The sequence below is a fragment of the Lissotriton vulgaris genome, chromosome 10 (assembly GCF_964263255.1).
Source record: "Lissotriton vulgaris chromosome 10, aLisVul1.2, whole genome shotgun sequence".
NCBI classification, from domain to species: domain Eukaryota; kingdom Metazoa; phylum Chordata; class Amphibia; order Caudata; family Salamandridae; genus Lissotriton; species Lissotriton vulgaris.
Window position 1 is genome coordinate 68,236,561 of NC_141698.1, and position 72,089 is coordinate 68,308,649.

General features: G+C 46.2%; 1 protein-coding gene across 1 annotated transcript; it reads right to left on the bottom strand.

The window, feature by feature from the left end:
* Nucleotides 1–9,787: 9,787 nt before the first annotated feature.
* Nucleotides 9,788–24,910, bottom strand: LOC147684668 (NADPH oxidase organizer 1-like). Its single transcript, XM_086942378.1, has 8 exons — nt 24,764–24,910; nt 22,433–22,513; nt 22,257–22,332; nt 21,409–21,586; nt 18,436–18,632; nt 16,380–16,493; nt 15,609–15,726; nt 9,788–13,906 (listed from the first exon to the last, which is right to left on the bottom strand). Exons 1-8 carry the CDS (start codon nt 24,839–24,841, stop codon nt 13,216–13,218), a joined length of 1,533 nt encoding a protein of 510 aa, XP_086798504.1. The 5' UTR covers nt 24,842–24,910; the 3' UTR covers nt 9,788–13,215.
* Nucleotides 24,911–72,089: the final 47,179 nt, after the last annotated feature.

Below are 72,089 nucleotides of genomic sequence, written 5' to 3' on the forward strand. Positions count from 1 at the left end.
GTACATGTGTGCTCCTCGCAGGTGGGTGTTTGTCTGTGAGCCCAGAATGTGTGAGTTTTGTGCAACAGGAAAGTGTTGATGCACCCTGAATAGCAATGTATGTCTGTGCGTGCCCATAACCTTGTGCGTGTGGACGTGAACACACATTAACTTTCCTACCTGACACAAACACGAATTATGCTGGTGTCTAGACGCTCTTCTTAGCTTCACTGTAAACATTAATGTACAGCAAAACCCAAAAAATGAGGCCATCAATATGAACATGAAATATCTCATGCAATTCCAGTAATGGTTTCATAAAAAAAAATTTAAAAACGCCAATTATATTATTTTATCAACTTTACTGTTAAGTATTCAGACTAAACATATTTTTAGACTACGAGTGCATACAACCCGCACGCTACTGCCTGCTGTAGTATAGAGAGGGGAGGGGGAGTGGGGGGGGGGGCACGAGTGGAGGACATCAGAGTGACGCAATCTGTGGTGAGGGAGGGGGAAGGAATTGAAGCGTGGGGAGAGGCACCCAAGGCTTAATGAGCCTTGCGAGAAACCCACATGGAGGCTGCAAACGTGCACGTGCACACAAGCTTGAGGCCAGGAAAAGCCTGTGGTAGCAGCACTTTCAAAAGCCACTCACTAAATTGCTTGCAGAGCAGCACATGGGCTTGCTCAGCGAGACCTAAAAAAGGGCCCTGCATGATGGTGTCCCTAAGGCCAAGTATGGCTTGCATGAGGGAGGTCACAAAGCCCCCTCCCCCTTTTTTTAAGAAGTGTCCAGGGGGGGGGGGGGGTCTTTACTGCTTAATGAGGCTTGGGTGGGGTGCACAGAGCCCCCATTCCCTTAAAAATAAGGCCCTGTGGGATAGGGTCCCGATGGCCTAATGAGGCTCAGGGAGGGGGCTTTGCGCCCCAGCCGTGCACTGCTAATTACCCACATATTATATCACTCATGACATCTTCTATGACATCATTGATAATATCTCTGCAACATTTGCAGTGAAATTATTGATGAGAAAACTGTGCACGGCAGGGGTGAGAGTTATAGTTACCTTAGATAACTATAACTGGTGAATTTTTGTTATTTTTAAAATTGTTACAGAACATTTCACCTGACTAACGTTACTTTAACCTTTGTGTTTTTCAGTGAATATATATTCACTGAAAAAACAACAATCCAAATATTAAGGGGACGTTAGGTATGGTAAGAAGATCTTAGCTCACATTAAAAAAAACTAGAAATTCACTGCAAAAAACAAAGAGAAAGTGAGGTTATATTTAGGTTTTGAAATAACAAAAGAAGTAATGGTTAAAAACCAAAATAAAACATTATCATAAGTTATAGTTTATTGACTTACATATAACTTGTACAACCCCATGCACTGCTTATCATCTCATATATTACATCACTGATGACATATTAAACTATAACAATGATGACATCACTCATTACATCTCACATGACATCACTGATGACATAATTCGGTCGAATGAGGCGGTGGGTTAGCAACAGGGCCCGCTTCACCTCCTTGGTATTGTAGTAGCATGCAAGCTTCCCCCGTCGAAGCTTGCAGGGTACCACACTACCATGGTGTAGAAGCTTGATCGGTTGCTCCTGCAGGAGTACTGTGGTACCTCACAGGAGTGCAGCGCTGCATCCCACAGGAGTACCACTATACCCGAGACAGCTGATGGCTACTGTGGGGGCAGGGTGGGTCCTGCTGCGTCTCCCTTACATGTACCTGGGGGTCAGGGGGCCTCTACCCTGCACCGTTTTACTATTTAAAAAAAATTAAATTAGGTTTCAAGACCAGAGTCCTGTAATGGCTGCCACAAAATATTCTTCCAAGGAGCGGAGACAATAAGAATGCTCTGAAATGCAGTATCCATACGGGTCCTGCTGTATCAAAGGGACCGACGTGAGAAAAATCTCCAATTAGCCAATCAGATGGTACTATTTTTAAAATGTATGGTACTGCAGGACTCCCGCAGGACCCGGTGGTCTGCTGTCCACACCATCGCGGTCATGGCCTCCAAAGGTAGCGAGTTGTCAATTGATATCCAACTCATTAATCTTCATGAGAGATAGGCCAGATTCCAACCGACTACAATTCCGAACTTTAAGAATCGACTTATTAGTACATACTCTGAAATTTTATTGAATTATTTTGTAAATTTTTAGGTCTGGTTTTTGACAGCACTACTAACAATAATCTTCTTACAATGTTAAATAGTGGTCTTTGGGTCTAAGCCTTTCTTCAACTAGTCTCTTCCCGCTATTGGTTGGAGACTCTGCCAATCATGTCTTGGCTGAAACCAGTGGAGTATTCTTCTCAACTAATGCGGTGTATCGTTCTGCCTCCTCTGGAGTGCTTGTATTGAACTGTATATAGAAATGTTTCCTAACAAAGCCCTCCCGGCCGGTTTGCTTCTGCCTGGGTGCAGGCCAGAAAAAGATGTCCTCCGCACCTCAAAGAACTACAAAACATCTTCATATTGTGAGAGGGCGCGCCGATTCAGCAGATACTGAGCTGGCCCTGCTAGTATACAGCACGCTGGCTCAGTGAGCTGAATGGCCATCAAAGAGGTGTGCGGTGATCTGCGGACTCAGCCTTCCATTATTTCATGGGCGGTAAATTAAGTACCATTAAATGTACAAATTTTAGATATTCCGAAATATTTATGATGCACTTTATAATAAAATGTTATTTTTTTTGCACCTCCACAGTATCCACGAGCAGATTTTCATGCACAACCCTGGAAGTGGCGTAACAATAGCCCCCGCAGCCCCCTTGGTGTGGGGGCCCGAGCTCCAAGGGAGACCCCTCTGGCACTGTGCACAGGCGGGCCTAAGAACTCCTGACTACGTCCGGTGCATAGGGGGGCCCCCCTCCATGAACTTTGCAGGGGGGGCCCCCCTCAAAGTTTTGTCACGCCACCTGGGAAGTCCCACGTTTGTGGGAAATACTAAGAGCGTGCAAACTCAGGGGCATATTTAAAAGGACTTATCACTATCAGAACGTCATTTTTTTTGCGTTCTGGTGGCGATAAGCCCTTCACCTTATTTACAAGGCGGCGTTAAGCTACTTAACATGGCTAAATGCTGCGTTGTAAACAATGCCCCTTTTCACGTTGTACTTAGCGTGAAAGATGTGGGGAATGGGTGTTGCAGTGGGCGTTCCGCCACAACACCCATTGCTTTTGACGCTGCCCCCCCCCCCATTTACAAGGCAGGTGTAAATATGGGGAAGCCCCAAAAATAAGACCAGGGAAATCCTAGTCTTAACCTGGCGAAACGAGGAGAAATGATTAATTTCTCCTAGTTTTTGCTGTTTCTATGTGTGCTGCATTAAGCAGTACACATAGAAAGAGCAAATCACTACTAGTGATTGTTCATGTGCAGGGAGGGGTCCCTTCCTGCACATAAACATACATTAAATAGTGACGAGTTACAACTTCCATATGTGCTGCACAAAGCAGCACATCTAGAACTTACAATTTGCCATTAGTGGTTGTTTACATGCAGGAAGGGACACCTTCCTGAACATAAACAATCATTCCCTGCAACGCAAAGACTCTTGCACTAAGGTGCAAGGGTGCCTGTGTTGGCGCTAGGCAGCTAGATTTAGCGCCAGCGCTAGAGGAAATGCAGGAGTGAGCCACATTCTTTTGAATAGGGCACATCCCTGCGTTTTTAAACTGGAGAGTGTGGAATTTGCAATTTTGGAGCTGCACCCAGCTCTGCCAGGTAATTGTAACTATGCCCCTCAGTTTACATAACGCGCCTCGCAGAGTACAGGTTCACTTTCAAGCACTGTTGAACACACACTAAAGAGAAGCTATTTTGACAGTGGAAAATGGAGCAATTTTTCTCATTTTCTTCATCCAGTTTGTGGAAACGGCCTACGTGGTCACCAACCCCTCCAACTGACTGTTGATCCTAATTTTGAAATCCGCTTGTTTTACTTTCTGCTCTTCACACTATGTATAGCCACCCATTTGATGCATATTTTTCCTAGACATTGAGGATATGTGGCATAGTCAGCAGATCTGCTGACTTTGGAACTGAGGAACCATGTTTGAGTTTTGGCATCGGTTCTACAACCTTTGATTCTGGGCAGATTGCTCACTCCAGTGCCTGAAAAACAAGCATTTACAATGCAATGGTCTCGGCATCATTAAAGGTAGAGCTATTGGCATTGCTCATGACATTTCTATTTTTTTCTTTAAATCATAAATACATGGCATTGTCATTTACATTGCCAATACACACCACTCTGCACTCAACAGCACACACCACTCTGCACTCAACAGCACACACCACTCTGCACTCAACAGCACACACCACTCTGCACTCAACAGCACACACCACTCTGCACTGCACTCACTCACAGCTCTGCACTGCACTCACTCACAGCTCTGCACTGCACTCACTCACAGCTCTGCACTGCACTCACTCACAGCTCTGCACTGCACTCACTCACAGCTCTGCACTGCACTCACTCACAGCTCTGCACTGCACTCACAGCTCTGCACTGCACTCACAGCTCTGCACTGCACTCACAGCTCTGCACTGCACTCACAGCTCTGCACTGCACTGCACTCACTGCTCTGCACTGCACTCACTGCTCTGCACTGCACTCACTGCTCTGCTCTGCACTCACTGCTCTGCTCTGCACTGCACTCACTCACTCACTCACTGCTCTGCACTCACACTCTGAATTAACGCCTCCCTGCAGGTAATGTACGTTTTCCCCATTTTGTTGCAAACAAAACCCTTCAAATGTCCTAGGAGGCAGCGCACTACAAAAATAATAATGGCGTGATTACAAGTGCGCATGCTTCTAAGGCACCCTACCAGCAGTGTGTTGCCCTGTCCGGCCCGGGGAGAGCCCTGCTATCTTATCGAGCCACTCACTGTCAGGTCTGTAAGAATGGACCTGGAGGTGAGACATGCACACAGACGTTTTAAGGCATGGGCCAAGTGGGCTCTGGCCCAGTGCCCCTGCCTTTTAGGGGCCTCCCTGATAGATGCAACCCAACCCTGTTCTACAGAGTCTTTCCTTGAGGACCTTGAATAATTCTTAAACAGATTGTTTTAAATAAAGTTTTCCTTTATTTTTAATGTGGTGTGCGATGTAAGAGTATATTAAAGACATTTTGCAGAGAAATGTGTTTGTTTTATGCTACATGCATAAAAAAAAGTTTAGATCAAAACAGGACCTCTCCTAAGAGAAATAGGAGGGTGTCAGATTATTTGCAATAATATTAGTGAGCTGATGCGGTGTTACAATATGGTCTCTATCCCTGAATATTAGATGCAAGCACGTTTACAATGTGGATGTATGTGCACTCAGTGACCTGGCCAAGGAGGGCACAAAAAAGCTGAAATTAGATAATAAATTAAAGGTTGTTCGAACAGGGGGCTCCAAAATATGTCTAGCCCTGGGCCCCAAAAATCCTTAAAATGTCCCTGCATGCACACCCTGTAATCTGGGGGGCACACCTAGCAGGTCCTGTAGGAAGTGTGCTGGCACATTGGCTGGCGGAAGCAAGCCCTTGGAGGAAATGGACGACCCATGGGCTTTAACGGGTCTTAATATCAACGTGCACTTAATAGACTAACAGCATAAAATCATCATTCTGGAAGGCAGCAGTATGTGTTCAGAGGATCGTGTGGCAAGAGATAAGTGTTCCATCTGGAAAGTACATTTGTTCTGTCCTTGAATGATATATTAATGATACACATATTTCATCTTTTTTCACATATAGATATATTACGGACCGGTGTGCAGAACCTTGGGGCATGCATCTCGAGTAAAATAACCCCGCCCCTCACCACCACCCATCCACCAGGCGCTTCAATGGAGCACATACACGGTATGAATGGAACGAGGAAAAGGCTGGAATACACCATTGTCATAGCTAGTATTTCCTCAAACCATTCATTAAAGTGTTGCAGAAAATTGGAACGTAATTAGGGATTAATGCAAGACATTCGTGTGTGCAATTATTGCGCAGAACAGCCAAACTGACTTGGAGGGGGAAAAGTGTTCAAGCCTCAACAAAATATGTTTGAATCTTAACAGAATATAGCTGAGCTTCCCCCAATTCGCCTGTTCACTGTCAGAGACATCTTATCTCCCAAGACCCTTAACTCTCCTTGAGGTAGTTCAGAATTTGCCCAATTTAGGGCACTTGAGTCTATTTTCTTTAGAGAATAGCCCAGTGCTAAAGTTGATCTCTTCAGTTCAGGCACCGCATCCACCATATCGCAGCGGACACTTTACATCTCAATCGGAGATTGCAACTAATACAATGAGTTGATTATGCTTAACAAAGTGCTGTGAAGTGGTGGTAGAGGGGCGCGTAGGCGCTATAGAAAACAAAATAAACAAGCACACAAATAAATACATAAATAAAGATTTAGAAATGATATTTGAGGCATCCCTCACGATGCTGTAGCTGTTAGTGAAGCGTGCTAGGCTACCCCTTTACCCCCAACCCCCCACTGAGTAGCCCGAATATGCTGCAGGTGACTCGGGGTGTACTGTAAGCGTATTTCCCAGTCGGTGGTCGGCATTACATATGTGGATGCGGGATGCCTCCTCAGGGCAGCTGCCCAGCACTGCAGTCCACGGCTGTCGAACACAGAGCCTGACGGACGGTACCGGCCACGCGGACACACAGGTACACGACCTGGGGCTTCCGTGAAGAGGCGCTCTGGGAGCCCAGGGCAGGTGTCGCGAGCGGCAGGCAGAAGGCGCGGGACCCGGCGCGTGCGGGCTGTACCTGTGCTCGGTGAGGTGCTGGCGGGGTTTCACAGTCGCAGCTGGCGGGGCTGCTAGAGCGCCAGGTGACGAGGAGCATCCCGCTTGCAGGCCGGCGTCCCCATCCTCTTCCAGGGCTCTACCGAGAAAGGCGACGTGTGGGACCGGCCAAGTCTCCGAAGGGAAATAAACAAGAAAAAAAAAAAAAGAAAAAAAAAAGGAAAATGGCCGCCGCAAAGCCCCATCTCTTTCGGATTCGGGGGCGTGTATTTGTGGTTGAGTGACGGATGACGTCACTGGCGAAAGAACAGCAAAATGTACGCCCCCGAATCCGAAAGAGACGGAGCTAAATTGGAGTGATGGCTCTCTCCTCCAATGGCTGGCCTCCGTTTAGGAAGCCAGCCAATGGAGGAGAGACGAAAAGAGGCGGGATAAAGCAGCTACTCTAGGAAACAATAATTCTCCGGACTTCCGGCTTGGCCTACGGGCAAGCCTACGGTCCCTCGACCCAAAAATGAATCTGTTCTTGTGTAATGTAATCTCATGCCCATGAAAAGTGCTTTAATGCCATTGGGCCCGAAAGATCAACTCTGTCTCTTTCACGAGTTTCAACACCCTCTGCATCCTTTGCAAGTACTTCAAGTGGATCCTCCCCGTATCCCGAAAGACCATCACCCACGCACTCATAACAAGCAGACTGGACTACGGAAACACACTATGCCAGAATCAACCAATCCCTACTCTGAAAACTCCAGACCATCCAGAACACCGCTGCCAGACTCATCCTCGGCATCCCACTACATGAACACATTACCCTCCACCTACAAGACATCCACTGGCTCCTCGTCGAGAAGAGAGTTACCTTCAAGCTACTCATGTACGCCTACAAATCCCTCCACAAAACCGGACCGCAATACCTCAACGAAAGAGTCTCCTTCCACGTACCCAATAGAAACCTCCACTCCGCCGACCTCGCCCTCACCGACACCCAGCGGATACGCAGAGCCAGAGTGGGCAGAAGATCCTAGTCCTACATCGCTGCAAAGACCTGGGAATAACTCCCGCTCAACAACAGACGTTCCCCCACGGTGAACACCTTCAGGAAGAGCCTCAAGACCTGGCTCTGGCTGAATCAGAGCTGCACCCTCCCCCCAACCTCCCTGCGACCCTCACAGGTGAGTAGCTCGCTTCACAAATCCCCGATTGATTTGGCCAAACTAGTGCTATATAAAACTGCAGAAAATAAAAACATAAAACAAAAACACGCTTGTCCTTTGCAGATTTGAGCTCGTTTTTAGAAGCTGAAAGGTGTGGTTACGAGGGAACAACCACTTGACTATTCCTTTACTTCTCATTAGCTGATGGTCTGCATTGGATAGCCAAATATCATCAAATATGCCTGAACACAGAAGGGCATCCAGATTTTCATGTCCTCTCTCCAATATCCTTTTCAATCCAACTAAGAGACTCATATGTCCACCACTCAATTGAACTCATATTTCCCCATGCTAATTCACCACTAATCCTTATTGGGTTAGTGAGTAGGTTGCTACTCGCTGAAAAGCGCTTTGATGCCTCATTAGGGGTAGTAAACGTTATATAAATACCATTACAATTTGTGTTGTCGTATCTCTCCTATGTATCAGTAGAATCCTGAAATGCTCATAGTGCTTCCCAGAGTTGTGCTGTCTGTAGAAACCCCTGTGTAGGAAAGCAGAATCTGCTTTTATGTTTACCCCCCACTTTTTGCCTTGTGCTATGCCGTTTGACTACTCTGACAGGGATCCTGCTAACCAGGACCCCAGTCTCTGTGGTTTCTCCCTTAAATGGACTATGGTGAGTACTTGGGTACATCCCAGATTGGCTACTGGTGTACTATTTTAAGTCCCTAGTATAGGATACTAAGGTACCCAGGGTGTAGGTACACTGGGGTCTCCCATGGGATGCAGCATGTACTATGCCACATATGAGAGACCACTTAAATTGTGGCTACAGGTCGGCCATTGCAGCCTCTTAAGCTGGGCTAACTCCACTTACGACAGATATTGTTTTCCCTATATCTGCCGTCACTGCACTTAAACCCTATAAGTCCCCTCTAAGACAGGCCTATCAATACTGAAGGCAGGGTGCTTGGTATTTAGTGTGAGGGTGCCTCTGCATAAGCAGTGTAAAAAGAACAATTGATGGACAGAATGCAGAACAATGCTATACATTCACCCCAGTACAGAGATCTGGGCCTAAATCCATAGTTTTTTTGCTCACCATGCCATTCCAGTTTGGACCAGCCATATGCAAATCAGTATTGACCCCACGCCCAATGGGAACAGTCAGTCTAGCCCAGGAAGAACCAAACTGCCAGTCCAGGTCCTCCCTGGATTGGAAACAAGCATCCTAGAACCGGTTTCGGGTTTTTAGCCCTCATCAGCCAGGATAGCTCAACTCCAGTGGCATGGGGAGCATGGACCCATGGCTGGGCACTTGTTCCACTCCGGATGACAAATGTTAAAAGAACAATTGTGGACAGAATGCAGAACAATGTCATACATTCACCACAGTACAGAGTTTCGGGCCTAAATGCAGTTAGGACTATGGTCAGTGAATATGCTCTGCCACGACCAGGACAGTGGATAGACAAACTGCTGCTGTCAGCTGTGCAGCAAGGAACTACTTTTCTATCTCACCAATGCCATAATGTGAAGCCAGCGGTACAGTGTAACCATCCACACAATACCACTGCTATTGAGCGGATACAGCAAACCACACTACAACATGACGGATAAATAATTGGTATTTACCACAGAGACAGCGCAGTCCTCTCTATTGCCCTCAATAATCTTCCAATGGGAACAATTTAAAAACTCCAAGTATATATATATATATATATATATATATATATATATATATATACACACACACACACACACACAGATTACATAAAAAAGTTATGATGCATCAAGGTTGCAGCATTCCTGTTATTCACCTTTCTTATGGAATGCAAAATAGTAGTAAAATGCCACTCATCAGAAAAGGATTTTTTTAATTTTAAGTAAAAAGTGAATAAAAACAGATACATAAATACCTACCAATTACATGTTATATGTATCACATAAGTTATTAAAATACATTACATATTAAGCAGTACATAGTTACAAAAAGGATATATGTATTTGACATTTCTAGGAAGGATGTGATTTCCATATGCAAGAGCCATGCTATTGAAACATCACAAGGCTGACACTAGGAAAAGAGATGAAATGTAATAACTGGAAGCACATTGTGGAAGAGACGCAGCAACATTCATGTGGGTGCTTTAGCCCTAAAAATGCAGTTTGTTTCACTGAACCTTCACAACACAAGTTGGGGGAGATTGGCTGAGGGTCCAAAAATCAAGAACTTTTCATACCTGGACCAGCTTGCAACAGGTCCAGGACCTCTAGGATGGAAAGTTAGCGCCCATCAGCATGTGGTCTTTGCGCGTAGGATGGGAAGCCCATGCGTGGTTTGCCACCAGACCTCGATTTGCTATTTCCACAAAGAAAAATCGCTTTCAAAGACCCTGGGGCGATTGAAGCAATAGGAAGCCTATAGTTTTGTAGGAAGCTTTGATTCTGCCTTATCTGCCCCCATAAATACAACTGGAATCTATGGGTGTAGAGCTGCACTCCAGCATGTGATTGCCACTTTCAGCCACCCAGCAAGGAATATAAGTCGAAATCCCGCATACCATCATCCCGCATATACTATAAGGCCGCAAACTAAAAGAACTAAAACTTTTAGAACGAATATGCCTTTACAACGTAAAAGCATGCATGTTAAAGGTATACTCATTGTAAAAGTTTAAAAGGTAAGTGAAAGTACACTACCCTACCAAACACTACAGTCCTTTTACTACATTTACACTACCCAGCATGACCCACCAACACTACCATTAAGCACTTAACTTCCCTACACAAACACTACAACCGTACCTTAATACACTACCCCCAGCATGACCCTAAACACTACAATACTACACTAAACCACTACACCCCAGCATTACCCTACACTACTACCCTAAACCCTAAAACACAACCCCCAGCATGACCCTACACTACAACACTACCCTAAACCACTACCCCCAGCATGACCCTACACTATGCAAACACTACAACACTATCCTAAACCACTACCCCCAGCATGATCCTACACTACAACACAACCCTAAACCCTAAAACACTACCCCCAGCATGACCCTACACTACGCAAACACTACAACACTACCCTAAACCACTACCCCCAGCATGACCCTACACTACAACACTACCCCCAGCATGACCCTACACTACAACACTACCCCCAGCATGACCCTACATTACGCAAACACTACAACACTACCCTAAAACACTACCCCCAGCATGACTCCACACTACCCAAACACTACAACACTACCCTAAACCCTAAAACACTACCCCAGCATGACCCTACACTACGCAAACACTACCCTAAACCACTACCCCCAGCATGACCCTACATTACGCAAACACTACCCTAAAACACTACCCCCAGCATGACCCTACACTACAACACTACCCTAAACCCTAAAACGCTACCCCCAGCATGACCCTACATTACGCAAACACTACAACACTACCCCCAGCATGACCCTACACTATGCAAACACTACAACACTACCCTAAACCCTAAAACACTACCCCCAGCATGACCCTACACTACAACACTACCCTAAACCACTACCCCCAGCATGACCCTACATTACGCAAACACTACCCTAACACACTACCCCCAGCATGACCCTACACTACAACACTACCCCCAGCATGACCCTACATTACGCAAACACTACCATAAACCCTAAAACACTACCCCCAGCATGACCCTACATTAAGCAAACACTACCCTACTACCCTAAACCCTAAAATACTACCCCCAGCATGAACCTACACTACGCAAACACTACAACACTACCCCCAAACCCTATTACACTTTCCCCAGCACGACCCTACACTAAACCACCACCACAACTCAACACTGCACTAACACAACACTACACAACCACTACCCCAGCACGACCCCCCACCCTTAAAAATGAACCCAAACCCACTTACCTCTCTCATCGTCGTGGTTTACAACGCAAACACATTTACCATACATGCCTTTACAACGTAATTTGTTGTAAAGGCATGCGTGATAAAAGCACACGAGTTATAAAAAAAATGCAGTATAATGGTATGCGGGCTGAAAGCAATTGCGGGATTATAGTATGCGGGCTAATGGTATGCGGGATAAAAATGCGGGATAAGGGTTGATTACCCCCAGCAAGTCTTCCTACACCCAAGAACTGGAGGGACTGCATTCTGTGAAGCACCCTTTTAATTATGCGAATGTCAGGTTTGTGTTGTGGCTAAGCTGGTAGATGCATTTTATGGAGTGCGAGCAACTATCTGTAGTCTTGACTTGAGGGACCAAGGACCAGAGTCAACCCAATCAGCATTTGATGTTAGTATGGTTAGTAAGGAGCAAGTAACTATCAAATGTTGGGTTTCGCAGTCGAGAACCACTATTCTGTACCAGCTCTACTGGACTTATCTGCAGTGCTCAGTACAGTCGATCACCAAGCCCTTGTTGAGTGTTTGCACCCGGGGATCTCTGCATCCAACACAAACGTCAATGCACTGAATTCTTTATGGGTGAGACAAATCCCAGGCAAATGCAGGAATTGCTGCATAGTTCTACAGGTTTAGCCGCCACTTGGCACTTCAAGCTCAGATATCGTCTGCTGACCACTGTAACAGATTACCTCAAGCCAGTTCACGTGACGGACTGTTGAATGCAGAGATCTGGAACGATTATCCCAGTAAATAACATCCTTCATTTGTACAACTGTCGCATGGATTATCTCAAAATAGATTCTCCTGTGGTCCCTCATCTGCTTCACAGCTTTGTGTATGTTCAGGATGTGGCCACAGACTCTGGTTCGATACTACCAACATTAGAAATGACAGACCTCTTACACTATAAAGCGATCAAAAAATGTCTTGCCTATAGTTAGGCACTTGACTTTCCAAACATCAAATATACACTTCTGAAAATGGTTATAGCCAATGGTGTCCATGCTTTGAACACCTAGAAACAGTTCAATTCGCCGTCTGCTGCATACAAACATATCAAGTAGAGAAAATTCTACTACAGTTTAGCCTACTGGCAGGTTATTTGCATTAAGGCATACTTAACTCTCGCATTGCTCGGTGCCTCTATACATAACACCTGCTTGTTCTTGAGATGCATCAGCAAAACATGTGACGCTGCAGGAGGCTACTCTTAACATAACAGCAAGAAAGGACTTCAGACCACTGACATCAAGTTATGGGTTACGATGTGACTTCTTATCTCAGCAACCATATTCCTGCGATTAAGGAAGTAATCTACTACCTTCCTGACAATGCTCGCTTCAGACGCTCTCAGGTGTCAAAGATATGCTCGTAGTGTCAAGGGTGGCTGCAGACCTCTGTAAGGCTTTCTTGGTGACGGTGGTGCACCTCTGCATGATCTCATGAGCTCCTGGCTTCTGTGGGATCTTAGGAATTTTAGATCTGGAGTCTGAGCTAGAAGAAGACAGCGATCCGTCTGAACCACTTGTCGAGAAGCTCTCCCCAAGCCCAGCATCCCTGCTAAGATGGATTCTTGGCATTGGCTTTCTGAGCCCTTGTCCATGGCCCTCTACCGCATCACTGTTCATGTAGAGAAGCTCCATGTTCGCTGGTGAAAAGTTGACGTTCCTTGGTGATGGGGTGGGCTTCCACTTCACGCCACTTGCAGCCGGCTCTGGAAAGACATCCAGCTCTAGAGGTAGTGGGGACCTGGCCTTCTTCGAAGATGAGGTGGGAAGGCTGCTGAGCGATCTAGATCGCCTTCTCTGCAGAGATCGCCCCATTCCGCCGGTCCCATCTCCGTAGTTATTCTGTGACAGCACGTCCTCAAGGGATGCCCGGCGAGGTGGAGTTGGAGTTGGGCTGGCAGCTTCTTGAAGGTCTGGCGTGGATGCATACAAAGCATTCTTTGTAACAGCCTGGAACTTCTGATGCAGATTTCTGTATGGCCTCAGGAACATTGATGGGACGTACCCAACCTGTTCATTGTACCTAGAAAGAGAGGTAGAGCATCATTGCAAACAATACATCTAAATAAATCAGACATTGATGCATTGGTATTGTAGATGCATGGTCTGGGTAAGAATGGACCAACTAAGCTTAATCTTATGCTCAATTTTTAAAGTATGCATCTCTAACATTTTGGTAATACCACAATAAGGTAGTAGCTGTAAGGGATTTTTTTTTAAAGAAAATAGATTCAGCTCTACAAAAAAAAAAAAGAGAAGAAATTGAAATGTGGAAACTATGAAGTAAACACATAAATTAATATCTCAAACCAAGATTTGCTTTGTGACATAATAAGACTGACATCTCAGAGCATTCATAAGGGGCTAGAGCCAGAAATAGGAATTATGGTAGAGCCATGCACCCACACAATAATAAAGTGAGGAGCTTCCAGCAGGCAGTGAGTGCCCACTCCAATGCAGACAGGCCAAGTGCTGAAAAACCTGATTAAGCAGGGCCAATTTACACGTGGATTATACACTCATGCAAATTATGCACACCTTTTCACTCTTTAATTATAGTTGATTATATATGTCTCAGGTGTAGCCCCTACCACCAGTCAGACACCCCCAGCAGTCCTGAAAGTCAAGGTGTCTTCCTTGAACCTATAAAAATTTCCCTAAAATCACCTTGTTATGGAATAAAAAATTGCCAACACTATCAAAACATAGTTTAAAAAACATGACACGCGACCAAAGAAATAAACACAGTCACCGCCATATTGATCCAACCCAATCAGGACTGTACTTCTAAAAATCATCTAGGCATGACAGTGACTATCAAATGTTAATGTCCACTGAGTCTGAACCCAGCCAGCTAACGCTTGTATATTTCGCTATCTGGTGCGACGTGCAAGAAACCAATGCTTTCTACCATCGCGTGCATACAAGACACGCAGCTAAAAGATGGACATCTTTAAGACCCCAATTTTAGGAAGAGAGTACGTAAAAGCAAGCAGGGGAACTGATTGCAAACCTAGTACTATCTTGCTGGCTAGGACTTTTTGGGCATCTCTGGCAATGGGCTCACCCCCTCGTGCTGAATAGCCGTATGACTGAGGGGAGCCACAGAATTCTGTATGGATACTTTTTTTAGTGTGCATTATGGAAGGGGTGAGAAATAACAGTATTCAACCTAACAGCATTAGTCCAAGTCACCAAGTGCCCAGAATAAGGCTCTAGTCTAGTCCTGGTTCCACAGCTTCAAGTTGTCTGGTAAGGGGTATTTACGAGCCAGGTCGTGCATCACACCAAAAGGACTCCCAGTATTGGAATGCATTGCAATGGCAGCCTGAAAACTATTCATGGCTTGAAATCTACCCGTTTAGAAGGGCTACTTTAGAGTTATTTACAGGTCCTGTGTCCACACATTGGACTCTGTGATCACAGCAATGAAAGCAAATTGTTAGAGACCAAACAGTAACCATCCACAAGATGTCAGTGACATCTGGGGTCGAAAGCCAGACTTTTTTACCAAATCAGTGCATTCTGGGAATTGTAGTCTGCTTTCACTTCATTTGATCCTTACAACCTAGCACAGCTGAAAACAGTGATTTATAAAGGGAAATTCCTGGACTACAAACAATGGCGTCCCATGAGATTGAGACATCTGATAACCCTAAGCCTGTGTATGATAAGGAAAGTGAAGGTGACACCAACACGTAAAGCCAAACACAAAAGAAACTCACCAGACCAGCCACCAGCCATTGTCAGATGTTTCAAGAACTTCAACCACCACACCAATGTTCATGGACAATTCGTCGGAGTCTATGGCCTCGTACGATTTTATTGCAAAGTAAAGCTCTCCTAAAAAAAACGAGAACATTATTACAGAATGCAACTCCCTCATTTTGGGTATCTGGTTCAGCCGCTTTTAAACAGTTACAAATGATATCTTTAAAAGAAAAGTGACCTATGGTCTTAACTGTCCATACAATAAAGTAAGGGGCCTCCTGCAGGCAGTGAGTGCCAACTCAAAAACAGACAGACCGTGAGCTGAGAAACTGAATCAGGAAAACCCCTGAAAGCAGGACCACCTTCATTTGGATTCTACACTCATTAAAATCGGATTGCTTGGAATTAAATTTTTAAAAAAAAGGTGTTTCTGGTGTGGCCCATACCATCAGTTAGACACCCAAAGCAGTCCTGAGTGTCAAGGTGGCCTCCCCAGATTGTCGATCACAGACAGCGCCCTGAAGCACCTTGCTATGAAAGACGACTATCAAAAGATGGTTAAAAATATAAAGCATGAGCAGATGGTCCAACACCCAGGGGACCAGGTTGTTGTTTTGGTGTCAAAGCCAATTGCATGCATTGACAATTCTCTGGTATTTGAGGGTGCCCAGGAGTAACCAGTTCAGATTCAGGGTTGAGGACATTAATGCAGGAAGGAGGGCACTATGATTGGTCGGTGCGAAAGTTGGTGGTTACACTGGTTTAGAAAAAGAACACAGACTTACCAGTGTCTGAAGACTGGCGCCTTGGAGAAGCTTCTTTGCTGGTTGAAAGTTTGGACAGATAGGGAGCAGGAAACCAGGCCAGGTGTTTCTCCTCATTCTCCACCAACCACCAGCCTGCAGAAAAGAGCACAGAAGGAAGGGCATGAGCGACAATCAAAAAGGGACCCCCAACCATAGCATGCTGTCTGCTCACAATCATGTAGAAGCCATATCTGACTAGTATGTGTTCATGCAAGGAAATCAAGAAGATCTGAAGCACAGGAAGTCCTTTCTCTCAGGGGCTGTGTGCATATGTTATTTGTGAGGGACCCTTAAGCACAGCTACGTCATGGGTCACGAGCACACGTATCATGACCAGCATCAATACAAGTCACCTTTATAGGGTGGACAGGAATAAGCACAGGCACATTATGGGGACAGCAGAGCCAGCTGCTGACAGATGCAGCATATGGGCACGCGTCTTCTTCAGAGATAATGTGCCCCCCTTCAACCCAAATAATTCAAAGTTTGTCATCCTGTTCAATGGGATTCAGCGGGCACCTTAAAACTTGTAGAGGAAGGTGTATCCAGGAGGGTGCGAGGGGATGGCCGGTGCATAGGAACCTCTGCTGTTCAGAAACTCCTTCAAAGCCCACTGCCTGCATGAATAACTTCATGAACAGATAAAGCTGCTCCCAGTTTCTTTGGGGAAGGTGGTCTATGTATTGATTTAGCCTGTTTGGGAAAGGGCCAGGGTGGGGGTAGGTTTAAACAGAGGTCTGCATTCTAGTGGCATCAGACGGGTGAGGGGCTGGCTGGGAGATCTACCCCTCAAAGGATCAACCTGCGCCTGTTGATCCTTTGATCACATTTGAAGCAGAGGCCTGATCTGGAAAGATGCTTGTCAGTAGGAGTGGTCTCTCTACTCGCCTGCTGGGCAGAAGCAGTGCAAGCTTCCATCACGCGCAAGTCAATCATGAGAAACAACAGCACAAGCTTCCATCACAGGACGGGTGGACCACAAGTGTAGTGAAGTTTCCAACACACACAAGGACAGCCTGGGAAGTAGCATTTAAAGCACCCCATGCACACAGCAGCAGGGGCAGATGTGGCATTCAGTAGCAAGCTTCTGGCATCCAAAGTAACAATAGTGTGCAGCGAATCATCACAGGACAGAGGTCATGTAAGCAGCCTCAACATGCTATCCGGTGAGCCCTCTGTGGGGAGCAGTTGGGCAAACGGCATGGCAGCCAAATGGAAAGGGGTGGCCATGGCCAGTGACATGATTCACGAGCTAAATCAGCTGAAGGGTGAAGGGAAGCGTGCCACAGTGTCTGCGCAGGGATCGGAAGAGCTGACCATTGTTTGCAGAGGGCACCTCTGCCCCTGGTGGTCTGCATGGAAAACTATAAAGTAGTCCTACCACCACTGAGGGCAGTGCCAGCACAAGAGTTTATTTACCACCCTAGGCAGAGCGCCATTTTAGAGATGGCCCCTGCACTCTCAAGGGGGCTCCACTTGGTGCTTCTAGAAGCAGTGTGGTGCCATCCTTTTGCTTATGCCCTAGCTGAGTGTCTGGAATTCCTGAAAGTAATACTAGCCCTAATTGTTGGACTGTGTGGGTACTGGTGTGAAGAGTACAGAGGCCTCAGACACCCACAAAATGTACATCTTTATGTACCTTTGTCGATGGCTGGAAACATGTCAGACATTATCAGTTGGACAACACCAAACATTAATAGGTTTTCTGGGCACCTCTATGGGTGCCTGGTTGTATTTGGGGCATTAGCACACGTATGGGTACATTCAACATTAACAGGTATCTTGGCCCCTAATGGGAGCATTGGTCACCAGTGTGCAAACACCTGACATTAATTAGTGTTGGGTTCCTCTACGGGTACCTGTGTGACATTAATGGGTGTTTGGGTACTTCTAGGGGTGTATGTGGGACATTGACACATGTAGGATTGCAGCTTTAGAAAACACAAATCAAATGCCTATTATGGGTACACTGAAATGTAACATGTTTTGGGCTCTTCTACTCTACTTGCTAGTAAGTGAACATATTTGTGAATACCTGTGGTGTCTTTCAGTAACACGTCCACGAGCTCTCCACGACAGACCTTGAAGGGGCGGTTCTTGGTATCTGCGGCTTCGTACGTCTCCAAGCAACAGTACTGCTCAGCTCTTATTGGTTGAATGACTGCGTTACTGGCCTGTTGCCTCGACGTCTCCCTGCTTCCGTCTCGTGCTTCTGAGGGCATGATGACGATGCTGGAGAATAGACATGGACACTATTTAGTACAAAGCATAATGTCACAGCAAGAGTTTGGTGTCCTAAGCTTAGTGTGTAGTGGGATTGTGGTGAGTGGAATGTTCAGAGTGTGCTGTTGCGTTGGGAGACGAGGCCTTGGCAGTCGGACCAACTGCTGGAAGTGAAGCGGGGAAGGTGTTATCATCAATGTAGTGATTAACTGGGATGATAACTAATAAACAACTTGCTCCTGAAATCAAATTTGTGGACTCATAGTCACAAGACCACCAACTTTGATGCATCCAAGGAGACCAAAACAGAGAAGAAAACAAACCTCTGCTAAGTCCTTTTCAAAACAAACATTTCATTGAACCCCAGTACTACTATTGTCAAGGCCAAGTCTGATTTTTATTCCACAAACCCACAAACACCCTCAATCCCTCTTTCCCGTCAAGCAACCCATGGATCTATAGTGAGATTGGGGCACTGCATTGTGGGTTCCAAACTCCTAATGACTCAATTATGACTGGAGCATTCTTTTCTAACTTTAATGGTACATTGAAAACTAGCTCATGAAATATAAGCCAGACTTCGGATTGAATACAAAGTGCATTAAAATCTCAGATGCGAGATACCACAGAAGTCACATGTGAACGGGTATAGTATCACTCTGGTGCCTGATCTTAGATCTCACACTTGAAGCTTCTCCAAAGCTAGCTAGATAGATCCTGCAGGATGACTGGCTCTGCTGATCTAGCCTGTCCACTAAGCAACATCACCAGGTTTCCCAAAGCAATATCTAACGCACTGTATCTGCCCCCGGGCTTTCATATTCTCTGTTACGAGGTGTGCCGGACTCCTCGCTGAAGGCAGGATCCATACCACTCAGGCCAAGGTGTACTTCCCTGTGCGATTCCTGAATCCTATCTGAGTGATACCCCCACCTGGCCTTGTTTCATGAACAAGTGTTCCACACTGTGGTTGGCATTTGTTCTACACTGTGGTTGGCATAAGCTCTCCTCTTTTATATCCACACTTCTGGGAGTATTGAAGTGTCCTTGCCCTCCTCCCTATTGGACAGATTTAAGTACCTTTGTGCACCATTGTCCCTTTGTGAACATGGCTTCCAGATTTGGATACACTAGTCTGGGTGACGCCCCAGTGTTGGCTTGTGAAGTGGTACCACGCTGCAGCGATCTAAGGATCGAACTCTGGACCCCAACACTGCCCAGGTTCTTGGACATACTAGGATGTTAGTGGATCTTGTAAATAACACATCACACATTTGTTTCCACTTCAGAGACCTCCAATGCTCTTCGCCTGTTTACTACACCTGGGTTTCCCAGATCCCAAAATATTTATAATTTAAATATGGTACAGGAGCGAGCTCCACGTTGAGACCCAGAATACAGAAAGACAGTGAACAGCAGCAAAAGCAACCTCATCCAGGAAGCTACATTTGCTGCATCTGACACCCATCTACGTTACCATAACTCTTCCTTTTCATTCCCCAGATATCAAAAAATCCAAAATACTTTTGTATGGTACCAAAACCTAAGAGGACAACTACATGATACCATGAACAAAAGTGTGATCCAACTCAATAAAAGTAAATCTTTAAATATTCTCTAAAGAAAAGGAGTTGATCTATGTTTCTGATGAGCCTTGACAGGTAATTCCTTAGAGAACTAGCAATATTGTTGTATTTAGTGTCATCTACACAGAGGCATGACTTCCCTACTCTCCTATAGATGTGGTCATGTGTTTTGGGTCACTGCTCGTTGGGTCCTCCACGCTATGCCTCCCAGTCCAAATGCTTCCCAAATTCCCTGCCCCAGCTCAAGGAGGGAAGTCATGATTTTCAAGCGTGGGGTAGGTGGATCCTCTAAGCCTGCATCTACGAGGATAGTCCAACTGCTGAAGGATGAGGCTCTAACGCACATTATTCCTCCATCTTCCACTCTTCCCTCAGAGTGAAAATGGTTAACGGTATGCCCAGACATGGGTTTTGTGCTCACTGTACCACTGGAACCAAGATACACCCGACTGAAGAGTCCCAATCAGGAAGAAACCAGTCTTCGGTTGCTTGTTTTCCAGTTTGGAGAGGACCTGGCCGGGCAGTTAGGGCTTGACTGTTACCATTGGAGCAGGGCCAAGATTGATTTGCTTTTGGCTGGGTCTAATTTGAGGTAGCAAGGTAGGCAAAGAACGATGGGTTGGAATGCTACCCAGAATGACTGCCACTGGTTAGACTTATTGCAAGCATCCCCTCATCACCTTTTGTGCGTTTGGTGTAAAGCACTAAGTGGCCAAGTGTATGCCCAGACTTGGGTCCTTTCCTCACTGTGCCACTGGAATCAAGGTACACCTGACTGAAGAGCCCCAATCAGGGGGAAACCGGCCCTAGGGTGCTTGTTTTCCAGTTCGGAGGACCGGGCCGGGCAGTTCGGGCTGGACTGTTCCCATTGGAGCAGGGTCAAGAGGGATTTGCATATAGCTGTGTCTAATCCGAGGTGAAATAGTGGGCAAAAGAACGATGGGTTGGGATGGTACCCCGAGCGATTGCCAGTGTTTAGACTTCTATCTAGCATCCTCCCATCATGCTTTGTGGAACATGCTTTATAGTTCTACGTTACCGACAGCTTTGCCTGCAGGAAGTTGCTCTGATTCCTTGCTCAAGGGTAGGCGCCAGTCGTGCATGCAGGGCTGGGTTTTGATTTCAAGCGAATACATTGAGCACACAACATACACAACGTAACATTTTGATTGAAAGTAAAGTATCTGTGGGCACCAGACCTGTTTTTGGTGAAGACGGGGTCAAAATCCCTGGTCTGCGGTGTGAAGAAATCAGTGACATCCTGGCCCTGAGAGATCTTGGCGTCGGTTTTCAGCAGCTCCTGGACGTAACTCTCCAGCAGCTTGAGGCGCGCCAGGAACCTTCTGGACTCCTTCCTGAACGTGAAGGCAGGAGCATCTGTGAGGTAAATAAGGAAATAAAAAAAGTCAGGAAAACTCTACTTAAATTTAAAGTGCACCCAGCTCTGTTTAAAGAGGGTGTAGTGTTTTTGTGTGTTTTAGGTTTGACGTAAGATGCATTAATGGCAAACAATCTATAGGTGGCTTCCTTGAAAAGGCTGGCTAGCTGAACAGCTGATCCAAGTCGTTGCCAGGGAATGGGATCTACCCTGTCCAAAAAGGATTAGCCAGTTGTTAATTTGTAAAAAAAATTAGTGCTGGTGCTTTCGTCAGGAGGCAGCTTGACCAGTCCATTTCTCTTGTTAGCGCCGCCCAAAACAGAACCAACTACTAACAATGAAACACTACAAGTGGTGAGAGGATGTGGCAGGGTGTGGCATAGTGGCTAGAGCGGATGACGTCGGAGCTGGGGAACCAGGTTTGAGTCTCGGCATCAGCTCAACATACTGTGATTTTGGGCGAATCACTTAATCTCCCTGTGCCTCCCAAAGATTAATGTGTCCTTAACTGGTGCTCAAGCGCCAGTGTTGATGATTAAGTGCTGGTGCTGAGAACCAGAAACCACCGGCTCAAATTAATCACTGCACTAGACCCCACATGAAGTGCTCTCACTTTGCTCCACTGATTTCGACGTTTAAACCTGGGTTGCGCACATGTATTCGTGTTACCTTTGAACTTAGGGATGCTGCGCTCAGACTTCTTCATATGTCCGGCTTCAATGGGAAACTTCTTCTTCAGACTCACCTGGAAGATAAAAGAGAGCATGTCTGAGTACGCGGGTCCCTTTAATGTTATTCCCGCCAAAGACAAAGAACTACTTCCGGGTTGGCCTTTGTGTACTCACGTGGAATTTCCTGAACTCCTCATAGGTCCTGTAGATGAGGATGTTGTTGCGATCAGACCAGAGCACCAAGAACATGTAGGTCTGCAGAGTAAGAAAGGAAAGAACTATTAGGGGGGCACAGGAAATGTGGGTTTGAAGACCGCGGGCAGGTGTGGGGCTCCATCGAATGTCCCACCTGCTGTGTTAATGAGTGCTTTGGTATTGATAGCGCCCTGAATACAGAGGACACACGACATCCGCCACTTTTTGGCCCTCACTCATTCCGAGGTACTGAGCAAAACCTTGTGTTTTTTGCCCAAAATAAAAATGTGAAAAACTTTTTAAGCGGTAAAATGCCAAGTTTGTGACTATGTGCACAAACGTTTGTCACTAATGATCAAATAATAAAAGTACATACAATACTGTTTACTTTCAGCATAACTAAATATTTATCATTCAAACAAGTTCACATATGCACATCTCTCACCCACATCACCACCCTTTTCCGCATTCTGGGCTCAAGGATTCTGCCTACACACATACCCCAGGGAGGACCTGGCTTGGCAGTTCGGCTGGACTGTTCCCACAAGGAACAGGGTCAAGACTGATTTGCATATGGCTGGGTCCAAGCTGGGGTGGTGTGGTGAGCAAAAGAATGATGGATTAAACCCAGATCCTTGTGACTGGGGCTGAATGTTTGCATTGTCCAGCATTGCGTCCATCAATTGTTTCTTTTGCATACACACACACCATCACAGAGGTTGTCTTTTGGTTCCAGGATCCATGCACCGGTAGACACCGACTGCCAGCGGCCTCGCCCTATGTGTGTCTGGTCACCCAAGAGCGCACACGAGTACCACAAACAGCCACTTTGGGGTGTCCCCAAGGATGACCTTCACACCAGCTGCCCTCGATGGCAACATTGCTCCATCATTCCTGCACCCACTCAACTACCACACGTCCCTGGCAACTACTTGTGGTCCCACTGACCCCATGATCTGAGAAGTTCACCTATGACCAGTGAATCACAGGATGAGCCTGTGAAGGTTGGAACCCCACGGTGACCTGCTGTGGCTTCTAGTTCCTTTCCCAGCGCCTGTAGGTCCCATTACAATGTTGCTCTTGAAGGCCAGCTGGAGCTGGAATTGGTCTCTCCTAGGGGTGCAAGTGATTTTCTTTCTGCAAAAATTATACACAAAGTGACCCATTTTACGGAGTGGGAAAATTGAATGCTAGGGAATGAATACCTTCTGTTCGAGAGTCATACAAGGTACCAGTAGGCAATTGCATTCAGGACAAAACGTCTGGCAGGAACCTTAAAACTGCTCTAAGCAGTGCCCTCTGGGTAAAAAAGCGTGCACAATGGCATGCTCTTAAAATGTCACGAAATTCGCGTAATGCGAAGCTGGCCTTTTACGGGTACAAGGGATTGAATCAACCACGGCTTTAATGGCCTTTCGAATGCAGTAAACTGCCTGTGAATTACTTTAAACTGGCCCCGAGGCCTTTTAAATGAATCAGACTTGTGAATGACTATTCCAGCACTAGGGCCTTTCATAGCCACTGACCTGGTCTGTAAGTGTTTCCATCTCCGTACCGAATGTCTGTCAGTTTGAAATGTGACTTAATCCACCCTTTCCGCAATGGCTGTCGGGAATCACCAACCTGATCGGTAAGTAACTGTCCCGGTTCTACAGGCCTTTCTAAGGCATTAGTCAGGCGAGTGACTGACTCCTTCCCAGCTCTATCTACCTTCCAGAATCACTAACCTGACATGTGAATGGCTCAGCCCTAACCTACCGACCTTTCAGTACTATTTTGACACGTCACTGACGTCACAGCAGCCCACCCGTCCTTTCACGTGTTAAGAGTTCAACATGCGACTGACTCCACACACAGCCAAACCTATTCCACAATATTTTTTCTGTTTATTCAGACAGCTTTCTAAAGTGCTGCAGCGCCCCCTTATGGTCACTGCAGAGTACTGCAAACGAGAATTAGTAAACCCTAAAACGGTCAATCAGGTTGGGGAGGCAAATAAATGATTTCCAGCTGAGATATAGCGAGGGACATTTATTTTAAACTACCCTTTCTTGTTCTATTCCCCGTAGGTCTTGTGAATAATTGACACCCCTTCGGATTTCTTTCTTGCCGCCACCGAGACTCAGACTAATGAGGGATTTCAAGTACTGGCCTCACATGTGCTCCTGTTCTGAGGTTTGATAGAGAGATCCCTCATACGGGTAGTGAGTGATACATGAATGCTGCAAAGCAGCACAAACATATAGAATGAACCCCTTCCCTAGATTGGAAGATGCTCTGTAGATGAGAGAGTGGCCCGGAGGCACCTACCTTCTTCCGGTGATGCTGCACCACACCCACAGCCTTGGCCTCCAAGGGGTACCGCTGGGTGCTGCCATGCCGAGTCATGCTGTTCTCTTGGGGGCGCTGTCCTTGTGCTCGGCTTCAGCCCTTGCTAGCAATGTCTGCCTCCACCGTTCGCTCTCACCGGCCTCCTTATGAAGGGGCGAGGGGAGGGGCCTGGAGGGGGAGCGGCATCCTGATAAGGTCTGTTTGGCTTTCTCAGCTTGTTTCTTTTCTTCTCACCGGCTCTTTCCTGGACGCTGCAGGCGCTCGATGCAAATAAATCCATCCCCGGTGCACGCGACGCCTGAGGAGCTGTCAATCAAAGGCGAAGCAATGCCGGGAAGGCCTGCGAGGGAGGGGCGTGCCGGCCGGAAGAGCAGACAGGGACTTGTCACAGAGGACTCTGACCATGGCCATCACAGACTTGTCTAATTAAAGCGCTCCGCGCCGCTTTCGAGGCGCTGTGAAGCACATACAGTACAAACGTAGTGATCACGAGCGCCTGCTACTACAGTCTTGCCCAGTTACATTACACAAGGCCACTTTTTTCAGTTTTATTTTTCCTATTTTTGCCACTTGGAGATTGATGGTTTTGCCCAGAATCGCAGGATGTTGAGCCGTCGCTGGGATTGGTAATTGTGAGGCGGGCGCTCGGGAAATGCCCGAAGAGCCGATAGCCGAGTTCCAGCTGTGAGCTGCTATTTTGGGCAGCCTGGGGCTGTGCGGCCCAGCGGGTGCCTGGGTGGCCTCTCTAGAGACAGATTGGCGAGGTATCACTCCCTTTCTCTCGCTGGGCGGCCCATTAATGTATGTTGATTGAGGGGGCAGGGGGCCTGAGGAGACATGGTCTCACTTGCATTCATGTGTGGCTCAGCAGTGTGAACTCATCTGGGCATTTTTAGGTCTCGCCTGTCGATGCGCATGCGCATCGAGCAAGCGAGACTATTGCGAGTTATCCACACTTTATCCACACTGCAAGGAATCGTGGCGATTCCTTGCAGTGCCCGTGACTTTTAAGGTCAATGCGCATGCGCATTAAGCTTATGCGCATGCGCATTGACCTTAAAAGTCACGGGCGCGTGCACGTCCGTGTTTGTTTACCCTTGCCTACTCTCTCTCTCCCCTCTCCGCCCCCGTTCCGCCCCCTCCCCTCCCCGCCGTGTCGCATTTCTCCTCCCCCCTCCCCTCTCTTCCGTCCGTCCGTCTTTCCCACTCTACAAATTTTTGTTTACCCGTGTCGCATTTCTCCTCCCCCTCCCCTCCCTTCCTTCGTCTCACCTCTCCCCTCTCCGCCCCCTCCCCGCTGATCCTGTCTGCAACAGAGGCTTCTCCGAGGCCCCATCTCCTGGCGCCGGTCCTGTCTGCCGTCTCTCTCAAAGGCCCCCCTTCCCTCGCTGTTTGCGTCAGCCTTAGCGCTTCCCCAATCACCCGCTGTCCCCCCATTGGCCTCTGCCCTCGCCATCGACATGCAGTACACACGGTTGTTGTTTATTTATTTCCTTCGTGGTTATTGACCTAAGCAGCCATGTGACACGCATCTCATTAGCACGTTGCCAAGGAAACCCCGAAACATGAGGGGGCGGTAGGACGCCGGCAGCTTTCCTGGATTCTGCGACCTCCTCACACGGCAGAGGATGAAGAGAGCGCAGGGTGGCACGGCGCTCGCTATGCCCAGATGGGTGCCCAGGGCTGCGCGCACAGGGAGGTTGGCATGTTTTATTCCATGCTCTCAGGATCTGGCCGGAGTGCGTACACGGATCATGTCTCAGACGCTAAAAGTGTTCATCCGAAATAGTGAAACCATCTCAGCTTTTATTATATCCAAAGTGAATATGCATGGCCCATTTTTACATAATCTCAACTTCTGTGGTGGTTATTTGCATATGCGTTGGTCATTCGGAAAGCAGGACTAGATTTTGGGTTCGTTGGCGATTAATAAACGCTCCATTAATGCAATTACAGTATATAACCCTCCTCGCCCACAATAATACCACAACACTCAGCTGCCAGGTAGTAGATTGTAACTCTAACAGGCTGCATAATAATGCCCTTATACCGCTTGTTTTCTTAACCTCCGAGTTCCTGCAGCCCAGCTCTGCCATGAGAGCGGAAGTGCCGTGAGAGAACAGCTGTTATTTATTTTTCGTCTCCTGTGACATAACTGGTTGGCTTCTCGTCACTGAAATGTCCTTACCTCCCAATATTGTGTAATTTATGAAAGCAATTGATAACATGCGAGGGAACAGTGAAATATACGTTTGCCACAGGCTGGGATACGTTTTTAATACAGATGGATCATTCATTGCCTCGTAGTCATTGGTTAACAGTTGCAGTTTCGTCCTTTACAATGGCATGGATGTACACGGTCCTGAAATCGCAGCGACCTTGTTTTTAAATTCTCTCAGATGACTCTGGCTTATCGGGCAGCATGGATATTGCCCCTTTAGATCTGTGGCAGTCACACATCAGGGTCTGCCAGGCACGTGACTGATTTTGCCATACCTACTTTGTGATCGCGAACCAGTGGTGTGCTGGAGGACCTCATAATTTCCTTGCATGCCAAAGTACTTTTGAGTACCTCACAGTGGTAATGGTGTAATGTATTTACACTGCTAAGAGTAGCTACATCAAGCGTATAACACAGTTGGAAGCTTTTTTTCTGTATAGGTATGTTGTTTTAGTCTATTTCTCCTCCCCCCTCCCCTCTCTTCCCTCCAGCTTGTTTTTTGTTTATTTGACCCGCTCCGCCCCCTCCCCTTCCCGCCGTGTCGCATTTCTCCTCCCCCCTCCCCTCTCTTCCCTCCGGCTTCTTTTTTCTTAACCTCCGAGTTCCTGCAGCCCAGCTCTGCCATGAGAGCGGAAGTGCCGTGAGAGAACAGCTGTTATTTATTTTTCGTCTCCTGTGACATAACTGGTTGGCTTCTCGTCACTGAAATGTCCTTACCTCCCAATATTGTGTAATTTATGAAAGCAATTGATAACATGCGAGGGAACAGTGAAATATACGTTTGCCACAGGCTGGGATACGTTTTGAATACAGATGGATCATTCATTGCCTCGTAGTCATTGGTTAACAGTTGCAGTTTCGTCCTTTACAATGGCATGGATGTACACGGTCCTGAAATCGCAGCGACCTTGTTTTTAAATTCTCTCAGATGACTCTGGCTTATCGGGCAGCATGGATATTGCCCCTTTAGATCTGTGGCAGTCACACATCAGGGTCTGCCAGGCACGTAACTGATTTTGCCATACCTACTTTGTGATCGCGAACCAGTGGTGTGCTGGAGGACCTCATAATTTCCTTGCATGCCAGTGTACTTTTGAGTACCTCACAGTGGTAATGGTGTAATGTATTTACACTGCTAAGAGTAGCTACATCAAGCGTATAACACAGTTGGAAGCTTTTTTTCTGTATAGGTATGTTGTTTTAGTCTGATGTGACAGCTAAAGTTGCCCCCGACAGTTCAACTTGACGGCCATATGATAAGTGCCAAACTGCCACTTTAATCAAATGTTATGATTTCTTGTTTCTTCACTGGCCAGAAATCAACCATAATCTATAGCTACATTCCGTTTAGATGGTTTGGTTTGGCAACAGCACAGCAATGATTACCAAGTAGTCTGTATACGTAGCATTATTTTACTTTATAGGACCTTCTTAGAGCTCTTGGTTTATATTTATCAGAACTTAGAGCAAATTAATTACATCATATGTGCATAACCGTACGTTAGATTTATTAGTCAAGCATCTGAACTCAGTGCATGAAATAAAAAGATCTGCTCTCAGCATCTTGCTAAAACTAACCCTTGCATGTGTTCAGTGCCTTGCAAGCAATTGTATTCATACGATTTGAGTGGGAAGTGAGCTGTTAAAAATATCTCTGGGTTACACATTGTCTGTTTAATGCCAAAAGCACGGAAACCCGAGCAATACTGTTTTCTTTTTTTTTTTAAATTACAGGTAATTTATACACATTTAACTTCATAGAGGTTAATATTTATTTTCAAGAATGCAATTGAAGAGGTATTTACATGGCAATAACATTTTTTACAGCAAAAGTACGCAAAATCAAAGTAAATTTCGAATTTAATATTCTGAAAGCATATCTATGGTAGCACGTTAAATTGAATGCCTACCAGTGCAAGGTTCAACTACATTTTACAACTACGAAGACATAGCTGGGTATATACCCTCACTCACCCTCACTCATCCTCACCCTCACTCACCCTCACCCTCACTCACCCTCACCCTCACTCACCCTCACTCACCCTCAACCCCTCACCCTCACTCACCCTCAACCCCTCACCCTCACCCTCACCACTCACCCTCACTCATCCTCACCCTCACTCACCCTCACCCTCACTCACCCTCACCCTCCCTCACTCACCCTCAACCCCTCACCCTCACTCACTCACCCTCACTCACCCTCACTCACTCACCCTCACTCACCCTCAACCTCTCACCCTCACTCACCCTCACTCACTCACCCTCAACCCCTCACCCTCACTCACCCTCAACCCCTCACTCACACTCACTCACTCACCTTTAGCATTGGCTACAGGAAACAAAAATGCTAAAGATTTACAAAAAAAACCCATAAACAATTCTAAAAGCACTAACTCTAATGCTGCGAGACCTATTGCATTTCCAATGCTTGTTTTGTATCTAAGTGAAGTTGAAAGTACCTGCCCCCACCCACTTTTCTTTCATAAAACTTCACTGAAGCAGTGTTTTGTGGAAAGGCAATACGCAAATGAGGCCCACTTTTTAGGGCTCGCCTGCTGTGCGCATGCACACAGCTGGAAGCTCTATAGGGGCTTATCCAGTGTTCAACCACCACTGGCGATTCCACTGGCGATTCCTTTGAGTGCATGTGCTTTTTAGGTCATTGCGCAAGCGCAAGCCCTAAAAAGCGCGTGCACAATGCCACCAGCCATCTGCCTGCCTGCCTCGCATTACCACATCAAAGGCAGCCGTCCCAGGTCATTTGTCACCTCCTAATTATTCACTGCCTGCCGGCCGTATTTCCAGTTTCGTCTCCTAATCTTCCCGCCCCTTGCTGCAACAACTGTTTATGCTCTGCTTGAAAAGAAACATGGAATGCATGCTGTATCCAGGACCACGAATTCCATGCTTCTTAAGAGGGCTTTTCGGAGTTTTGGTTTAAGTACTGAGTGCACTGTGTAGTAGCTAGCTAAGGCGCAGTTATGTTGCCATGTGCTGTTGCCGTGCCCAGACAACATTCATATATATTTTCTTTCCTTTCTGCACACATTGTTGCGATTTATTTTGCCCTGCTACTTATCATTTTTTAAGCAGACCTTTAAAATTCGTCATTCCTTAAAATATAGTGTAGCTTCGGTATTAATTAAACACCGACAGGTTTAACAAAACCTTCTCCCGATGCAGATGTTAACAAACAAACCTCTCTCATTTACGGTTCGTACTCTTTTCTTTTCTGTGATTTAGTTTTCCTTCCAGAATAACGTCCTACATATTTTTCTGCATGTATCTGTTGGAACAGTAGCAAGCACTTGTCATAATTTATCCAGCATCGTTAAAGGATAGATTTTTTTTGTTTTGAGAGTTGTAATTTCCGTTAAGGCTCCCACCACACAGCTTCACCTACACAGCTCCACCAAGGCACCCACCACACAGCTCCTCCGAGGCACTCACCACACAGCTCCTCCGAGGCACCCACCACACAGCTCCACTGATGCACCCACCACACAGCTCCACCGACACAGCTCCACCGATGCACCCACCACCCAACTCCACCTACACAGCTCCACCGATGCACCCACCACACAGCTCCACCGATGCACCCACCACACAGCTCCACCGAGGCACCCACCACACAGCTCCACCGAGGCACCCACCACACAGCTCCACCGAGGCACCCACCACACAGCTCCACCGATGCACCCACCACACAGCTCCACCGATGCACCCACCACACAGCTCCACCGATGCACCCACCTCACAGCTCCACCGATGCACCCCCCACACACCTCCACCGATGCACCCACCACACACCTCCACCGATGCACCCACCACACAGCTCCACCGAGGCACCCACCACACAGCTCCACCGAGGCACCCACCACACAGCTCCACCGATGCACCCACCACACAGCTCCACCGATGCACCCACCACACAGCTCCACCGATGCACCCACCTCACAGCTCCACCGATGCACCCCCCACACACCTCCACCGATGCACCCACCACACACCTCCACCGATGCACCCACCACACACCTCCACCGAAGCACCCACCACACATGCCCCCACTACACATGCCCCAACCACACAGCTCCACAGATGCCCCCACCACACATCTCCACCGATGCACCCACCACACAGCTCCACCGATGCACCCACCACACAGCTCCACTTATACAGCTCCACCGATGCACCCACCACACAGCTCCACTGATGCACCCACCACACAGCTCCACCGACACAGCTCCACCGATGCACCCACCACACAGCTCCACCGACACAGCTCCACCGATGCACCCACCACACAGCTCCACCGATGCACCCACCACACAGCTACACCGATGCACCCACCACACAGCTCCACCTACACAGCTGCAGCGATGCACCCATCACACAGCTCCAGCGATGCAGCCACCACACAGCTCCACCGACACAGCTCCACCGATGCACCCACCATACAGCTCCACCGTTGCACCCACCATACAGCTCCACCGTTGCACCCACCATACAGCTCCACCGATGCACCCACCACACAGCTCCGCCGAGGCAACCACCACACAGCTCCGCCGAGGCACCCACCACACAGCTCCGCCGATGCACCCACCACACAGCTCCGCCGATGCACCCACCACACAGGTCCGCCGATGCACCCACCACACAGCTCCACCAATGCACCCACCACACAGCTCCACCGATGCACCCACCTCCACAGATGCACCCACCACCCAGCTCCACAGATGCACCCACCACCCAGCTCCACAGATGCACCCACCACCCAGCTCCATCGATGCTCCAACTAAGCTCCACCAATGCACCCACCACACAGCTCCACCAATGCATCCACTAAGCTTCACCGATGCACCCACCACACAGCTCCACCGATGCACCCACCACACAGCTCCACCGATGCACCCACCTCCACAGATGCACCCACCACCCAGCTCCACAGATGCACCCACCACCCAGCTCCACAGATGCACCCACCACCCAGCTCCATCAATGCTCCAACTAAGCTCCACCAATGCACCCACCACACAGCTCCACCAATGCATCCACTAAGCTTCACCGATGCACCCACCACACAGCTCCACCGATGCACCCACCACACAGCTCCACCGATGCACCCACCACACAGCTCCACCGATGCATCCACCACACAGCTCCACCGATGCATCCACCACACAGCTCCACCGATGCACCCACCACCCAACTCCACCGATGCACACCCACCACACAGCTCCACCGATGCACCCACCACACAGCTCCACCGATGCATCCACCACACAGCTCCACCGATGCATCCACCACACAGCTCCACCGATGCACCCACCACCCAACTCCACCGATGCACCCACCACACAGCTCCACCGACACAGCTCCACCGACGCACCCACCACACAGCTCCACGACACAGCTCCACCGATGCACCCACCACACAGCTCCACCGATGCACCCACCACACAGCTCCACCGATGCACCCACCACACAGCTCCACCTACACAGCTGCAGCAATGCACCCATCACACAGCTCCAGCGATGCAGCCACCACACAGCTCCACCGATGCACCCACCATACAGCTCCACCGATGCACCCACCACACAGCTCCGCCGAGGCAACCACCACACAGCTCCGCCGAGGCACCCACACAGCTCCACCGATGCACCCACCACACAGCTCCGCCGAGGCAACCACCACACAGCTCCGCCGAGGCACCCACACAGCTCCGCCGATGCACCCACCACACAGCTTCGCCGAGGCACCCACCACACAGCTCCGCCGACACAGCTCCACCGATGCACCCACCACACAGCTCCACCTACACAGCTCCACCGATGCACCCACCACCCAACTCCACCGATGCACACACCACACAGCTCCACCGACACAGCTCCACTGATGCACCCACCACACAGATCTACCTACACAGCTCCACTGATGCAACCACCACACAGCTCCACTGATGCAACCACCACACAGCTCCACCGATGCAACCACCACACAGCTCCACTCATGCAACCACCACACAGCTCCACCGAGGCACCCACCACACAGCTCTACCGAGGCACCCACCACACAGCTCTACCGAGGCACCCACTACACAGCTCCACAGATGCACCCACCACACAGCTCCACAGCTGCACCCACCACACAGCTCCACCGATGCACCCACCACACAGCTCCACAGATGCACCCACCACACAGCTCCACCGATGCACCCACCACACAGCTCCACCAATGCACCCACCACACACCTCCACCGATGCACCCACCACACACCTCCACTGATGCACCCACCACACACCTCCACCGATGCACCCACCACACATGCCCCCACCACACATGCCCCAACCACACAGCTCCACAGATGCCCCACCACACAGCTCCACCAATGCACCCACCACACAGCTCCACCGATGCACCCACCACACAGCTCCACCGATGCACCCACCACACAGCTCCACCGATGCTCCCACCACACAGCTCCACCGATGCACCCACCACACAGCTCCACCGATGCACCCTCCACACAGCTCCACCTACACAGCTCCACCGATGCACCCACCACACAGCTCCACCGATGCACCCACCATAAAGCTCCAACTACACAGCTCCACCGATGCACCCACCACACAGCTCCACCAGTGCACCCACCACACAGCTCCACCTACACAGCTCCAGCGATGCACCCACCACACAGCTCCACCTACACAGCTCCACCGATGCACCCTCCACCCAACTCCACCGATGCACCCACCACACAGCTCCACCGACACAGCTCCACCGATGCACCCACCACACAGCTCCACCTACACAGCTCCACGATGCACCCACCACACAGCTCCACTGATGCACCCGCCACACAGCTCCACCGACACAGCTCCACCGATACACCCACCACACAGCTCCACCTACACAGCTTCAGCGATGCACCCATCACACAGCTCCAGCGATGCAGCCACCACACAGCTCCACCGACACAGCTCCACCGATGCACCCACCACACAGCTCCGCCGATGCACCCACCACACAGCTCCGCCGAGGCACCCACCACACAGCTCCGCCGAGGCACCCACCACACAGCTCCGCCGAGGCACCCACCACACAGCTCCGCCGAGGCACCCACCACACAGCTCCGCCGAGGCACCCACCACACAGCTCAGCCGTGGCACCCACCACGCATCTCCGCCGTGGCACCCACCACACAGCTCCGCCGTGGCACCCACCATACAGCTCCACCGATGCTCCAACTAAGCTCCACCAATGCACCCACCAAACAGCTACACCGATGCACACACCACTCAGCGCAACCACAGCATCACTGGTTCAAATATGTTCTTTCAATTTTTCAAGCTTTCACGCTTTATTACAAATCACAAAAAGATGTTAATATTTCACTTCTGTTCTTGGATTTTCGTCACAATAAAAAACACTGAACATAATCTTCACAAATGTTATTTACAAAAGTTTAAGCTATTGTCATCACAAATTAAATAAATAATTAAGTATTAATTATTTAAAAAAATAAAAGCCATTGTTATTTGTAATATCAATACATCTAAGTCACGTAAATACAAAACATGTTGCATTGCAAATGCTATAGGTGTCACATTTGCGAAAGTTATAACTATTGGCATTGTAAATGATAAAGCTATTAATTTAGCTATTTTAAAAAAAAACACATAAACAAAAATAATTCATTTATAACACCAATAGCTCAAACTTTCCTAATGCGAGCCCTATTGCATTTCCAATGCTTGTTTGGGGGGTGCCCAGTCCGATTTTTGATCCCAATCCAACCCTCGCCCACTTCCATTGTCAGCAGCTGTGGCTGTGAGGTCACAACCTCTCTCCAAGAAGAGAGTATTTACATGTAATAGTTTGTTCCCATAAACAGAGAAGTGTGGCTCACCGGTTAGAGGAGGCAGTCCCTGATGCAAAGGTCAGACCCAGACCCAGGCCCAGGGTTCAATCCCCGACGCGGCAGGGCCCTGAGCTCAAAAATGTCCACAGACTCGATAATTCTCGCCACGGTGCCTACTCGAATCGTGGGTTCACACTCTGCAACTCTGGGCAATAACTTGCTTAATCTCCACTACGGCCCCACCGCGATGGGAATGCCTGGTCTTCACCCTGGGGATGCCCAGTAGGGGTAATCTCGCAGGGAAAGGCCAGGACGGGTTCCCAAAGCAAGCGCCTTGAGACCTTACGGTGAAAGGTGCCATATAAGAACGTATGAATTATAAAAATTGCGAAAAACACCCACTATTATGATGGAGCCATTCAACCATGATGTGTGTGTATTAGAAGAGCGTCTATATTGTTATCACACAGTGCTTGTTGCTACTTTTTATTAACAATCAATAAAATGTGGTAAAAAAATCATGTTTTTTGTAAAGATGCATTTATTGCCACCATGTTCTCTGGAAAATATTTTGTGGCAAAATGGTGAGGAGCTTACAATGTGCTGCAAAGCGAAAATGTGTTTGAATTCCACTGAACGCGCTTGAGGGTACCTCCATGCGTTCATGTCATATTTTTGGTATATATTTAGAGCTACACACCTTCGAACCTATGCCATCACCTCATCTACACGCAGTTGCTCATTTTTATAATACAATTCCTTCCTGTTCGAGCAGTAGCGGACCCCCCCTCCCCCAGCGCCTTGAGACCCTCCGGGTGAGTAGTGCCCTATATAAATGCATTGATTGATTGATTGATTGATTGATTCCTTCCAATGTCCAGTCCCACAGAGATTCACTTATTTACTTATGTAAAAGTGTATTATAGCGCACCGCCACTAAAAAGCACATAAGCGCGATAGAAGAAACTAACAGTTAAGTGCAACCCTAGTGCGCCAAGAAGAGCATGTGTCAGGACCTCAGGCACTTCATCCGATACAGGTCCTACACTTAACAACACACTTCTTCAACCAAACATAGCAGGGCGGCCTGTAATCACTCCAGACAGTTAAAGTGCTATAATGATAACGTCTGTAGCCCTATATACAATCATCACTTAATATAACGTCATATTTTTGCCTTGTCGTTGTAGTACAAATATTGTGGTGCAAGAATATCGAGATCAGAACATTGTGGGGTAATATATCTAAAGGTAAGTGCATATAGGGAAGTATGGAATTACTATTTATAAATCGATATCTACGTACCTTGGAGATGTATAACACATAGGAACATGTATGTGGAGCTAGGTATCGGAAATTTATACATATAAGTCAATATTTTGGATTCAATATTTTGTGCTCAATATTCAGTAGTGTTTAACTCACTGTGCTATACTGCAGGTAATCACAACTATATAACGTCAGTAGTGTTTAACTCACTGTGCTATACTGCGAGTAATTAAAATTATTTAGCGTCAATAGTGTTTAAGTCACTGTTCTGTACTGCGCAAGATTACAACTATTAAACGTCAGTAGTGTTTAACTCACTGTGCTATACGGGGAACATCCTTTTCAACGCAACTTTTAAAACGCATGCCTTTACATCGCAAGCCTTACAACGCATGCCATTACAATGCATTGCACTGGGGGGCGCTCTAGAATAGGGAATAGATTTAATTTACTATCCAACACCTTCCCTACTATCCACGGGAACTGGAGTTGGAATAGTAAATTAAACTATTCACTATCCAGCACCCCTCAACACTATGCGTTGTAACAGCATGCGTTGTAAAACCTGCGATGTAAAAGCATGCGATGTAAAAGCATGCGTTGTAATGTCATACATCCGTGCTATACTGCAAGCGATCGCAACTATTAAACGTCAGTAGTGTTTAACTCACTGTGCTATACTGCAAGTGATCACAATTATTTCTGAATTGAAGGCTTTCTGTGGTGGCTGGAATGTCAATAAAAACACTGCTTCGGCTGATTCCATGTGGCCCAGTCACCCTGCAGCGGACAGTCCAGGGTGTGGGGAATGCCGAGCCTGGTATTACTGCAGCAGAAACAGACTTAGTAAAACCACCTTGGACTCTGGAGTCGTGGCTGCTGCCACAGGTGCACCACTGCCTTCCACCCAACACCTTCGTTCACCTTCCTTCATAGTGAAGCATGGAGTTCTCCTGACTGCATGGCCTCAGCGGGGAACCAAAAGCAGCCACAGCCAAAATGCTAAAACCAGCCTGCTCCCTTCTGCTCCTCGCACTTCTTCCTCTCTCTATATACATTACCTCCTCGTCCGTCTTCCTCGCCACAGTATTCACTCATGAGCCTCCGGCTCCACACAGAACTCCAAGTATAAAACAAAAAAACGCTCTAGTCTCCCTCTCCGTCTTCCTAGATGGCCCCCAGTGGCTCCAGCCAATCCCATAAAGGGATACAGATACACCCAAGCGACTTGTTCTGTTTTTTCTGCACTACTCCGATTGCTGTGTTCCCTGCTGGTCAGGTGAGTGGGGCTGGGGTCTTACTTGAGCAACCCCTTGTTGACTTTAGTATTTAGTTGGGGGGAAGTTAGATGTTGTGTTGTACTTTGTTTTTTATTGTTAACTTGTGTTTGTTCCCCCCTTCTTTTGCCAGGCGCCTTGTCCTGCTTTAGCAGACTTGTGGTGCCTTTTGATGCGGGTTCGCTCAGTGTTCCCGCTCCGTGAGGGCTGCGCCTGCGCTTCCTGCTTAGCGGGGAGTTGTTTCTGGTGTGCGCCCCTTGCCGACTGCGCATTCTAATTCACGGACTTTGCAAGGTTCGGTGTTTTATTTATTGCAGGTTTTCAGACACTTACCATGGGGCTGTTCTGTGTGTTGACGGAGGCGGGAAGCGTCCTTGTTTCCCGCTTTTGTGTTCATTGGTCTGGGGCCTCATTAGTGGTTGCGCGCATTTTTCCTGCATTTTTAAGCTTACTTTGGGGGCGTGTCAATGGGTGTTTTCTATGGTTGCTTAGCGACCTTCGGGATATTTTACAAGCTCAGGTGTTTCTGGCCCTTGCTAGTGTTGTTTCATTCGTGGCTGGTGACATGGAGGGTGGCTCTTCAAGTTTGTCTGCTCCTAACTCCTTGGAGGCTTCTGGTTCTGGAATGTCTGTTCCTTCCATGGAATTATTGCAGAAAATGATTAATTCTGTGGTGGCTGCTGCCTTGCAAGATAGAGTTCCTGTTGATGGCGTTCCGGCTGTTGACTCTGACGCTGAGGAAAATGTTGATGTCAAGGGTCGTTTTGTGCAGGGTGCCGACCTTAAGGAGGTGCTATGTCACATACGCAAATACTTGGTTTTCCCTGACTCTGTTGTGCCTTTGGAGGATGATTTATTTTCTCAGTATAAGCGTCCTGAACCTGTTTCATTGCCCCTTCATTCTTCGAAGTTGAAGGTGTTGGAAACTGAATGGAAAGATGTGGACAAGGGCTCTCTTCCTCGTTTCCTGAATAAGCGCTATCCTCTGCAGGATTTTGCGGTGACATTTCCTTCCTCGGTCAAGGTGGATTCCTTGATGGCCAGTATGACGTCTCATGGGACTGTGGTCTCTGAAGATTCTTCTCCTGCTGACCCTGTAGATCGGAAGGTGGATGGTGCAGTGAAGCGCACTTTTGCGGCTGCTAACTTTTCCATTCGGGCGGCGGCCTACTCCTCTTACACTATCCAGTCCTTGCTTAAGGATTTTCAGTCTCTGTCGGAATTGTTGGACCAGGGGGAGGATGTATCTTCTACCCTGGCGATGATGGAGCAGCAAGTTCGCCTGCTTTCAGATGTATCTTTTGATTCTTTAGGGGCGGCGGCTTCTGCGGCTGGGTCTTCTGTGGCTGCGAGGCGTCAGCTGTGGCTTCGCTCCTGGAAGGCTGATGCTGCGCAGAAAGGTCTCCTGATGAAGATCCCCTTTTCTGGGGTTAAGCTTTTTGGTTCCCCTTTGGATGAGATGGTGAAGAAGGCGGCGGAGGACCGTAAACTCCTCGCTCCTGAAAGGGCTGGTCGCTTCCGTGCCTTTGGTTCTCAGAGGGCTTTTCGTCCTTCTAGGAGGGGTCGGGCTGGTCAGCCCTTTCGTGGAAGGGAGCGTGGCCAGGGTGCTCCTTCCTTTGGTAAATCCCGGTTCTCCGGGGCTTTTGCCGCCTCCTCTCCTGCTTCCAAATCGTGACTGAATCACTCCTGGTGTGGGTCCGGTTGGAGGTCGCCTCACTTGCTTCATGGACTCTTGGCAAGAGACTGTGTCAGACCAGTGGGTTCTTCAAGTGGTTTCAGAGGGTCTACATCTTGGGTTTACCCAGCCTTCCCCAGACTGTTTCAGATCCACGCCTTGTCCCGGAGACCCTCTAAGATGGTTGGCCCTTTTGGAAGGCATCGATTCCCTGGTGGTAAACAATGTGGTGATTCCTGTGCCCAGCGATCAGTTGGGGTTGGGCGTGTATTCCATCCTGTTTCTGGTGTCCAAGCGCACCGGAGATCTTCGGCCTGTGATGGATCTGAAGTGGGTCAATACTTTCATCCCTCGCCAGAAATTCAAAATGGTTTCGCTACAGTTGATCCTTCCTCTGGTGTCTCAGGGCGATTTCCTGGCGTCCATAGACTTGAGAGATGCTTATTTGCATGTGCCTGTTCATCCCGACTCTCAGCGGTTATTCCGGTTTTGCGTCCTGGGTCGTCATTACCAGTTCCAGGTATTACCTTTTTGGACTCTGCTCTTCTCCCAGGATCTTTACTAAGATTCTGGCTCCTCTTATTGGACATTTGCATGGGGAGGGCATTAGTGTTTTTCCTTATCTGGACGACATTTTAATTTCTGCTTCTTTTCTTTCTATGGCAGAGTTGCATGTCCAGAGAGTGTGCCATGTCCTGGAGCATCATGGTTTCCTCGTGAATGTGCCGAAGTCCTTTCTGGTTCCTGTGCAGGAATTGACTATCATTGGGGCTCTGTTCAAGACTCGTTTGGGGATGGTGTTCCTGCCCCCTCCCCGGATTCTGTTCCTGATGTCTGCAGTTCGTTCCCTGTTGTTGGGGCATGCTCATCCTGTGAGCCTGTGTTTGAGGGTTCAGGGTCTGATGTCGGCATCTTTGTTGATGGCGCCATGGGCTCGCCTCCACATGTACCTGGTGGTGTCCCACATTTTGTCTCATTGGGACCCCTGTTCCCTCGATATGAGTGTTTTGGTTCCTATGTCCGAGGCTGTTCGGGTGGTCCTGGGTTGGTGGTTGGACGAGGGTCATCTGTCCTTTGCCCGCCCCTTTCTCATTGTCCCCACCCGAGTTCTCACTACAGATGCCAGCCTGCTGGGTTAGGGTGCTACTCTGGGGGATTCGGCGACTCAGGGGGTTTGGCCTCAGTCGGTATTGTCTTGTTCTTCCAACTACAAAGAGCTCAAGGCCGTCCTTTTGGGTCTGCTGGATTTCTCGGATCTTCTTCAGGGTCACCATGTGCAAGTCTGGACGGACAATCAGGTGGTGATGTCTTATGTGAACCATCAAGGGGGTGCAGGGTTCGTTCCCTCTGCCATCGGATTTGTTGTTGGGCGGAGGTGAACCTGGCGTCCCTGTCTGCCATTTACCTGCCGGGTCCGGAGAACACTGTGGCGGATTGTCTGAGCCGGGTGTTTCCTTCCATGGGGTCTTTGTCCCTCACACATTTGATGTTCAGGAGGTTACGGAGGAGGTTTGGCTCTCCGATTGTGGACCTGTTCGATTCCCAGTACGATGCCAAGATCCGCTGCTTTTGCACGATTATGCCTTGCCGGGATGCCTGGAGAGTGGACGCTCTGTCGTTCCTTTGGCCGGAGGGTCTGTTGTATGCCTTTCCCCCTGTTCCCCTGATTTCGGCGGTCTTGCAAAAGATCAAGAGGGAGGGGTCCTTTGTACTTCTGATTGCTCCGGGTTGGAAACGTCACCCTTGGTATCTCCTGCTGTTGGAATTGGCTGTGTCTCCGGGGTGGGCCTTGCCATTCGTGCCTTATCCTCTGATGGGTCCTCTTCTTCCTCTGCCTGTGTTCCGTTCCCAGGGTCTGCGGGCCTGGCTCTTGAGAGGGATTCTCTGATGCGTGACGGTTGTTCTATGACTGTGGCTGGGGTCATTCAGCAGTCCCGGAGGCCTTCTACACTGAAGTACTACGCAAAACATTGGGATCATTTTGCTTCTTGGTGTGTCGGTCGCGGGCTGTCGGTGGCTTCTTTGGACCCGGCTCGCATTCTGGATTTTTTAAATGATGGATTTGTGTTGGGCTTGGCTATTTCGACTCTTCGAGCTCAGTGGGCCGCCATTCGGGCATTTCATGTCCTACCTTTGGTTTCTATATCCCCTTTGGTGACACGTCTTTTTAAATCTCTGTCCTTCCAGCGTCCCCGTCCTATCCTGTGTCCTCCTCCTTGGGACCTTCCGTTGGTGTTGCGTTCCTTGTAGTTGGCTCCTTTCGAACCATTGGAATCAGTGGACTTGAAGTTTTTGACGCTCAAGGTCGTGTTTCTTGTGGCCATTGCTTCTTCCAGGCGTATTGGGGAATTGGGGGCGTTCCTGCGGTCTGCCCCGTTTTTGGTCATTCTGTCGGATCGTGTGGTCTTGCGCCCTCATCCTACATTTGTGCCTAAGGTGGTTTCTTATTTTCACCGGTCTGCGGAGGTGGTTCTTCCGGTTCTTTGCCCTGATCCTTCCTTGGATGAGGATTGCCTTTTGCCTCTTGGATGTTCGTCGTGCCTTATTGATTTATTTGTCACGCAAGTCTTCCTTTTGTAAGGTGGACAATTTATTTGTCAGTTTTGGTCTACGCGTCAGGGCCTGAAACCCTCGCTCTCCACGGTCAGTCATTGGATCAAAGAGGCCATTATGTTGGCTTATGACTCTGTTGTTGAGGTTCCCTCTCTTCCGGTTCAAGGTCGGTCCACCAGGTCTGTTGCTGTGTCGTGGGCTGCTTTCAAAGGGGTGTCCATGGAGGATGTTTGCAGGGCTGCTACGTGGTCATCCCCTCATACCTTCATGTCCCATTACCGCTTTCAGATTGGGGGTGGGGGTTCTGTTTCATTTGCCTCTTCTATTCTGTCTGCGGGGGTTCCTTCGAGAGGTTGTCCTTTTTGGTTATTATGCCTCTTGTTATTAAACTGTGTTTTTGCTGCATTGATGGTGTGGCCTGTTTTCCTTGCATGAAGCTGATTTTTGCTTTGGTATCGGCTCATGAGTGAATACTGTGGCGAGGAAGACAGACGAGGAGGTAATGCCCCAGTTACTTACCGGTAATCTTCATTACTCTGAGTCCTTGTCTTCCTTGCCACAGTATAGTTTCCCTTCCCTCCCGGCCCTGGTGGTAGCTTCATGTCTGCGGCTTGGTTTTTCAGATCGATTGGGTGTATCTGTATCCCTTTATGGGATTGGCTGGAGCCACTGGGGGCCATCTTGGAGGAGGGAGAGGGAGACTAGAGCGTTTTTTTGTTTTATACTTGGAGTTCTGTGTGGAGCCGGAGGCTCATGAGTGAATACTGTGGTGAGGAAGACGGACGAGGAGTAATGTAGATTACCGGTAAGTAACCAGGGCATTTCCTTCTCTCCCGTCTCTGTTTTCACCCTCTCCGAATACATACTCTGTCCCTCCCTGTCTTTCTCTTGAAGCCTCCGTGTGCCTGCTGCAGTAATCCCAGCAAACTATAGAAAGTGGCAGAGGCAACAGCCACGCCCAGAGTCTCCAATCAATGACTCCGCCCACTCGGGAAAATGCCTGAACGAATCATAGACTATTCCTGCCCTGCCTTCCAGCAGCACTGGAGCAATCACTTTGTGATTCTCTGCATTGTAATTGTTGTAAAGCGCTCCGATACCCTCGGGTCAGGCAGGTGCTATATAAAACTTCTTAAATAAAAAAGAAATAAATAAAACTAGAGCCTGTCCTACCCTTTAAGCCCACCTGGCCGTCGCTGCACCCCCCATCCCCCTCCTTGTTATGTAATTAGGAGTGTAGGAATTACCAACAGGAGTTCATGAATGTATCACTGGTAATTTTGGTACCACTGCACCGTGCAACTCGTTGTCAGCACTTATACAGATGCAATGTGCAGCAAATGTTTTCTGAAGAATTCAATATAATAGTGTTTTTAAAAAAACCTAAGATAAAAGTGGTTAAGGCGTAAAGATGAGTTTTCAACATTGCCTGTGTCTAGAATAGATGTACTGATATGTGTGCAGCTCAAACCTCTCTGATGGACAATGGCGCAAACGTGATAGCAGGGACCTAGGCACCACATGGTGCAAGTCAGAAGCAGGGCCACTCGAATTATGCATCAGGGGTGGGCCAAATTATGTGGCAGGTTTGACTACGCGGCAAGAAAAGGCAAATTATGTGGCTTGATGCGTCCCGTTTTGTGTTAGTAATATTTCATTAGTCTGTCAAGTCAAGTCAAAACAGCTTTATTTGGTGACAACAAGGCAAACACCATAAAAGCATACTAACACACATATATCAAAGAGAAAAAATAAAAATACATTCCGAATATATCTTGTATATGGAAATTGATTATAGTAAAATATGTGCAAATTTAGAGTACATGGAAATGACACAATGAAATATTAAAATACATTTTCAAAAGACTCCTAAAAGTACCATCTACCACTAATTCGTTCAATAAAGTGCAAATGCGTTCAGTGCGAAAGGATGCGGTCAAGAAAAGAGTGGTATTGCTCATCACATTTTTCATACAACAGAGCATCCAAAAGAGCATGTTCTTTTCTTTTCCTGATTGATTTTTGTATGTAACAGGTTACAGAGCTTATAATTTTCATTGTATCCAAGCTGCATAAAAAATTAAACGCATCCTTATAATTAAAAAGCATATTTTTTAAAAATAGTGGTTTCAATACAGTTTTTCGAATATCTATATAAAAAGGGCAAAAAAGAATAAAGTGCAACGTAGACTGGGCGGTTTTGCCATCACATGGACAAGGGAGCAGGATTCTGTGCCATTTCTCTGTTCTTGGCAAAGCAATTAAATAATGTAAGGTGCCCAACCTTAGCCTAGTCAAGTAAAAACGATGCTGGACATTCCGTACCAAGATAAGATATAACTGGGTACCGCTCATACATGGGCGTTCACAATAAGCTACTACTGTTTCTTTTTGCTTAATCATCCTATCCCTATCACGTTCTATAACTGTAAGATATCTCAATTTCAGGTCGTGTTTGCTGTATTCTTGTATGCTTATGGGATCGTCTATGCATATTTCACATTTAATCAAAAGTTTAGAAATGTGCCCTAACCATGGTATTTTCATACACTGGTCTAGTGCTAGACAGTCAACAATTAAATCCTTTGAACATTTTGTTTTTTTCTTTGTCCATAAGCCATGCCACAATGTGAGTGCAGCTATATTGAGAATATCACCTAAATATGGGACGGACAGTTCTTTGTGAACGATCATGTTTGCGGTCGCACTGGGGACTGCCAGCAGTCTTTTTAGGAACTTGTTTTCATTAGTTTGAAGGATTGTCGTGCTTGCTATCCCCCATATGGCAGCTCCATATTTAACTGCTGTAACACATTTACTTTTGTACAAAATTAAAATTTCTCGTAGGGGTTTTTTCCCAAGTTTTGCTGCAAACCTGAGAATTCCCTTGGTCATTTTTAAAGACTTAATTTTACATAATTCAATGTGCGAATTCCAAGTACCGTTATTACAAAATAATAATCCCAAATATGAAAATGTCGGAGCTCTACTTATTGGAATCCCACCCACGTGGTACTGTCTGCACTTTTGTCTCTTTTGTCTCTTTACCCCACATGACATTACGAATGTTTTTAGGTCTCGCCTGTCGATGCGGATGCGCATCGAGCTTGCGAGACTATGGGGGCTTAAACACTCTTTAACCAACTTGCAAGGAATCGTGGCGATTCCTTGCAGTGCACGAGAAATTTAAGCTCAATGCGCATGCGCATTGAGCTTAAAAGCGCGTGCACATGCCCCCAGCCGCCTGCCTTGCCCACTCTCTCTCTCACAGCCTCCCCCAGCTCCGTCCCCTCACTTCTTGATTGCACAGCCGCTAGGCCGTGCCTCCCCTACTCTCCTCCCCCCTCCTCCTCCTACTCTCCTCCCCTGCCTGCCGTGTCGCACCTCTCCCCTCTCCCCGCTCCGCCCCCTCCCCTGCCCGCCGTCTCGCAGAACACAGAAGCTTGTTTAACCTATGTCCTATGTCCACGCAGTATCGCCTGTTTACGTGTTTATAGTGCCAAGATGACGGCCAACCACAGCTTCAGAGCACCTCTCTCGCGCACACTCCACCCCGCCGGAGCCTCGCATCACTCTGCAGTCTCTGCCTCGCGCCCCCAGGAGCTCCAATCCTCAAACGACTTGTTGGTGTATGTGCCTGTGGAAAAACAAGGTGCTGGCAAGCCAAAGCCCTTCTTTTATTTAATGAATGAAGATTGTTTTAAAATGGAAAGGCTTTGAAAATTGCTATTTCCATTGAAGCCATACTACTTGTTTAACCTATGTCCTATGTCCACGCAGTATCGCCTGTTTACGTGTTTATAGTGCCAAGATGACGGCCAACCACAGCTTCAGAGCACCTCTCTCGTGCACACTCCACCCCGCCGGAGCCTCGCATCACTCTGCAGTCTCTGCCTCGCGCCCGCCATTGCCCCCTCCCCTTCAAGGGGACTGAGCATGTGCTCTCATTATCTCACCTCCCTTTATAATTAATTTACGGTCTTTGCAACTCCCCAGCCATATGTTGCTTTGTTTTCGCTGCTTCTTTGTTGTTGTGTCGCCCCACATCCGCCTCTCACCGCACCGACGCCACCTCGCCTCAGACGGCCCCCTCCCTCCTCCCCCCCCTCTCTTTCTCGCACACTTCTTTCGCCTCCCTTTGAACTTCTCCCAGCTCAATTACTCTCCCCCTAATTTCCCAACACTTCCCTTTACAGCTCTTTTTCGCTCTCCCTCACAAATTCCCCCTCCTTTCCAATTCCAACAGATCACCCCTCCCAATACTGTTCGTCACTGGGCTATAAGTGGGATGCAAAGGTGTTTGGGGGAGGGGGTCTCCAAAAGGTGTTTGGCCTATTTAATTAAGGGTGTGGCTTAAATATGTAAACTCATTTTCTGTGATTTCCATAGTATGTGCCACCCAACCTGACTTTTGGTTCCTCTCCCAGATTTCCTTTATTGCATCCAGTTATAGAACACAAAAATTGACGTGCACCAAAAACCTAACAGGACTATTGCAATTTATTTATTTATGTGTTTTTAACATAGCGCGTACTTTACCCAGAGTTGTCAGAGCGCTTTAGACTAGAGCGAAGTAAATTACATAAGGAAAAAGTGACATGGTAGTAGACAACACTACTTATATGTACAGCAGTTACTCGTGACGTGAGTTACAGATTAACAAATTACATATTCACTCAAGATTACATATTAAGTAAAATTGGAGCGATCAAGGCTGCACAGCTACATAATATATATTTATAAAATTGAGACAGAGGGTCCTAGTAGCTCTCCTGAGTGTCATGTAACAATCGGGGTCATGACCTGAAATGAGGGGGTATGTGCCAGGTGGGGAGTTTGGCTTTCTCAATGGTTGTTTGCTGTTGAGTAACAGCAATAATTTAGTTGGCAGTAATTAATATCAAAAATGTTTCAATTCTGAAATAGTGAGATTGAGAGTTCAATATTACTGAGGCCAGTGGAAGGGGGTGTGGACTTCAGAGTGTCTCACTCACTCTGGTTATGTTCACTCTGTTACATGTATGCCCTTTTCCTCTCCATATCTCCTCCGTTTGCATATCTTACAATTCATCTCTTTCCTCTTCAGCCCCCTCTTTTCATTCTATCCTGAATACACCTTCTGGCATCTCCTTCCCTTCACCCCCACCCTCACACAACACACTCACTCATGTGTAAAAACTGCATTTTATTTTACTTTCGCCTTGTCAATATTTTGACAACTATGTACTTCCTTCACACACATATGCATAAAATCACAACGCGCCCATTCGGCTCTGCAGATGGATGTGGTGTGTTAGTGCTCGTTGTAAGGTTTGTGTGCTGTGTCCCCATGCGCCATTTACTCGATTCTGCACCTTTTCCTGCCCTCTGTTGAGGGTATATGCCCAGCTTAGACCTTAATGTGTTCAGTCATATGTAAAATTTACATGCTTGGCATGACACTAAAAGTTGTTGCCCTTTCGGCTGCTGTATTTTATTGCCGCGGTAGCTACGAGCTGGCTCGATGCTTCCCCAAACTCCCATAGTGTTTACTATTGCACACAGTTCTCTGCTGCAGACACTCAACCCTCTGAGTTAACTCATCATTTAATAAACATTTTCCAGCTGGAGCCCTCTTTGATTTCTTCCCTGGTGGGAACCACTGCGTATTTGATTCAGGTCGCCGTGTGGCCTGTTTCAGATCACGTTTATATGCGAAATAATAGCTTTCTGCGCCGCTGCAGGGGGTTTCTTACTCCACTCTAAATATGCAAGGATGCGATAAATGACGTCAAAGTACAGGAGCCGAGAGGCCTCCTATTTCTCTGAGGCGCGTTCATGCGCACGTCACCTCCGTGCATACAGAAGGTGGCTCGCGCGAGTGGACCGTGCACGCATGTGCATACTGATGTTTCTTTCATCCCTGCCCTATCCCTGGGTTTCACCTCACCCCCTATGTCCAACGCATCCACCACCACATCCACCACCACATCCCCCACCACATCCACCACCACACCCACCACCACCACATCCACCACCACATCCACCACCACATCCACCACCACATCCACCACACCCACATCCACCACACCCACATCCACCACACCCACATCCACCACACCCACATCCACCACATCCACCACCACATCCACCACCACATCCACCTCCACATCCACCACCACAACCACCACCGCATCCACCACCACAACCACCATGACATCCACCACCACATGCACCACCGCATCCACCACCACCACCGCATCCACCACCACATCCACCACATCGACCATCACCTCCACATCCACCATGACATCCACCACCACATCCACCACATGCTCCACCGCATCCACCACCACCACATCCACCACCACATCCACCACCACCACCGCATCCACCACCACATCCACCATCACCTCCACATCCACCATGACATCCACCGCCACATCCACCACCACATCCACCACCACCACATCCACCATCACCTCCACATCCACCATGACATCCACCGCCACATCCACCACCCCATCCACCACCACCGCATCCACCACCACCACTGCATCCACCACCACAGCCACCGCCACCACATCCACCGCATCCACCATAGCATCCACCACCACATCCACCACCACATCCACCATCACCACCACATCCACCATCACCTCCACATCCACCATGATATCCACCGCCACATCCACCACCACACCCACCACCACCACATCCACCACCACATCCACCACCACATCCACCACACCCACATCCACCACACCCACATCCACCACACCCACATCCACCACATCCACCACCACTTCCACCACCACCTCCACCACCACATCCACCTCCACCACCACATCCACCACCACATCCACCACCACCACCACCACCGCATCCACCACCACATCCACCACATCCACCATCACCTCCACCACTACATCCACCACATGCACCACCACATCCACCATCACATCCACCGCATCCACCACCACCACCGCATCCACCACCACATCCACCACATCCACCATCACCTCCACATCCACCACCACATCCACCACATGCTCCACCGCATCCACCACCACCACATCCACCACCACATCCACCGCATCCACCACCACCACCGCATCCACCACCACATCCACCACATCCACCACATCCACCATCACCTCCACATCCACCATGACATCCACCGCCACATCCACCACCACCACATCCACCACCACCACATCCACCACATGCACCACCACCGCATCCACCACCACATCCACCACCACATCCACCACACCCACCACCACCACATCCACCACCAGGTGCAAATGCAATGTTCTTGGATTTTCGTCACAATAAAATACACTGAACATAATCTTCACAAAATTAATTTACAAACGTTTAAGCTATTGCCATTATAAATTACAATAAATTTTATTTAAGTATTAATTATTTACAAAATTAAAAGCCATTGTTATTTGCAATATCAATACATCTAAGTCACGTAAAGACAACACACATTGCATTACAAATGCTATAGGTGTCACATTTGCGAAAGTTAAAACTATTGACATTGTAACTGACAAAGCTATTACTTTTGCTATTTTCAAAACCAACACATAAATAAAAAAAGTGTCCTTTACAATACCAATTGCTCAAACTTTCCCAATGCGAGACCTATTGCATTTCCAATGCTTGTTTTTAAATTCAATTGTAGGTCTATATTAGTCATGTATTGGGAGAAGTGTTCTATTAAGCATTGTAAGCCATTTGCAGTTCTAGACATAAGGACAGCGTCATCCGCATATAATAACACAGGGTGGGACGTGTTCCAACTTTTGGGGCATCTGCAGCCAATTCTTGTAAAAACGGATCCACATTGTTTATGTATAAAGAAAATAAGAGGGGGGCCAATACACATCCCTGTCTAATGCCACGCTTTACTACAAAGTCGGGCGTGCATTCCCCGGATTTTCCATACCGTACCCTTGTTGTTAAATAGGTGTAGATTTGGGATACAAAAGAATTATTTCTAGGGGAGCACCAAGCCCTCTTAAAGTTTGCCATAATTTTTGGTGATTAACTAAATCGAAGGCGCTGGTCAAATCTACAAAACATAGATGAAGAGTACCTTCCTTGGCTAACGTGTACTTTCCTATTAACAAATCTAAATTTAAACATTGCTCCACCTTCCCAATTCCCCTTCTGAAGCCATACTCTGCCGCTGTTAAGATGTCGTTTTCACTGGCCCAGTCTTCTAGCCTCTCTAACATGATTCGGCCCATGATCTTAGAGGAGGAATCAAGAAAACATATCACTCAGCACCACCACAGCATCACTCAGCACCACCACAGCATCACTCAGCACCACCACAGCACCACTCAGCACCACCACAGCATCACTCAGCACCACCACATCACCACCACAGCATCACTCAGCACCACCCCAGCACCACTCAGCACCACCACAGCATCACTGTGCCCCACCACAGCACCACTCAGCACCACCACAGCACCACTCAGCACCACCAAATTATCACTCAGCACCACCACATTATCACTCAGCACCACCACAGCACCACTCAGCACCTCCACAGCATCACTCAGCATCACCACCGCACCACTCAGCACCACCAGAGCATCACGCAGCACCACCACAGCACCACTCAGCACCACCACAGCATCACTCAGCGCCACCCCAGCATCACTCAGCACCACCACAGCACCACTCAGCACCACCACAGCACCGCTCAGCATCACCACATCATCCCTCAGCGCTACCCCAGCATCACTCAGCACCACCACATTATCACTCAGCACCACCACATTATAACTCAGCACCACCACAGCACCACTCAGCACCACCACAGCATCACTCAGCACCACCACATTATCACTCACCACCACCATAGCACCACTCAGCACCACCATAGCACCACTCAGCACCACCACAGCATCACTCAGCACCACCACAGCACCACTCAGCACCACCACAGCATCACTCAGCACCACCACTGCATCACTCAGCACCACCACTGCACCACTCAGCACCACCACAGCACCACTCAGCACCACCACAGCACCACTCAGCACCACCACAGCATCACTCAGCACCACCACAGCACCACTCAGCATCACCACATCATCCCTCAGCGCTACCCCAGCATCACTCAGCACCACCACAATATCACTCAGCACCACCACATTATCACTCAGCACCACCACAGCATCACCACAGCATCACCCAGCACCACCACAGCATCACTCAGCACCACCACAGCATCACTCTGGAACACTACAGCATCACTCTGGAACACCACAGCATCACTATGCTCTACCACAGCATTATTATGCGCCACTACAGCATCACTCAGGGCCTCCAGAGCATCACTCAGGGCCTCCACAGCATCACACAGGGCCTCCACAGCATCACTCAGAGCCTCCACAGCATCACTTGCGGCCTCCACAGCATCACTCACGGCCTCCACAGCATCACTCACGGCCTCCACAGCATCACTCAGGGCCACCACAGCATCACTCAGGGGCACCACAACATTACTATATGCTACCACAGCATCAGTGAACACCACAGCATCACTTGTCGCCACCACAACATCACTCCGCGCCATCACAGCATCAATCTGTGCAACCATTCAACAACAACTTGTTCAAATATGGTTTCTCAATGTTTCAAGCTTTATTACAAATGTCACAAAAAGATGTTAATATTTCACTTCTGTTCTTGGATTTTCGTCAAAATAAAATACACTGAACATAATCTTCACAAAATTTATTTACAAAAGTTTAAGCTATTGTCATTATAAACTACAATCGCTTTTATTTAAGTATTAATTATTTTAAAAAATTAAAAGCCATTGTTATTTGTAATATCAATAAATCTAGGTCACGTAAATACAAAACATGTTGCATTACAAATGCTATAGGTGTCACATTTGCGAAAGTTATAACTATTGGCATTGTAAATGACAAAGCTATTAATTTAGCTATTTTTAAAACCAACACATAAATAAAAAATTGTCATTTACAAGACCAATAGCTCAAACCTTCCTAATGCGAGACCTATTGGATTGCAAATGCTTGTTTAAATATGGGTACGATTATGCTTTCAACCCATGTAGTTGGCAAGGCTCCTCCCAGTGCGGCATTAAAAACTATCACTAGTATCAGTGTCCAAAAATCCAAATCCTGCTTAAAAACATCTATCGGCACGCTGTCGGGGCCTGCCGCTTTCCTACTTGCACTTTTCTGAAGCGCGAGTTTCACTTCCTCTGATGTAACCAACGGGGTATTAAGTGGGTTGACCTTGATGCATTTTGTATTTTTTTCGGTCTAGGAAGTTTATATCGTCTGGGTTAAAAATGCTCTTAAAATGTGACACCCAATCTTCTGGTGGTATAACGGTATCAATCCTAACTGCGCTATTGTCTTTGAAATATGGGTGATTAACTATCTTTCAAAAGGAAGTTGGGTCTTTTAGCTCTGCTGCCCGGTTTAAACTTTCCCAGGCCTCATCGCGGATTTCCCTTTTTCTTATTTCCAGCGTCTTTTTATAGTCTCTCCTGGCGGCACTTATTTTTTGTAGATCTCTAGGTATTTGATTAAGCTCCAGTTTCAATTCCCCATTTGTTCTTGTACACTCATGGTTAAACCATCTTTGTATTGGACTACGTGGTTTTTTCATTCTTTTAATCTTTAAATTACCTGCTATTACTCCAGTGATGTTAAAAAAAGCGTTAATAACTGCAGAATTTTTAGATGAGCCGTCCAAGCAGATTTCTAATTCTTTTTATATTTTTCCTTTAAGGGTTTCCATAAATGTGGAGGGATTAACACCTGTCCATTTTATGGAGACACCGTTGTTACCTTGGGTGTCAATATCAATGTTTCCATCCTTACCCCTTTTTTTAGATGCCAAAAATTTATTTTTAAAATCAAACTTAGGGAGTGATGGTCACTAAACAAACCAATGTTTAACACAAATTCCTGGACCAGTTTTCCGCCATTAGACGATATTATAATATGATCCACAAAGGTATGCAGGTTTTCTTCACCCTCTAAGTTAGTTGACTCTAAAATTGATAGATCATATTTATGTATTACATTATTAATGGCTTCCCCTTATCTATCATGTTTAAAGTGTACGATCTTTTCACCAGTGTGGTCACAATACCCACATACCTCACCAGCTTCTATATCACATGTGACATGATTAAAATCCCCAGCCCAAATTAAAACATAAGACCCTTCAATTTCCTTTATAAAGCAATCTAAGTCCCTTTCTAATGAATCAATTACAGTGCTCCTTGAGTTGTCAAAGACATTATTATAAAAATGTATAATAGCAAAAGTATTTTTTCCATTGGAGGTTAATATTAATAATAACTGATAATAATGTGAGTCAATAAAAATTTTCCCTACAGTCAGGGAGGATGTGACTGGAATTAAAATGGCCAAGCCTCCCTTCGCCCTTCCCGTTCTAGATGGTATTGCACTTGTACAAATGCTTTGATACCCATTTATACAGAATGTTTCGGTACACCAGGTTTCTTGAAATAAAACTTCCCCCAGTCCCTCCAGTGTGTTTTGCCAATTGCCATAATTTATCTTATTTTTGATTCCAGCTATATTCCATGTCGTGATTTTTAAGATGTTACTCAAACATAGTTCATGGTCTGCTATCATGTGGTTAACAGTTCGGGCACTATAATCTTGCTCAGGTGCGACCTCTATCTCTTTTCGGCTATAATCAAGCTCAGATGCTTCCTCTATCTCTCTTTCACAGGTATCTATGAAAACAACCTTTTTCACTTTTAATTTAGGGTTGCCATTTTCCGTGTTGGTATTTCTGATTCAGTGATTATTACCAAGGATCAGCGCCCTACTGCCCCCATCTGTAGCACTAATATAAGATTTATCAGACATTGAATTATTTGCTTCTGGGTGTATCTTTGTACGACTTGCGCCTTGCTTGGAAGCTATAGTTCTTGCATTTAGATCACTTTGTGTGATGGTTTTTGGAAGAGTAAAGATTAGTCTGTCATTTTTACACTTGTTAACACTGTGCAGGTACAGGTTACACCGCATTGGTACCAGGTTAAAACATAAATATAGAATTAGGCAACAGAAAAGTGACCAGCCAACCTCTGCAAAGGTCCTTCCACTGCGCTGCAACATGTGTTGCTGCGTTTTTAGTAACTTTTGAACCATTTGAGAAACAACTTTTTGGGGTAAAATCTGCAGATTACGCAGCAGATGATGGAATATGTGGCAAAGGCAGAAAATCCATTGCTATGCAAAAAACGCAGCGTCTGACCAATCACATAATTCCAGTGGCCCTGGTCATACGCTTCCAGCTGCACTGATGTTGAGATAATCAGTGCAGAGATTTACATCTGTTTAGTTGATTCACATGATGCCCAGGTTTAGGTATAACTTTCCCTGCTGGAGTCACTTCTACCCTGCTGAAAAGTAGATTTTTGACATTTCTTTCTGGTGAGCACTTGACTTTCCTTCCCCTACAAACACTGAATAAACACAATGTGGACAATCCACCTCGGTAATTAAACATTAGAGGTGTTTAAATAATCCTTTTTTACTTTTCATGGAAAATGATTCTTCATGCAGTGTTTTCTTCCCCAAACTCTGTTGAGTACAGATGTACTTGATGTATTTACTCACACTTGCACCCCTCATACCTAGGGTTACACCTGGCAGGTGTTTTTTATCAGCGTGACAGTATTTTAATGTCATGGATACTACACAAATTTAGAAAATAAAGCTGGTAAGTTTTACCCCTTATCTTCATATACTTAAAAAAGTAGGGGCATATCAACAATAAACGGCGATAAATATCGCAAAGCGCGCTTAGCGCTTTTTAACTTATCACCATCTATCGCTGGAATTAATCGCCTGGTTAGCGCGTTATTAACAAGGCATTTCTCCAGGGCAATAACATTTCAGCGATAGGAGGGAAATGGCAAAAACATAGCTGGAAAACCAGCGTTGATCTCCTGAATACGGCGATAACCTTGCTGATACGACCCTGTGATCATGTCACCATAATCCACCCCAATGTAAAACATACATAACTCATGTTTTTTGCAGACGTCTGGAAGCAGCATTAAGGGCGAGATAGGGCTAAAAAGAATATCGCTACGCCGGACGGGGCTGCGCTGTAAATATCGCGAAGCCCCGTTAGCGATATTTCACAATGAAGTTTCACGAGGCACGCCCACCTTGCATCTTATTAGGGATGCGAGGCGAGGCAGCAAGAAACCGGGCGCTAATGCAAGGAAACACGCGCTAGCGTGTCCTTGTAGATAGAGCTATAATATTATCACCGCTTTTCGCCCGAAAACAGGGAGTGTTGTAGACAAGAACAAAGATGGCATTTGGACCCTTGTGCTAGGGAAAAAGCCAAGCAGAAAGCTGTGCTACAGAAGTACAAACTCAGCATCTTTCAAGCCAGATCTCCCTTCCTCACCAATAACATCCTTGCCACAGACAACTCTTCTAGCATGCTATTCAAGGTGATCAAGGAGATCTCTGAACCTCCAGGGACACAGTTGTGGTCCCCCTCACAAGACCTCTGTGACAGAATAGCTGCCTATTTCCATGACAAGGTACTTAAAATCTTTCAGGAGCTTGACCATATGGAAACTGAAGAACTTGAGGTCGAGGAGTTCACTCAGAACCAAGGAAAGTATGCTCCTCTCACTCTTGTAGCTTTTCCACAGATCACGGTCCAGCAAACCCAGACTCTCCTCATGGGCCTCAAATTCGCTCTCCCTCAGACCCCTGTATGCCCCTCACTCGTAAGTTGGTCCGTAGTCCGATTTCAGACTTCCTGTGTAAGGTGTTTAACAACATTCTCCTATCCGGCAGCTATCCGGACACTTGGAAGAAGGCCATCGTCACATCATTTCTCAAGAAACCCAATGCTAATCCATCTGAATTGAATAACTTTGACCCCATCTCACTTCTCCCTGCACCCGCAAAAATCCTAGAGAAATTAATTAACACTGAGTTGATGAATTATTTCAACTCCCATGAGATCTTAGATCAGTCTCAAAATGGTTTCCGCGCCGATCCCAGCAGCGAGTCCGCCCTCATTGCTGCAACTGATCACGTATGCAAAAAGCACAATTGATGGACAGAATGCATAACAATGTCATACATTCACCCCAGTACAGAGATTTGGGTCTAAATCCATCGTTTTTTTGCTCACCATGCCATTCCAGTTTGGACCCAGCCATATGCAAATCAGTCTTGACCCTGCGCCCAATGGCTACAGTCCAGCCCGAACTGACAGGCCTGGTCCTCCCTGGACGGGAAACAAGCATCCTAGGACCGGTTTCGGACTTTCAGCCCTCATCAGCCAGGATAGCTTGACTCCAGTGGCATGGAGAGCAACTGATCACATACACATGCAGGTAGACCGGGGTGGCTCAGCAGTGCTGATTATGCTCAATCTGTTGGCTGCTTTTTACACCGTTTCCCCTACATGGATGGTCCAGCGACTGCTGTAGGTGGAGTCTCGGGAAAGGCCTTGCAGATTCTCCACTCCTTTCTGACCGGGAAAACGAACACTGTCAGCTGCGGGGTCTTTAGATCTAAGGCCTTCAGCCGACCCTCTGGGGTTCCCCAGTGCTCATCTCTGAGCCCTACATCTCTGAGCCCGACCCTCTTTAATGTGCATGTGACCCTTATGGCTAAGCTCATAAGATCTTTTGGGTTCCAGGTGATCTCCTATGTGGACGACATGCAGATCATTGTTTTCGTCTCCAATGATTTGCAACTGGTCGTAGAAAAATGTAACCACTGCATGGCTAGCACTATCGGCTGGATGCAGAACAACTCCTTTAAGATCATTACTGAGAAAACTGAGGTCCTAGTTTTTGATCCGCAGAACTCCATCTGGTCGAATGCCTGGTGGCCGGCGGACTGTGGTCATCTCCCCATTCTGGCTAGGACAGTTAAAAACCTGAGGGTCATTTTTGACGAAGGTCTGACCTTTTGATTCTCAGGTCAGTCGCACTGTTAGCACCTGCTCCTATATTTCAAAAACCCTCAGAAAGGTGCTCCCGAATATTCCAGCAGACCTGCACTGGCTCAGCGTCATCACACTAGTCACCTCCCGGCTTGACTACAGCAATGCCTTGTACCTCAATATCAGCATGGCCTCCCTGAACAGGCTTCAGGTCGTCCAGAACGCGGCAGACATGCTGATCCTTAAAATACCTAAGCATCTGTCAGCAAGGGAGGGGCTCTGTGCTCTGCATTTGCTCCCTATTAGGAAGCGCATCTCTTTTAAAGTGCTGAGCACGGTCTATAAGGCCTTGCACAGCAAAGGCTCGCAGCAGCTGAAAACCATGTTTCAATGGTACATTCCTGGGAGGACCTTGAGATCCTCCACCCAGAGAAAATGGATCTCTCCGAAATACCGGAAAGTCAGATGGGGCGGGCGCTCCTTCTCTATGGCGGCCGCAAAACTTTGGAATACCCTGCTCCCCTCTATCTCGCATGCGGATTCGCTCCCGAAGGTTAGAAGCTGCTGAAGACATTGCTTTTCTCAACGTAGTCGGCAGCTCTGTGTTCTCCTTTCTCTCCTCGACCGTCCAGTGCCTTGGCACCTACGGGTATTAGTGCGCTTTATTAATCCTATCCTATCCTGAAGACTGCAGTCTGATTTATATGTTTGCATTCATCAATAAATATCTTGTGATTATGGCTAGGGTGTGTGATTTTTTGTGATTTTTTTATTACAGAGGTGCAGTCTTGCAGAGATTCCGATTGCTGGGCTACCCCCTATAGCTGCAGCGTTTTCGAATTTGGCTTACACTCACAAACATCTCCAACACACTTAGTAGTTGATGCTGAAAATGGATGTGCAGTTTGGGAATGGATAATTTTAATATAGCCTGATAGCTATACCCACTGTAAAAGGCCTTGAACCTGAGTTATAGTCCCAGCCGCTTATAGGACTGAACCACAAGACCCTGACCCCAAGTTATAGTCCGGAGCTGCTAATGAGAGAGAAGGCCTTTAACAACTGGTATAGCCCGAGGCAGATGGGCTGTAAGGCTATTAGAGCATTCCACCAATTGAGGGAAGAATGTTCTAAATAAAAAGAGAGAAACAGAAAGACAAATATTGTAATGATGGAGCAGATGGCTGATAACAGCCATTATTGCGCTGAACAACTTTACTGTCTTCAATGGAGCTCCCAACATTCCAGTGTTCTAATATGGTTTTCGTTAGACTTTGAAACTGGATTTATGTTGACAGTTCGAAAGAGACAGGAATGTCCATATTTGAATGTGAATAAACATATAGAAAAAAATCCCAAACTACCTGTGTTCATCATAGCATTTGCAAGAACTACTTAAAGTTTGGAAGACAGAAAGATTTGCAACTTTACGAATCCCTACCTAATATGACACCAAACTGGTGTTGGCTTTTTAGACATTAAGCGGGAGTCACCCTCATAATTTATGGATTGACTTCCTCTTGTAGCATCTATCCTAAAAATAGAAAAATCCATTCTTTATAGTACTTTACAAATTATTTTAATTTTAAAGTTGTTGGTTTATTAGATATCCAAAGTTGGTTCTACATAACAAAGCGTATTACTATTCAGAAGGACTCGACCATTTTGTGTTTCATCCCCCGGCATATTATACGATGGCCTTTCTCAAGGCTTGGAAGAATCGAAGTTTGTCCTGTTCCTAGTAATGCTAATCTGTTCCACTGAATGCTCAGTACTGATATTCATGTTGATAACATTTGTAGTAGATTACTTATGGCCTGTTCCTGATGTCCATTTTATAAGACTACAACAAGACACATATAAATGTTTGGCTTAGGGAACTTGAGACCCATTCTATCCTCAACCCAACAGTTCACGAACTGGAAAAGACAACTGTTGTCTCAATTATTCCTCACAACCTCTCTCTCGCTAATGGTCAGTGGCTGTCAAAAGCCAGGACATCTGTTTCGGGAGCCACCAATATTGTTGTTTGATGCATGACAAGTTGTGGGTTCGGAACTGCCCATCACGTTCGATCTGCTGGCCAAATCCTTGCTTCTCTACCCCAAGCCAGGTCCACAACAAGCCATGAGGAGTTGAAAAAATGAAAATCCATCCTTGGTCCAAGGGGATACTATGGGGAGTAAAAGAAGACATCACTCATAGTATCCATGACTAATCAAGATCCTGCAAACCCATTGCGCACTCCCAGAAAGACTCCCTTGTGGGCTCTTCTCTTGATTTGGTTAAGACTGTGTTGGTCGACCATATTGACTTTGCGACTTCCATCTGCTCTTCAGCTCTGTTCTACTTTTCTTCTTTTGCTGCACCTTCACCCCCAGGCTCACATTCGGCCCAAGGTCAATGAATATCTGTGAGACACGGAAGACTCAGGGATCCCTACTCACACTCTGCAGGTGGTCTCATCATTTTGCATTTCACTACTGGCAAAGGGAATGTATTTGATGCCCTTGACACCACACTACAGAGAACCAAGCTAGTTACAGGACAGTAAAGTACGTTGTGCACTCTATGGCCATCGCAGTACTGGCAGAGACAGGACAAGAAGCAGCCACAATAAGACCAGGTTACCACAGGTACTGAGTTGGTCACCGGTAGACGTACTGCGGAAAGGGACTCTTCCACTCATGTGGCAGAAGCCATTTTGAAATCAGAATCTTCCGCTCATGTGGCAGAAGCCATTTTGACATCGGAATCTTCTGCTCATCTGGCAGAAGCCATTTTGAAATTGGAGTCTTCTGCTCATGTGGCAGAAGCCATTTTGAAATCGAAATCTTCCGCTCCTGTAGCAGAAGCCATTTTGAAATTGGAATCTTCCGCTCATGTGGCAGAAGCCATTTTGAAATTCCACTCCGCTGCCACTCTACTTAGAATACAAGTATCACCAGTCAATATAATATTGAGAATTACTTTGATCTTTTAGACTGTTCAGGACTAGGTCCTCATGCTCAAAGGAATTTAAGTGAAGTACAGACTCCCACAAACATGGATAGGTCGAATGAATGAACTTCTACTGGCATTTTTCTCTTATTTTCAGCCTTCCGCGTACAGTAAGTCTTGTCAACGAGAAACAGAAAGCCTTACATCTGTGAAGAGAAACTGAACTTCAAATATCTTTACAGCGATCAAAGGATTACCTGTACATGAGGAGGCCGGCTTTCTTCTCTCGTGTTTCCTTGTTTGCGGTCTCCTTTGCAGTTCTCATTAACCGCAGAGCATGTCTGGCATTTTTTATACCAGCATACTGTTTTTGTTGAATTTGTATCCTATCCACTACAAAATTGCCAGGGAGGTCTGCACTGGAGGGGGTGGTGGCTGTGGTGATCTGGTGACGAGGATAGTGGGGGGTGTATTTCTTAGAGGGGCCATTGGACAGGTGGGCCATGACGTATTGCAGTGGAAAGTCCACCATTTGCCCTGAGAAGTCCCTTGTGAAACAGAAATGCTTCCCACTGCTCTGAAGAACCACTCAAGCTGCTCATTTCTGTTTTGTTGCTTTGTCTGCTTCCCACTTTGCGACATTCACAAATCTTTTTTAAACATTGACAAAGCCAACAGATCCAGTGCTGGCTGACAGCCTAGTGGCTTTCTCAATGATTTTTGATGGATGGTTTTTGTAAAAATTATTATCATAGGAGCTGCCAGTCAATCAAAAAGCACAAGTTGTCATAGAAGCCCCTGTCACTCAAGGGGACTACTTTTTGTGCAGATGCGCTCCCACTAAACAGCAGAATGCCATCATTCACAATGAAGGTAGCCAATGGTTGAAGTGGGCTGACCTACTGTCCTACAGTCTGTGCTGTAGAAGACGGAAAAAAGGTGAATGACACAAAAATAGATCATTGGATGAAGATGGCTGTCTGAAAGGTCGTATATGTAAGCAAATGTCTAATTTTGCTAAAATCAAAAAGATCTTTGCTAACACCAGACCAAAAAACTATTTGCAAAATTGTGAGTCATGTAACTTTGCAATCTACAAACCCCTAGTCTAGAAGAGCGCAGATTGCATGTACTTAAGTTAATATTTCATATTATTCTATGTGAAATCTGCAAATTATTTGAAAAACAGAAGAACTTTAACATCTGAAATTTTATGAAATAAGATCATTCAGCATTACTCGCAACCTACCAGGGATGCAAATGCGCTCTTGCTCAAACAAAGAGAGCCCAATCCATTTAATTTCATTTCATGAAGCTTTATTCGGTACATAAAAACAATGACCATAAAAGCACACAAGCAAAATATATTACAATATAATAAGCACAGATTAAAAATGATGAATGTTTTAAAATATCATACTTTTTCTAGACTGAATAGATTTACATATAAAGGTAGCAATATAAAAACATTTGTCCGCAGAGTTCATATTATAAATCAACTTCATGGCGTCATCCACATTAAAAATACCATACTTTACAAACAATGGTTTTAAGTAAACAACCCTAAGATTCAAAAATAGCGTGCAAATTAGCATAAAGTGCAGGGTGCCTTGTTTTGAGTGCCCATCACATGGGCAAGGGCCAACAGGATGCTTCTTTGGGTGGGGGAAGGCCACCAGGACGTGGGCCGTTCCAAATCTAAGTCTAGTTAAGACAAATCTATGGGCTGGTCTTGTTTCCAGGCTTAAGTACTGCTGGAAGCCTTCACTTTCAATGTATTTGTTATAATGATGGACTGTGGTAAGGCAACCATTAGCTGCTAGACGTATTTGGGCTCTATACAACATAAAAATATTTTTCATATCCTGTTTAGGGATATTTCCAGCAGAACCCGGGTCTGTCAATATGTTGAGCCCATAAATAAACTGAAAACTGTCTACAACATACTTAAGCCAAGGTATCTTGGTCCAATTATCCAGGTCTAGACAGTCCTTGATGGCAAGTTGATTAAAAACTGTCTCTTCTTTACGCCAAATAGCTCGCCAAAGCATCAGGGGCCTTAACAAAATAAGGTCACCTAAATAGGCAACCCCAACTTTCCTGTGGATCAAGTCGGTTGGGGCTGAAGTAGGTAAACAAAGAAGTTTTTTACAGAAGATATTTTTTTCCCTTTGCAAAGAACCTAAATTGGTGTAGCCCCACAGTCCTGCCCCATATAATGCAATAGAGACACTCCTTGCCTTATCCAAATTTGCATGTCCAAAGTTGACAACTCAGCCAAAAAACATTTAAAAATATACAGAAATGTACAGCATTCCAACGCCTCATGTGAGGCGACCCACCCTTAATAACTATGTGATGCCCTCATGTTGCACTTCTGGGGTAAAATAAACTAGACTCTCTCCAGGGCAGCATCACTTGCAATGAATTCCCATAAACTAAGAACTACCATGGAAGTTGCTCCAGCGGTTTTATGACAGAGGCATGCATGGTTAATCCACGCGGTTCTTCCTCCAAAGCCCTCCATCTCCACCAGAGATGGTTAGAAGCGAAGTAACATAGGCAGGGGTCTTGGAATGAATGGCCCTTGTGAGTGATAGATCCAATTTCTGAATTATATTCTAGCATGGGTCAAAAGGCAGTAGAGTTCCTTCAGTACTGGTGTCATGTGGTCCAATTCCCTTGAGGAGGCGATCGACCGAGCATCTGCATGGTAGACCGCCGCGATGGAATGAGAGAAGACAGAGGAACTCCTGCATGAATTGCAGTACCTCAGCCTCGGTAGGAAATGATTAGGGTGTGGGCCATGATTCTTAGATCAATGGGGATCAGAAGATGGTTTGCTTTTTTTCAGGCTCTAAAGGATGTAATTTCCTGACTCGGCCACTTTGATGATGTGTGTCATTAGTGCCAGAGTACGCCTGAGAGTGAAGCGGAAGGATTTTGCTTTGGTCACACAATTTGAAGAAAGATGTTGAGATAGAGTTCACTCAGAATGGGTGCAGTCTGTTTGTTTTTATTTTTCTGGGTTGTGCGTAAGAAACCTGCTGTTTGAGGGTTTAGTAGGAAGAAGTTGTTTGACATTCAGGATTGTATCTTTAGAGGGCTGGGGTTCAATGAACGAATATCCTTCAGAAATGACATCTTCACATGTAGCCAAGTATCCTCCACATACAGGTGTATACACAGGTTGAACTATTTAAGTATATCTGGAAGAGGATCAAGATACAACTAATAATGGGGCTAGAAGTACAAATACAAATGAAAAATGAACTGACAATGTAAAGAATATATTGGGATTATCCATAAATTGCTATGCTCTAGAAATCTTTGCAGATTAATTGGCTTGTCCAGATAGAGAGCACATGTCACTTTCATGTCTATCGTTACAGACATACTTGCCAATATCAAAAGACCCAAGGGCTCAGCAGGTTCTCCAGCCTTAAGTGAAAATGTCAACACACCTTCCAGATGGTGACAGCGGACTGCAGATCATGCAAAGCCCAGGACAACAGTAGCAACAAGAACCTTCAAATCATAAAGGCTAATTTAATAAACATAACAAATACAAAGTGAAACTGAATTAGAGTGACACTATCAGTAAAATTGTGAAGAAGTTTCATGTTAGGATGCAAATAATAGTAATTATCAAAACTTAAATTGAAAGAAATTCCTAACAGCGCGTCCTGGTATTGAAGTGGTCAATAAGTGGTTTATTACCTGCATAGACAAAGCAGCAATATCAGATGAACATTTATTTTACAATAGAGTGCTAAAAATTCTCCCTCCTGTTCTTTGTGGGAGTAAAGTTTTCAATGCATCAGAAAGGACTCCACAAACCATGTAGTCTGACGTCGCTGCAACACCCATTACTTTTGATGCTGCCCCGTATTTACAAGGGTCGCATAAGTATGGGGCAGCCCCAAAAATAAGACCAGGAAAACCTTATCTTAACCTGGCGAAACGAGTGGAAATTATTACTTTCTCCTCGTTTTTGCTGTTTCGATGTGTGCTGCAGAACATATAAGCTGACGGAGTGCAGCATGAGCAATTCTGGAGCTACACCACGCTCTGCCAGTTTATTGTAAATATGCCCCTCAGTTTACACAGTGGCGGCTCCTCCCCTAAGGCGGAGGAGCATTGCCTCACTGCTATTGCAACAGTCAGTGAAAAAAAGAAAACGATAATAACGAAACATTATTATGATTCTCTTTTTCTTCCGGGAGTCGGGCAGGGCGTGCTCCCTGACGCCAGAGCAGGGGAGGAGTGGTTTGCACTTTTCTAAGTGCGCATGACAGTTTGGCCTGCCCTCTAGGAGCCATCTTGAAGGAATATAATTTCACGGTGATTCGCACATGAGCAGATCACGTCTGTCATCTGTACATTGTGATGTGTCGCAACGTGAGGGTCATTTTGGTGGTACTACTTGCATAGGTGATTTGCACACCAGCCGCTCGCGCAGGCACAGTAAATTGAGACGTGACAGAGTGTGGTGATTATTTTGGAGATAGCGCACAATTGGTGATTCACCCGCCTGTGGGTCACAAGTTTTGGTTCTCAGAGGTCAACAATAATCAGTGCGGTGATTTGCACACCAGCGAATCATTGTCAGATTGTCGTGATTTACACATCGCATACCGATGTTCATGTCTCTTAGGTGATGTGTGCTTAGTATTGCGGATCATTTCTTTGCTGCCTCAGCGGCCATTTAAGAGCTTCTTTTTGAACCATTGGAGGTACTTTTTTGTACTTTAAGAGTATATTTATTGAATCAATAAGTTTGAATTGTATGTGAGTTGTATTTTCCAATGGTTTATCAATTAACATGCCGATATTGCTCCACTGCCATTTTTACTGTCATCTTCGGAAGAACCTGCCATTAAATGGGAAAAAAGTAAAAAAAAAATCGTATGAGGTATGCCAGAGTTTGTGGGGTTACTTTGGGGGCAGAAAGGAATGCTTTGCTCTTATTACATTGCTTAGATTCAGAGAGACAGGGAGTGTTTGACCAACTTCGGAATTAACAGATTATGAGCGTGATGGGTTACATGTGTTTGAAATTTATATAAAAAAACTTGATCACTATTTTATGTCTAAAGTATCATCTGTTTTGGAAAGATTTCATTTTGGAAAGCACATGCAAGTTAAAGGAGAAAATGTGGAGGAATATGTTACAATGTTGTGGAAGTTAGTGTCTTCTTGCAAGTTTGGGAATACGTTGGATGAGTGCACAAGGAATCAATTCATGTTAGGCTGCAGTAATGATATGGTTAGAGAGGAACTGTGTTCAAGGGATGATCCATCTTTGACGGAAATTATAAATTTAGCCAAGAGATTGGAACATAGTTTAGCGTGTGTAGAAGTGATAAAGAAAAATGCCATTATAAATTACAATAGTGGTGCAGTTTCAGTCATGTATAAGGCCCACCCTGGTGTAAAAGAATATGATGGAAACACTTTTAAGAATCAGAGTATTATGAAACAATTTAAAGGAAAATGTTTCAGGTGTGGGGAAGTAGGCCACATGATCAACGACAAGAAATGTACGGGTTGGAAGTTCACTTGTAAATTGTGCTTAGGAAAGGCCATTTGAGTATATGTTGCAGAAGCAAAATAGTCAGGACAGAGTTAATGAAAAAACGGATGTGAGGAGATTATACTACAAGTAACAAGTAAGCAGGGTGATGGGTCTCAAGATTATGTTTTGAATCAAGGGCAAAAAGTTAAAATGCTTGTTGACTCAGGTGCCAAACTTACTAATATTTTGCAGGAAATGTTTCAAAATAATAATAAGAACAAGGTGCAATTATTCAAAACATATATCAGACCAACTGGTTATGGTGGTGAACCTATAATATTGATGGTATATTTTGAAGGCATGTTTGAGTATTTTGGGAGGTTGGCTGTGGGGAAGATATATGTGGCAAAGAAAGGAAATGCAGTAATACATTGGTTCCACCAAAGTCACTTAGGTAACATTTTGGATCAAATGCTTAACCCCCTATTAGGTTGAGTGACAGAGTGGGGTTCAATGTTGTTAAACAAAAGGAATGGGAAGCAGTTGGTGTCAATTCAAGATCTAAGTGTGTGTTGGATGATGTTGAAGCAAAGATTGTGTGAAAGAAATTTCTTGAAGAATGTCATTATTCTTGGGGTTAGTTAAAGGGCTATGTCCACAAGATTAAGAGTAAAGATGGGTTCAGCCCTTGTGTGTGCAAGGTTAGAAAAGTTCAGCTTAAAGGTAAGGATGTTGGTAAGGAATTGAAGAGACTTGAAGGTGCTGGTGTTATTAAAAAGGTGGAGGGCATGGAATGGTTATCCCCAGTGATCATAGCACGCAAACAGAGTGGAGATATTTATTTATGTGTGGACCTCAGGGGGGCTGAATAAAGCTGTGTTGCATGACAAGTTTCTTACCCAGGTGTTCATGAGTTGGTATAGAAGCTGGGTAATGCAAAGTCGTTTTCCACGTTGGATTTGGCCTCAGCATACCACCAAATCAGGCTGCATGAGGATTCTATGGATCTTACAGCTTTTGTAACATTCAATGGGACATACAGATTCAGTAGAATGCCATTTGGCCTGGTGTCAGTGGCATCTGTTTTTCAAAGAGCGATGGATGGTATTGTGGGTGATCTCTCAGGAGTTAAAGTATGTCAGATTGAGAGGTTTTCAGAAAAAACTTTTGTGTTAAAGGGATTGATAAGAAAGAATGTGGAATTTAAGTGGGGAAAGAAGTGTATGAAGGCATTCGAGCAATTGAACAAAGAGTTATAAAATAAACAGAACATAAAAAGTTATTGTCCCAGTTCCGATGATGTAATGTGCACTGATGCTAGAACGAAAGGGTTAGGTGCAACACTTTCAAGCATGAGTTGAGAGAACCATACGCTTAATTTCACGAATCCTTAAACAAGCTGAAGTGAGATATTCTGTGATTGAGAGAGAAGCACTAGTGTTGTTTTGGCCTATCAAGAAGTTGAAGCTTTTATTTGGAGAGCAGGAATTTATGGTAAGGTCGGATCATAAGCCACCTAAAGAGATATTCCTAAAAATTGGGTAGACAATGTGTCTGGTCAAATTGCGAAGTGAGTTGTGGCTTTTCAAGTGTATGATTTTCAGATGATGCATGTGCCTCGAAAGAGTATAGATGTTGTAGATTGTTTATCCAGAATGACTAGGGAAGGTGATGTAGAAGAGGAGGAGGATGTAGGAGATGATAAAAAGGTGTGCGTACTGAATGATGGGATAGTGGAAAAGGAGAAGTGGATGAAAGAGGTAGAATCAGCTAGGATTTTGCAGTGCCTTATTATTAAGTTGGAGAAAGGTTGGGGAGAGAAGAAATTATTGGGGTAAGAAGAAAAGTAATTTTGGTGTATTAGAGATGAGTTGTCTGTGGATGAAGGTGTTGTGTTCAATGGAAAGCGATTAATTCCCCCAGTGTCTTTAAGGAAAAGGATGGTATGCATGGCTCATGAGGGCCACCAAGGAATTTCTAGGACTAGGGAGAGATTACGGTAGAATTATTGGTGGCCAGCATTAGACAAAGAGCTAGAGAGAGGTTAGAGATTGCAAGGATTGTTGTTTGAGCAATAATTTGTGTAAAACTAAAGAAAAGATGATGGTGGTTATATAAGTGCCATAGAAGGCATGGGATGAGGCTCCTGTCAATATTTTGGGACCTCTCAGTGGTGTAGTTCAAGGAAAATGTATCATTGTATTGTTGGATCTGTATTATAGGTGGCCGGAGGTGAAAGTTGTTGATGAGGTGTGTTCAAGGAAGGTCATGGAGTTTATGTTCTGAGATTTTTGCTGGAGAGGGTTTGCCAGGATCAGTTTTGTCTGATACTGGGGTAAAATGTATTTCAAGAGAGATGGAGACGATTTTGAAAGAACACAGTATTAAGCATAAAAGGTCTGCCCTGTACCACCCAGAAACTAATGCACTGTATAGAGAATGATTCGGACCATTAGGTAGGCCATTCAGTTGGCAAGTGGGTCAGGAAGGGATTGGAGGAAAGAAGTAATAAAGAAGGTTAAGATTAAGTCTGGGTGGAGCGGTACTACGCAGAGGGCCACAGAGTTGAAGACCAACTCAGTGGAAACTCTGCTCCGCCGCTCGCCTCCACCCCCCTAGGAAGACATACATTAAATATACATTAAAGGTAAAAAAAATAAACACTTACCTTGACTGCGGCGTCCCCGGGCTGCCGTCATCCTCTTCATCGTTTTCACGATGATCTGGTCATGCGCTCGCGCCCGCTCATGCATATTTCTTGCAAGAAATGTGCATGCGCAGATAGTGAAACCAAGGAAGAGGAGGACGGCATCCCGGGGACGCTGCAGTCAAGGTAATTCTTCTTCGGGGGTGGAGGCGGGGGCTGGGCAACTCCGCTCGCTGCGGAGTGTGCCGAGTAGTGCCTACTCCGCTTTCTCTGTAGAACACGGATTAGGCACAACTCCGCACACTCCGCGGGCAGAGCGTAGCTCTCCGCCCACAGTTAGTTAAGATGTGTACTCTGACGCTTCATGGTACTACTGGCAGAACTCACTTTGAGTTGTTTAGGGGGAGGAGGGCTAATTCAGTGTTGTCACCGTCCTGGACTCAAGAATGGAAACATTAGGGATGTTGGTTGTGGATGATGCGTGGAAAAGTAGGCTGAGTAAGAAAGTAGAGGAAATGAAGAGTAATGTTGATAAGAAGAAAGCTGTGAAGTCATTCCCTGTTGAAGTGGGGAATGTTGTGAGGATTAAGGTTCCAGTTACTCATGAGTTGTATTCTAAGTACAACAAACAGTTGAGAGTTATTAAAGTGATTAATATTGCAGTGAACACTGAAGATGAACTTGAACAGAGAAACTAAAATTACCAATGGTATCTTCAAAGAAAGGAATGAAGGAGGTTTGGACAAGGTGAAACAGAAGATAACTGAGCAGAAGCAGATGGGTGGACTGTGCCATAGCTGTAGTAGTCCTGCCAGGTTTAAGGATTTTGTAATGTACAGATAGTGTATTTATTGTTATTTATTTGTGTTATACAGTGTGTTGGTAAAGAAGGGAAATGTGGAGGACCCTAGTATCTAGGGATTGTATGCACATCTTGGTAACAAGGGAATGTTAGAGTGGGTAGGTTCCACGTGGATGGAGGTGGCAATGTGCGTAGAGCACTTTTATAGAAGTAAATCTTATTTCAAGAAGAACCTGCCTTCCTATGGGGATTGGACTACCCAAATGTTTGTGATGTGTAAAAGGGGCACCAGAGAACTGTTAAATGCACAATTATGCCTCTTTCTAAGACTTGAGCTATTTCCATGCAATTGACTCAAACGTGTACACTCAGTAACTGTATGCTGTATATTACTGTTGGGATCACTAATGGTACCTGTGATGTCATCAATGATGTAATTCGATATGTCATCAGTGATAGCATTTGGAATGTAGCTCAGTATGCCATGAGTGATGTAATATGTGAGGTTATAAGCGGTGCATGGGGGGGGGGCGAAAGTTATAGTTGGGTCAGTAAACAATAATCAGTGAATTTCAGACTTTTGTTTTTTAAACATTAGCTTTAATGTTATTTCAGCATGTAACCCTAACAGTAGCATTCCTTAAACCTCTGTTTTTTTCACTGAGATTTCCAGCGAACCTGGTAATGTTACTTTGAATTTGCCCACTGGAGGGTGATGGACTGTGTTTCAATTTCATGTTTGGCTTCAGCAAACCCACTTGGGATAAAATGGAATGTGCCGGACTACTTATGCCGACATGCATTTGTTGTGATACTCACTTTAAGAGACCCACTTCAGGGTAGAACTTGGTGAACAGGTGGCTGCAATTAGTCTGCTGAACTATCATGCATTTTCCCTGTGAGGAAGGACTGGGAAGTCCGAAACGCGTCAGGCCTCTAAATAAGAATTCTCTGTATGTTGCTGGCTTTGCTGCATTCCAGAATAAGTAATTGGAATCAGTATATATATATATATATATATATATATATATATATATATATATATTGCTACAAAATTCCCACAGATGCGAGGCCGCACTCCTCCACAGGTAAGTAAACATTACTTTTATTTCAATAGCAGGCTGCTTCTCACCCCGTCATGGTGCCCCCCCTTGGGCTTACGCGTTTCAGGGATGCTTTCCCTTTCATCAGAGTCCAAGAGCACGAGCAAGCATTTTCGTGCACCCTGTCAAGTCCCGACCTCTTGCACATTTGCATAATTAATTTTCCTCCGGTGTTCCGCTTTTATGAAGGCTCTTGGGACATGCAGTTCAATTCACGCACCATTTGACCCTCCAGTGGGTTTCTTGCTCGTGCTTTTTTAAAGGGGCCACTTCCTTAGCTCACCATTAAGCCCCGAGTGAGACGTAGCCTGTTGAGTTAAAGTACCTGCTTCGCTGTCCGCAAGTGAAATAAGTTCATTGCGCAGATCCATTTATTTCCAGGCTGGTGCGTTCCCTCCACGGCCAAAGGCGCCGCGAATTTATTCCTACAAAATTCCCACAGATGCGAGGCCGCACACCTCCACAGGTAAGTAAACATTACTTTTATTTCAATAACAGGCTGCTTCTCACCTCGTCATGGTGCCCCCCTTGGGCTTACGCGTTTCAGGGATGCTTTCCCTTTCATCAGAGTCCAAGAGCACGAGCAAGCATTTTCGTGCACCCTGTCAAGTCCCGACCTCTTGCACATTTGCATAATTAATTTTCCTCCGGTGTTCCGCTTTTATGAAGGCTCTTGGGACATGCAGTTCAATTCACGCACCATTTGACCCTCCAGTGGGTTTCTTGCTCGTAGCAATATATATATATATATATATATATATATATACACACACACACACACATAAAAATATATACAGGCTGCATTAAAAAGATATCCGATGCATCAAAGCTGTTGCTTTAAAGTTATTCAAATTTCTAATGGAATACAATAGTAGGAAGAGAGAGGAAACGCACCCCCAACAAAGTGCGCCGGCTCTGCCCACACAACAGGACCATCTTGAATAGCGGTGAAAACCAAAGCGGGGCAGCGGTAGCCACCAGGGACCTTACCTTGGAATGGGCCCCGTGTCAACTCGAAAATAGTTTACAAAGGGACACAGGAATCACCCGATTGCATGAACTATTTGCCAGTGAACGCACTACAAATACCGGCATGCTCCTCAAGCTAGTTAAAATTAAGCACCCACCTGAGGGCAATTATGAAAGCACTGTGAAGAGCATGCGTGCGCTACAAAAGGCTAATGATTGAAAGAAACCCTCCCGCCCTCCTCCCTCCGAAGAAGGCCGATGCGGCCGAAATGCATCAGGAATTTGGAAAACGGAGTGTACTTAATTGGTGTCATTAAAGGATGTTTCCCCTCCTGCGTGTGTGCGCCTCGACTCCTTTCTGCAAAGAAAGACTTGGAATAATATATATATATATATATATATATATATATATATATATACACACACACACACACACACACACACATAAAAATATATACAGGCTGCATTAAAAAGATATCCGATGCATCAAAGCTGTTGCTTTAATGTTATTCAAATTTCTAATGGAATACAATAGTAGGAAAATGCCACTTTCATCAGGACATGATTTTTATTAATTTAAAGTAAAAAGTGAACAATAAAACACAGGTACATAAATACCTACCAACTACATATTATATGCATCTTATAAGTTATTAAATACATAAATACATGACATATTAAGCAGTACATATTGTTACAAAATGGATATATGTATTTTTTGACATTTCTAGGAAGGATGCAATTTCCATATGCAACAGCCATGCTATTGAAACATCACAAGGCTCTAACACTAGGAAGAAGAGATGAAATGTAATAACTGAAAACACAATGTGGAAGAGACGCAGCAACATTCATGTGGGTGCTTTAGCCCTAAAAACGCAGTTCGTTTCACTGCACCTTCACAACACAAGTTTGGGTGAGATTGGCTGAGGGTCCAACAATCAAGAACCTTTTTCATACATGGACCCAGCTTGCAACCAGTCCAGGATCTTTAGGATGCAAAGTTAGCGCCTATCAGCATGTGGTCTTTGCGCGCAGGATGGGAATCGCTTGCGTTGTTTGCCACCAGGCCTCGATTTGCTATTTCTACAAGGAGCAATCGCTTCCAAAAACTCAGGCGAGATTGAAGCAATAGGAAGCCTACAGTTTTGTAGGAAGCTTCCTGATTCTGCCTTATATGCCCCCCTTAAGTACAGCGGGAAACTATGGGTGGAGGGAAGCACTCCAGGATGTGATGGTCACTTTCAACCACCCAGCATGCCTTCCTACACCCAAGAACAGGAGGGACTGCATTCTGTGAAGCACCCTTTTAATGCTGTTAAAGTCAGGGTTGTATTGTGACTAAGCCGGTAGCTGCATTTTATGGAGTGCGAGCAACTATCTGGAGTGTTGACTTGAGGGACCAAGGACCAGAGTCAACCCAATCAGCATTTGATGTTAGTATGGTTAGTAAGGAGCAGGTAACTAACAAATACTGGGCTTCGCAGTCGAGAACCACTATT

What these genes read in the sequence shown, in the direction of transcription:
- LOC147684668 (XM_086942378.1), bottom strand. Translation starts at nt 24,841, where the DNA reads ATGACTCGGCATGGCAGCACCCAGCGGTACCCCTTGGAGGCCAAGGCT. An exon ending in TGCAGCATCACCGGAAGAAG is followed by an intron (nt 22,514 to 24,763) that starts GTAGGTGCCTCC and finishes CTTACTCTGCAG; the next exon opens with ACCTACATGTTCTTGGTGCT. An exon ending in AGGAGTTCAGGAAATTCCAC is followed by an intron (nt 22,333 to 22,432) that starts GTGAGTACACAA and finishes TTTATCTTCCAG; the next exon opens with GTGAGTCTGAAGAAGAAGTT.